Here is a 72,089-nt window from a genome sequence, read left to right on the forward strand (position 1 = left end):
CAATAACCTCATCAAGTCTCCACCATGCTCCCACTCAACTTTCCGAGACAAACTTTTCCTCAAGAAAGGACCCGATTCAAGAAACAATCCCTATTGCTTTCGGATCTGAATTAGGAGGTATACCCAACTGTTTTGGGTGTCTTATGAAGATGCATTTTATCCGCTTTGGGTTCGAGCTTATCAACCTGAAACTTTTTCACATAAGCGTCGCAGCCCCAAACTTTTAAGAAACGACAACTTAGGTTTCTCCAAACCATAGTTCAAACGGTGTCATCTCAACGGAATTACGTGGTGCCCTATTAAAGTGAGTGTGGTTGTCTCTAATGCCTAACCCATGAACGATAGTGGTAATTCGATAAGAGACATCATGGTACGCACCATATCCAATAGGGTGCAACTATGATGTTCGGACACACCATCACACTATGGTGTTCCAGGCGGTATTTGTTGAAAATATGCCCTAGAGGCAATAATAAATTAAGTTATTATTATATTTCCTTGTTCATGATAATCATTTATTATCCATGCTATAATTGTATTGATAGGAAACTTAGATACATGTGTGGGTACATAGACAACACCATGTCCCTAGTAAGCCTCTAGTTGACTAGCTCGTTGATCAACAGATGGTTACGGTTTCCTGACCATGGACATTGGATGTCATTGATAACGGGATCACATCGTTAGCAGAATGATGTGATGGACAAGACCCAATCCTAAGCCTAGCACAAAGATCGTGTAGTTCGTATGCTAAAGCTTTTCTAATGTCAAGTATCTTTTCCTTAGACCATGAGATTGTGCAACTCCCGGATACCGTAGGAATGCTTTGGGTGTACCAAACGTCACAACGTAACTGGGTGGCTATAAAGGTGCACTACAGGTATCTCCGAAAGTGTCTGTTGGGTTGGCACGAATCGAGACTGGGATTTGTCACTCCGTGTAAACGGAGAGGTATCTCTGGGCCCACTCGGTAGGACATCATCATAATGTGCACAATGTGACCAAGGGGTTGATCACGGGATGATGTGTTACGGAACGAGTAAAGTGACTTGCCGGTAACGAGATTGAACAAGGTATCAGGATACCGACGATCGAATCTCGGGCAAGTACAATACCGCTAGACAAAGGGAATTGTATACGGGATTGATTGAGTCCTTGACATCATGGTTCATCCGATGAGATCATCGTGGAACATGTGGGAGCCAACATGGGTATCCAGATCCCGCTGTTGTTTACTGACCGGAGAACGTCTCGGTCATGTCTGCATGGTTCCCGAACCCGTAGGGTCTACACACTTAAGGTTCGATGACGCTAGGGTTATAAAGGAAGTTTGTATGTGGTTACCGAATGTTGTTCGGAGTCCCGGATGAGATCCCGGATGTCACGAGGAGTTCCGGAATGGTCCGAAGGTAAAGATTTATATATGGGAAGTCCTATTTTGGCCACCGGAAAATGTTCGGGATTTTTCGGTATTGTACCGGGAAGGTTCTAGAAGGTTCCGGAGTGGGGCCCACCTGCATGGGGGACCCACATGAACGTGGGTAGTGGGGTCAAGGCCCCACACCCCTGGTCAAGGCGCACCAAGATCCCCCCTTAGAAGGAATAAGATCATATCCCGAAGGGATAAGATCGAGATCCCTAAAAAAGGGGGATAACAATCGATGGGGAAGGAAATGATGGGATTTCTTTCCTCCCACCTTTGCCAACGCCCCAATGGACTTGGAGGGCAAGAAACCAGCCCCCTCCACCCCTATATATAGTGGGGAGGCGCATGGGATCTACATGCTTCCCCTGGCGCAGCCCTCCCCCTCTCCCAAGTACTCCTCCTCTCCCGCGGTGCTTGGCAAAGCCCTGCAGGATTGCCAAGCTCCTCCATCACCACCACGCCGTCGTGCTGCTGCTGGACGGAGTCTTCCCCAACCTCTCCCTCTCACCTTGCTGGATCAAGGCATGGGAGACGTCACCGGGCTGTACGTGTGTTGAACGCGGAGGTGTCGTCCGTTCGGCACTAGGATCTCCAGTGATTTGGATCACGACGAGTACGACACCTTCAACCCCGTTCTCTTGAATGCTTCCGCTTAGCGATCTACAAGGGTATGTAGATGCACTCTCCTTCCCCTCGTTGCTAGTCTCTCCATAGATAGATCTTGGTGTTGCGTAGAAAATTTTGAATTTCTGCTACGTTTCCCAACAGTGGCATCATGAGCTAGGTCTATTGCGTAGATTCTTTGCACGAGTAGAACACAGAGTAGTTGTGGGCATTGATTTTGTTCAATATGCTTACCGTTACTAGTCCAATCTTGTTTCGACGGTATTGTGGGATGAAGCGGCCCGGACTGACCTTACATGTACACTTACGTGAGACAGGTTCCACCGACTAACATGCACTTTGTGCATAAGGTGGCTAGCGGGTGCCAGTCTCTCCCACTTTAGTCGGAACGGATTCGATGAAAAGGGTCCTTATGAAGGGTAAATAGCAATTGGCATATCACGTTGTGGTTTTGCATAGGTAAGAAACGTTCTTGCTAGAAACCCATAGCAGCCACGTAAAACATGCAAACAACAATTAGAGGACGTCTAACTTGTTTTTCCAGGGTATGCTATGTGATGTGATATGGCCAAGAAGAATGTGATGAATGATATGTGATGTATGAGATTGATCATGTTCTTGTAATAGGATTCACGACTTGCATGTCGATGAGTATGACAACCGGCAGGAGCCATAGGAGTTGTCTTTATTTATTGTATGACCTGCGTGTCATTGAACAACGCCATGTAATTACTTTACTTTATTGCTAACCGGTAGCCATAGTAGTAGAAGTAATAAGTTGGCGAGACAACTTCATGGAGACACGATGATGGAGATCATGATGATGGAGATCATGGTGTCATGCCGGTGACGATGATGATCATGGAGCCCCGAAGATGGAGATCAAAAGGGCAATATGATATTGGCCATATCATGTCACTATTTGATTGCATGTGATGTTTATCATGTTTATGCATCTTATTTGCTTAGAACGACGGTAGTAAATAAGATGATCCCTCATTAAAATTTCAAGAAAGTGTTCCCCTAACTGTGCACCATTGCGAAAGTTCGTCGTTTCGAAGCACCACGTGATGATCGGGTGTGATAGATTCTTACGTTCACATACAACGGGTGTAAGCCAGATTTACACACGCGAAACACTTAGGTTAACTTGACGAGCCTAGCATGTACAGACATGGCCTTGCAACACAAGAGACCGAAATTTGCAATAGAACTGAAGCGTGAGCTACGACATAATTTGCAAAAACCTTTTGACTATGTTCAGGATAATTGAGTTCACCTTATGAACTCCCACTCAGATAGACATCCCTCTAGTCATCTAAGTGATTACATGATCCGAGTCAACTAGGCCATGTCCGATCATCACGTGAGACGGACTAGTCAACGTCGGTGAACATCTTCATGTTGATCGTATCTTCTATACGACTCATGCTCGACCTTTCGGTCTTCCGTGTTCCTAGGCCATGTCTGTACATGCTAGGCTCGTCAAGTCAACCTAAGTGTATTGCCTGTGTAAATCTGGCTTACACCCATTGTATTCGAACGTTAGAATCTATCACACCCGATCATCACGTGGTGCTTCGAAACAACGAACCTTCGCAACGGTGCACACTTAGGGGGAACACTTTTCTTGACATTATTGCGAGTGATCATCTTATTTAAGCTACCGTCATTCTAAGCAAATAAGATGTAAAACATGATAAACATCACATGCAATCAAATAGTGACATGATATGGCCAATATCATTTTGCTCCTTTTGATCTCCATCTTCGGGGCTCCATGATCATCATCGTCACCGGCATGACACCATGATCTCCATCATCGTGTCTTCATGAAGTTGTCATGCCAACGAATACTTCTACTTCTATGGCTAACGCGTTTAGCAATAAAGTAAAGTAATTTACATGGCGTACTTCAATGACACGCAGGTCATACAAAAAATAAAGACAACTCCTATGGCTCCTGCCGGTTGTCATACTCATCGACATGCAAGTCGTGATTCCTATTACAAGAACATGATCATCTCATACATCACATATAGCATTCATCACATCCTTTGGACATATCACATCACAAAACACTTGCTGCAAAAACAAGTTAAACGTCCTCTAATTGTTGTTGCAAGTTTTTACGTGGCTTCTATAGGTGTTCTAGCAAGAACGTTTCTTACCTACGTAAAACCACAACGTGATATGCCAATTTCTATTTACCCTTCTAAGGACCCTTTTCATCGAATCTGCTCCAACTAAAGTGGGAGAGACAGACACCCGCTAGACACCTTATGCAACTAGTGCATGTCAGTAGGTGGAACCTGTCTCACGTAAGCGTACGTGTAAGGTCGGTCCGGGCCGCATCATCCCACGATGCCGCCGAAGTAAGATAAGACTAGTAGTGGCAAGAAAATTAACAACATCTACGCCCACAACTGCTTTGTGTTCTACTCGTGCATAGTAACTACGCATAAACCTGGCTCTGATACCACTGTTGGGTAACATAGCAGAAATTCAAAATTTTCTTACGCATCACCAAGATCAATCTATGAAGTAATCTAGCAACAAGGGGAAGGAGGGTGCATCTACATACCCTTGTAGATCGCTAAGCGGAAGCATTCAAGTGAACGGGGTTGATGGAGTCGTACTCGTCGTGATCCAAATCACCGATGATCCTAGTGTCGAACGGACGGCACCTCCGCGTTCAACACGCGTACAGCCCGGTGACGTCTCCCATGCCTTGATCCAGCAAGAAGAGAGGGAGAGGTTGGGGAAGACTCCGTCCAGCACTAGCACGACGGCATGGTGGTGGTGGAGGAGCGTGACAATCCTGCAGGGCTTCACCAAGCACCGCGAGAGACAAGGAGAAAGAGAGGTAGGGCTGCGCCAGGGAGAGGTCGAAACTCTTGTGTATGGCAGCCCCAAAACCTCAAGTATATATAGGGGAGAGGGAGGGGGTTGCGCCCCCTCTAGGGTTCCCACCCCAAGGGGTGCGGCAGCCCCTAGATCCCATCTAGGGTGCGGCCAAGGGGGGGAGAGGGGAAACTTGCCCCCCAAGCAAGGTGGAGGAGCCCCCTCCCCAAACCCTAGGCGCCTTGGGCCCTTGTGGGGGGAGCACCAGCCCACCTGGGGCTGGTCCCCTCCCACACTTGGCCCATGCAGCCCTCTGGGGCTGGTGGCCCCACTTGGTGGACCCCCGGGACCCTCCCGGTGGTCCCGGTACATTACCGATAACACCCGAAACTTTTCCGGTGACCAAAACAGGATTTCCCATATATAAATCTTTACCTCCGGACCATTCCGGAACTCCTTGTGACATCCGGGATCTCATCCGGGACTCCGAACAACATTCGGTAACCACATACAAATATTCCCTATAACCCTAGCGTCATCGAACCTTAAGTGTGTAGACCCTACGGGTTCGGGAGACACGTAGACATGACCGAGACAACTCTCCGGCTAATAACCAATAGCGGGATCTGGATACCCATGTTGGCTCCCACATGTTCCACGATGATCTCATCGGATGCACCACGATGTCGAGGATTCAATCAATCCCGTATTCAATTCCCTTTGTCTAGCGGTATAGTACTTGCCCGAGATTCGATCGTCGGTATCCCGATACCTTGTTCAATCTCGTTACCGGCAAGTCTCTTTACTCGTTCCGCAACACATCATCCCGTGATCAACCCCTTGGTCACATTGTGCACATTATGATGATGTCCTACCGAGTGGGCCCAGAGATACCTCTCCGTCACACGGAGTGACAAATCCCAGTCTCAATTCGTGCCAACCCAACAGACACTTTCGGAGATACACGTAGTGCACCTTTATAGCCACCCAGTTACGTTGTGACGTTTGATACACCCAAAGCATTCCTACGGTATCCGGGAGTTGCACAATCTCATGGTCTAAGGAAATGATACTTGACATTAGAAAAGCTTTAGCATACGAACTACACGATCTTTATGCTAGGCTTAGGATTGGGTCTTGTCCATCACATCATTCTCCTAATGATGTGATCCCGTTATCAACGACATCCAATGTCCATGGTCAGGAAACCGTAACCATCTATTGATCAACGAGCTAGTCGACTAGAGGCTTACTAGGGACATGGAGTTGTCTATGTATCCACACATGTATCTGAGTTTCCTATCAATACTATTATAGCATGGATAATAAACGATTATCATGAACAAGGAAATATAATAATAACTAATTTATTATTGCCTCTAGGGCATATTTCCAACATTGTATGCTCGAGCAGCTCATGTTTCAACTAGGGTTGTCTGTATCTTTCATGCTAGGTGGGTTATTCTCAAGAGGAGTGGACTCCGCTCCTCATTCACGAGAAAATGGCTGGTAACCGGGATGCCCAGTCCCATGATCAAAAAGATCAAAGCAAATCGAAATAATTGAACAAAACTCCCCCAGGGCTGTTGCTAGTTGGAGGCACTCGTTGTTTCGAGCAAGCCATGGATTGATGCTTGTTGGTGGTGGGGGAGTATAAACTTTTACCATTCTGTTTGGGAACCGCCTATAATGTATGTAGCATGGAAGATATGGCCATCTCATAGTCGTTGCGTTGACAGTGAAAGTATACCGCTCAAAATGTTATTAATCTCTATTTTAAAATCGAGCTCTGGAACCTCTACAGATCCCTGCTTCCCTCTACGAAGGGCCTATCTATTTACTTTTATGTTGAGTCATCATCCTTCTTATTAAAAAGCACCCGCTGGAGAGCACACTGTCATTTGCATTCATTACTATTAGTTTATATTGGGTATGACTTGACTGGATCTCTTTTGCCATGAATTACAATGTTTAGTCGGTCCTTGATCTTTAAAGGTGCTCTGCATTTATGTTTTGTGGTCTCAGGAAGGGCTAGCGAGATACCATGTTGTTATATCATATTCTGATTGTTTTGAGAAAGTGTTGTCATCCGAGATTTATTATTATTGCTCGCTAGTTGATTATGCCATTGATATGAGTAAATATGAGACCAAAGTGTTATTGTGAATATGGTTAGTTCATAATCTTTGTTGAAAACTTGAATGCTGGCTTTACATATTTACATCAACAAGAGCAAACAGAGTTTGTAAAAGTTTTTCTTTATCACTTTCAGTTTATCAACTGAATTGCTTGAGGACAAGCAAAGGTTTAAGCTTGGGGAGCTGATACGTCTCCAACGTATCTACTTTTCCAAACACTTTTGCCCTTGTTTTGGACTTTAATTTGCATGATTTGAATGAAACTAACCCAGACTGACACTGTTTTCAGCAGAACTGCCATGGTGTTGTTTATTGTGCAGAAAACAAAAGTTCTTGGAATGACCTGAAAATCCACGGAGATAACTTTTGGAAATTATAAAAGATACTGGTGAAAGAATCAAGGCCAGGAGGCCCACACCCTATCCACGAGGGTGGGGGCGCGCCCCCTCCCCCTGGGCGTGCCCCCTGTCTCGTGGGCCCCTTGATGCTCCACCGACCTCAACTCCAACTCTATATATTCTGTTCTGCGGAGAAAAAAATCAGAGAGAAAGTTTCATTGCGTTTTACGATACAGAGCCGCTGCCAAGCCCTAATCTCTCTCGGGAGGGCTGATCTGGAGTCCGTTCGGGGCTCCGGAGAGGGGAATATGTCGTCGTCGTCATCATCAACCATCCTCCATCACCAATTTCATGATGCTCACCGTCGTGCGTGAGTAATTCCATCATAGGCTTGCTGGACAGAGATGGGTTGGATGAGATTTACCATGTAATCAAGTTAGTTTTGTTAGGGTTTGATCCCTAGTATGCACTATGTTCTGAGATTGATGTTGCTATGACTTTGCTATGCTTAATGCTTGTCACTAGGGCCCGAGTGCCATGATTTCAGATCTGAACCTATTATGTTTTCATGAATATATGTGAGTTCTCGATCCTATCTTGCAAGTCTATAGTCACCTATTATGTGTTATGATCCGACAACCCCGAAGTGACAATAATCGGGATACTTCTCGGTGATGACCGTAGTTTGAGGAGTTCATGTATTCACTAAGTGCTAATGCTTTGTTCCGGTTCTCTATTAAAAGGAGGCCTTAATATACCTTAGTTTCCACTAGGACCCCGCTGCCATGGGAGGGTAGGACAAAAGATGTCATGCAAGTTCTTTTCCATAAGCACGTATGACTATATTCGGAATACATGCCTACATTACATTGATGAACTGGAGCTAGTTCTGTGTCACCCTATGTTATAGCTATTACATGAGGAATCGCATCCGACATAATTATCCATCACTGATCCAATGCCTACGAGCTTTTCACATATTGTGCTTTGCTTATTTACTTTTCCGTTGCTACTGTTACAATTACTACAAAACTGCTATCTTTACTTTTGCCACTGTTACCATTACTATCATACTACATTGCTACTAAATACTTTTCTGCAGATACTAAGTTATCCAGGTGTGGTTGAATTGACAACTCAACTACTAATACTTGAGAATATTCTTTGGCTCCCCTTGTGTCGAATCAATAAATTTGGGTTGAATACTCTACCCTCGAAAGCTGTTGCGATCCCCTATACTTGTGGGTTATCAGGTATCGTTATTTTCTGACCTTCATAGATGATTTGAGCAGATATGGGTATATCTTCTTAATGGAACACAAGTCTGAAACATTTGAAAAGTTCAAAGAATTTCAAAGTGAAGTGGAGAATCATCGTAACAAGAAAATAATGTTTCTACGATCTGATCGCGGAGGCGAATATTTGAGTTACGAGTTTGGCATTCATTTAAAACAATGTGGAATAGTTTCACAACTCACGCCACCTGGAACACCACATCGCAATGGTGTGTCCGAACGTCGTAACCGTACTTTGTTAGATATGGTGCGATCTATGATGTCTGTTACCGATTTACCACTATCGTTTTGGGGTTATGCATTAGAGACAGCTGCATTCACTTTAAATAGGGCACCATCTAAATCTGTTGAGACGACACCGTATGAACTGTGGTTTGGCAAGAAGCCTAAGCTATCATTTCTTAAAGTTTGGGGTTGTGATGCTTATGTGAAAAAGCTTCAGCCTGATAAGCTCGAACCCAAATCGGAGAAGTGCGTCTTCATAGGATACCCAAAAGAGACTGTTGGGGACACCTTCTATCACAGATCTAAAGGCAAGATCTTTGTTGCTAAGAATGGATCCTTTCTAGAGAAGGAGTTTCTCTCGAAAGAAGTGAGTGGGAGGAAAGTAGAACTTGATGAGGTAATTGTACTTCACTTGAATTGGAAAGTAGCTCATCACAGAAAACTGTTCCTGTGATGCCTACACCAACTAGTGAGGAAGCTAATGATAATGATCATGAAACTTCAGATCCAGTTACTACCGAACTTCGTAGGTCAACCAGAGCACGTTTCGCACCAGAGTGGTATGGCAATCCTGTTCTGGAAGTCATGTTACTAGACCATGATGAACCTATGAACTATGAGGAAGCGATGATGAGCCAATATTCTACAAAATGGCTTGAAGCCATGAAATATGAGATGTGATCCATGTATGAGAACAAAGTATGGACTTTGGTGGACTTGCCCGATGATCAGCAAGCTATAGAGAATAAATGGATCTTTAAGAAGAAGACTGACGATGATGGTAATGTTACTGTCTACAAAGCTCGACTTGTCATGAAAGGTTTTCGGCAAGTTCAAGGAGTTGACTACGATGAGACCTTCTCACCTGTAGCAATGCTTAAGTCTGTCCAAATCATGTTAGCAATTGCCGCATTTTATGATTATGGAATCTGGCAAATGGGCGACAAAACTTCATTCCTTAATGGATTTCTTAAAGAAGAGTTGTATATGATGCAACCAGAAGATTTTGTCGATCCTAAAGGTGCTGACAAAGTGTGCAAGCTCCAGCAATCCATTTATGGACTGGTGCAAGCGTCTCGGAGTTGGAATATACGTTTTGATGAGGTGATCAAAGCATATGGTTTTACACAGACTTTCGGAGAAGCCTGTATTTACAAGAAAGTGAGTGGGAGCTTTGTAGCATTTCTAATATTATATGTGGATGACATATTGTTGATTGGAAATGATATAGAACTTCTTGATAGCATAAAAGGATAAAGTTTTTCAATGAAAGACCTCGATGAAGCTGCTTATAAATTAGGCATCAAAATCTATAGAGATAGATCAAGACGCTTAATTGGACTTTCACAAAGCACATACCTTGATAAAGTTTTGAAGAAGTTCAAAATGGATCAGTCAAAGAAAAGGTTCTTGCCTGTGTTACAAGGTGTGAAATTGAGTCAGACTCAATGCCCGACCACTGCAGAAGATAGAGAGAAGATGAAAGTCATTCCCTATGCCTCAGCCATAGGTTCTATTATGTATGCTATGCTGTGTACCATACCTGATGTGTGCCTTGCTATAAGTCTAGCAGGGAGGTACCAAAGTAATCCAGGAGCGGATCACTGGACAGTGGTCAAGAACATCCTGAAGTACCTGAAAATGACTAAGGATATGTTTCTCATTTATGGAGGTGACAAAGAACTCGTCGTAAATGGTTACATTGGTGCTAGCTTTGACACTGATCCGGTTGACTCTAAGTCACAAACTGGACACGTATTTATATTGAATGGTGGAGCTGTCAGTTGGTGCAGTTCCAAGCAAAGCGTCATGGCGGGATCTACGTGTGAAACGGAGTACGTAGCTTCTTTAGAAGCAGTGAATGAACGAGTCTGGATGAAGGAGTTCATATCCAATCTAGGTGTAATACCTAGTGCATCGGGTCCAATGAAAAACTTTTGTGACAATATTGGAGCAATTGCCTTGGCGAAGGAATCCAGGTTTCACAAAAGAACCAAACACATCAAGAAACGCTTCAACTCCATCCATGATCAAATCAAGGAGGGAGACATAGAGATTTGCAAAATGCATACGGATTTGAATATAGCAGACCCGCTAACTAAGCCTCTTCCACGAGCAAAACATGATCAGCACCAAGACTCCATGGTTGTTAGAATCATTACATTGTAATCTGGATTATTGACTCTAGTGCAAGCGGGAGACTGAAGGAAATATGCCCTAGAGGCAATAATAAAGTTGTTATTTATATTTCCTTATATCATGATAAATATCTGTTATTCATGCTAGAATTGTATTAACCGGAAACTTGATACATGTGTGGATACATAGACAAAACACAGTGTCCCTAGTAAGCTTCTACTAGACTAGCTCGTTAATCAAAGATGGTTAAGTTTCCTAACCATAGACAAGTGTTGTCATTTGATGAACGGGATCACATCATTAGGAGAATGATGTGATGGACAAAGACCCAACTGTTAGCTTAGCATAATGATCGTTAAGTTTTATTGCTATTGCTTTCTTCATGACTTATACATATTCCTTTGACTATGAGATTATGAAACTCCCGGATACCGGAGGAATACCTTGTGTGCTATCAAATGTCACAACATAACTGGGTGATTATAAAGATGCTCTATAGGTATCTCTGAAGGTGTTTTGTTGGGTTGGCATAGATCGAGAGTAGGATTTATCACTCCGAGTATCGGAGAGGTATCTCTGGGCCCTCTCGGTAATGCACATCATAGTAAGCCTTGCAAGCAATGTGACTAATGAGTTAGTTACGGGATGATGCATTACGGAACGAGTAAAGAGACTTGCTGGTTGATACGTCTCCAACGTATCTATAATTTATGAAGTATTCATGCTGTTATTTTATCATTCTTGGGTGTTTTACAATCATTTTATGGCAACTTTATATCATTTTTGGGACTAACCTATTGACCCAGTGCCCAGTGCCAGTTGCTATTTTTGCTTGTTTTTTACATCATAGGAAATCAATATCAAACGGAGTCCAAACGCAATGAAACTTTACATAGATTTTTTTGGACCAGAAGGAACCCAATGGGCCTGAGCTACACCTGGGGGTGCCTCGAGGGGGCACAACCCACCAGGGCGCGCCAGGGCCCCCTGGCGCGCCCAGGTGGGTTGTGCCCACCTCGGTGGCCTCCCGCACCCCCTCTTTGCACTATAAATTCCCAAATATTCTGAAACCCTTCGGCGTAGCCCTAGATCAGAAGTTCCACCACTGCAAGGCTCTGTAGCCACCGAAAACCAATCTAGACCCCGTTCCGGCACCCTACCGGAGGGGGGAATCATCTCCGGTGGCCATCTTCATCATCCCGGCGGCCACCACGATGAGAAGGGAGTAGTTCTCCCTCGGGGCTAAGGGTATGTACTAGTAGCTATGTGTTGTATCCCTCTTTCTCTCGTGTTCTTGAGATGGAACGATCTTGATGTAATGCTGGCTTTGTTGACATAGATGAATCATATGGGGTATTCCCCTCTCTATCTTGTATTGAGTTTTTGCTTTGAAGTTGTCTTATCGAATTGAGTCTTTAAGGATTCAAGAGCAGTTAATATGTGTTTTGCATGAGGATATTTGTAGTGACATTGGGATACCCAATTGAGTTACTTGATGTGTATTATTGTGATCAACTTGCGAGTTTCATGACTTTAGGGCCTATGCATACGGGTTGGCACATGTTCTCATCTTGACTTTCCGATAGATACTTTGGGGCACTCCTTGGGAATGAAATAGATAAATCTGAAATTGTGTGATGCTTATCGTATAATCAAACCCATGGATACTCGCGATGACATTGGGATATCTAGGTGACACTAGGGCGTTGGTTGATTTCCATCTTAAGGTGTTATTCTAAAGAATAGCTCTGTGGTGGTTTCGTGCCCGACAACAATTTCTATATAACAAGTAATTTTGGAGTGAACTCTATGCCGCACTTGAGGGATTTACATATGATTCAACTATGTCAACACTGTTGGGAGATCACACTAGTGAAAGTACGAACCCTAGGCCTAGTTTTTAAGCATTGCAATACCGTTTTTGTGCTTGTTTACTATCTGCTACCTTGCTGTTTTCATTTATTCAGATTATAAAAATATATTTCTACCATCAATATTACACTTTTATCATCATCTCTTCGCCGAACTAGTGCACCTATACAATTTGCCATTGTATTGGGTGTGTTGGGGACACAAGAGATTTCTTGTATTTGGTTGTAGGGTCGTTCGAGAGAGATCATCTTCATCCTACACCTCCCACGGATTGATAAACCTTAGGTCATCCACTTGAGGGAAAATTGCTACTGTCCTACAAAACTCTGCACTTGGAGGCCCAACACGAGTCTACAAGAATAAAGTTGCATAGTAGACGTCACAGGTAACGAGATTGAACTAGGTATGAAGATACCGACGGTCGAATCTCGGGCAAGTAACATACCAATGACAAAGGGAATGACGTATGTTGTCATTACGGTTTGACCAATAAAGATCTTCATAGAATATGTAGGAACCAATATGAGCATCCAGGTTTCTCTATTGGTTATTGACCGGAGAAGTGTCTCGGTCATGTCTACGTAGTTCTCAAACCCGTAGGGTCCGCACGCTTAACGTTCGATGACGATTTGTATTATGAGTTATGTGATTTGGTGGCTGAATGTTGTTCGAAGTCCCGGATGAGATCACGGACATGATGAGGAGTCTCGAAATGGTTGAGAGGTAAAGATCGATATATTGGATGATAGTATTCGGACACCGGAAGTGTTCCGGAATCTATCAGGTACATATCGGAGTACCGGGGGGGTTACCGGAACCCCCTAGGGGAAGATATGGGCCATATGGGCCATAGGAGGGAGGCAAACCAGCCCACATAGGGGTGGAGTGCCCCCCAAGGGAGGAGTCCGAATTAGACTAGGGGAGGGGGTGGCGCCCCCCCTTTCCTTCTCCCTCTCCCTCTCCTTCCCCCTTTCCCCCTCCGATAAAAGGAAGGGGGGCGAATCCTACTAGGAGCCCAAGTGGGACTCCTCCCACTTGGGGCGCGCCTAGGGCCGGCCTCCTCCCCTCTCCCTCCTTTATATACGGGGGTGGGGTGGCTCTAAGACACACAATTGCTCCAAGCCGTGTGCGACGCCCCCCTCCATAGGTTACGCCTCCGGTCATATTCACATAGTGCTTAGGCGAAGCCTTGCGCGGATAACTTCACCATCACCGTCACCACACCGTCATGATGATGGAACTCTCCCTCGACACTTTGCTGGATCAAGAGTTCGAGGGACGTCATCAAGCTGAACATGTCCAGAACTCGGAGGTGCCGTACTTTCGGTGCTTGATCGGTCGGAAAGAGAAGGCGTACGACTACATCAACCGTGTTGAACAAACGCTTCCGCTTTCGGTCTACGAGGGTACGTGGACACACTCTCCCCCTCTCATTTCTATGCATCTCCTAGAGAGATCTTGCGTGAGTGTAGGAATTTTTTTGAATTTGCATGCTACGTTACCCAACAAAATAATCTCTCATGATCTTGGCATGGCCCTCCGCTTATCACAGTTGAAGTGTATGAGGACGAAGTGTGATCATCTCCTCGCCTGCCGAATATCATCGTTGAAGATCATGCCAGCGACCATTTCAAAGTTAGCGTCATCTTGTTCCTCAAATGATGATGAAGAGTCCACTAATATCATCTCTCTCAGCCTCTTCATCTTCAATTTAAATGACTAGGTTCTATTCAATTAACAAAATAAAAACAAGGAAAAGAAAAAAATAAAAACTCATCGAACACTTGCAAGGCGGTGGATGTGTCATGGCCGATCGGCGATGTTGAAATGATAGTAGGGGTGGCATGGCCTGGAGATGGTCGACACAGCACGTTGAGGAGTTGGTGAGGCTACAAGTAAGAAGATTTGATCTGCTTTCCGGCAATTGCGACGTATGAGCTCGATTCCAGTGACTGCCTTTGTAGGATCGTAAGTAGGTCTAGAGGTGGTGGTTAGACTACTTGACCAAATAAAAACCTAGCTTTTTCCCAATTTTAGTTCTTGGAAAGTTTTAGTGATTCTCACAAGCCAATGCATCAACCAACTCTAATGTCACCTAGATACTCCAGAGTGAGAGAAAAGATAGAGAAAAGTTTCCTGGCAATGTGGTTGAGGTACCACCAGCATCCTCATCCGACCAGATCCTCTTCCTCGCAGCATCTTGATGAGAGGTTCATGTTTGACCTCCATGAGGTCATGGTGGCAGCCGCGAATGACAGTGAGCCCCCCAAGGACGGGGCCGAGACGACTACTGCGCGACTGTGGTAGGTGCTCACCCAATGATGCCGTCGCCCCAAGCACTGGAGGTTTGTCCACACCGATGCTCCCTCTCCGGTTGTAACAAATTTCGTCTAAATTTGGTTTGGTTTCCTTCTCATTGGGAGACACAAATACGGTAGTTATCAATCTACACATTACCCTGCCTCATTGAATAAATGCCCCAGAACCCCCAACCCAGACCACCTTGCACCAAAGCGCCCATCTTTCCTCTCTTCCACCACCACCGCTATAGCACTAGGGTTTTCCCTGATCCCAAGTCCACCACCGCTTTCGCACTAGGATTTTCCCTGATCCCTAGTCCACCAAAGCATTGAATACTATTGCATAATATTTGATGGTAGATGGAGACCAACTACCTCCGCATTTCTTCTTTGAATCATATAGTTAACCTGTCTAGGTTATCTGCAATGAGCACTTTTTATCATAAGTACAATATTCTCCTATATAGAAACTTAAATTTAAGTGTCTATGACAAACTTTAGTGCTCAGGTTGAAGCCAAATTAGGAAACCACAATACAATGATGTCCCAAGATTTAACATTGATCAATGTTTAATCGGTCTATATGGTCCAAATTTGGGTCGCTTCCTTGTGAGTTACAACACTCTATCCTACCAGGCGTTGCTCGACCCTCCCCCATTAAATATCCCAACCTGGACCCTATAAGCCCAACCCACCTTACAACAATAAAAGCATCCATCTTTCCTATCTTCCACCACCACCATGTTTCCCCTTCCTCACCCTTCTAGGGTTTCGCCTAGCCGCTACCACTGCCGAGGAGGAGGAAGGGGAGGTGGTGGTGATGGTGGGTGGTGGGGCTACTGGAACAGAGGAGGACATTCGCGATGCATCAAGGAACTCCAACGTTGGTCACGTACTTGCGAAGGTCGGCGTTGGAGGAGACAGGGAAGGGCATAGAGGAGATGGCAGAAGAAGGGGGTCGCGGTGGTGGTGGGCAGCCATGACAAAGAGGAGGCATGTGTGGCGTTGGGGGCACGCGGTGGTGTGGTGCCCACCATGCTAGATCGGGATCCACGGCTAGCTGGTGGAGGGATGGGTTGCACGGGGGAGACAAAGGGGTTTTGTGCAAAAGCAAAGAGCAGATTGGCGGAAGTCTTTTTGTAAAATTGCCACCACTAGCCTTGCATGCACTACATATAGATCGGACTGTCGAATATGTACTCGGACCCCTGCTCCTACGGATCTCATAAAACAAATCCCGTCCAAATTTGGTTCGATTTGGTTTGGTAGTACTTGGCTTCATTTCCTTGTGATGTACGATAGATATGTGTCCATTCACGTGTTACCCCGCCTCAATAAATAAATTCCCATGGACCCTAGCCCAGCCCACCCCGCAGCAATCAAATCTCCCATCTTTTCCTCTCCTCTACTGTCGTCGCCGCCGCCGCGTTTCTAGGGTTTCCCTGATCCCCAACTCATCTGCCCCCACCTCAGCCCAGATCCAGCAGTGATGGCGACCGCAGAGGCAGGTGAGAAGAAGATGATCATGCTCAAGTCGGTCGATGGCGAGGAGTTAGAGGTGGAGGAGGCAGTCACCATGGAGTCGCAGACCATCCGCCACATGATCGAGGATGACTGCGCTGACAAAGGCATCCCGATCCCCAACATCAACTCCAAGGTCCTCTCCAAGGTCATCGAGTACTGCAACAAACATGTCCTGGCCAAGACAGTCGACGTCTCTAGTGGAGCCACATGTGCTACTGCATCTGACACCATGGCTCCCGCCGCCCTTGCCGAGGACCTCAAGATCTGGGACGCAGAATTCATCAATGTCGACCCTGACACTCTCTTCGACCTCATCAAGGTATGATATCCTTTGATTCAACCATTTAGTTTCTCTAGATCTACTTTTTCTTGATGTTCCCCTTCTGGCACTTGAATCTAGATTGGGCTACCCCGTCTTGCTACTATTTATATTAGATTGGATGGACTCCTCGTACAACCATCAAGGTAGATTTGGTTCGATTCGATTGGACTAGATTAGGTTTATATTATACATGATTATGATTTATTAGCGATGTACACATTGGTCGGCCATACAAAATCCTAGTAAATAGGTTAGGGTATCATCTTGTGATCTGATATGTTTCACTCATATGTGTATGTCATTATTATGCGTAACCTAGGAACCTTTATTATGATCAGTGTGAACTTATCATATGCACTATCATTGTGCCAGCAAATTGTATGTGATTAACATGCGGAAACATCAGACGATAGGTCACTTCATGTGTTGTTTTGTGTTTTATGATTATGCTAATATATTAATGCTTCTCTCTCACACGATAGGTCACTTCATGTGTTGTTTTGTGTTTTATTAGCTTGTAACACATCTTAATGCAAGACAATCTATCTAATTATCCATGTTCTATAGTCCTTATAGATTAATGCTTCTCTCTGACACCCTATGGTTCTTTCTGCCCCCTCTCAGGCTGCAAGTTACCTCAACATCAAGGGGTTGTTGGACCTGACTTGCCAGACTGCTGCAGACATGATTAGTGGCAAACCTCCGGAGGAGATCCGTAATTTCTTCAACATCCAGAACGACTACTTGCCAGAGGAGGAGGAGAAGATCCGCAGGGAGAACCCGTGGGCATTTCAGTAGAGGAGCATCGAGGTGGTGTTGAATGAATGCTTAGTATTCGTCATGTCAACCTTTTAGCTGCACTCTTTATGTTTTAATTGGTTGTAATTGTACTGGAGTCTATGAGGTGGTGTCAGTGAACATCTTCAGTGTTTATGCTTGCGTGAGCAAAAAAAAGTATTGTGGTGAGTGGTCAACACTTGTCAAACATCTTAGTATTTTCATAAGATTAATTCCGACATTCATCTAAAGCACTCATGTCAAGTAAGATTTTCTCTCCAGCCAATCTGAAATCATAATTTAGTTGTTTAACAAGACAATATGCTTTATGTTTTATCTTCAAGGTAGATGCCATGATGTTGCATAAACCATTTGAAATGGTAACATACCCATAAAATTCTTATAAGAAGTTACTGATGGTACAAGGTATTGTGTGTGGCTCATCTCCTGGGAAGCCAGACGATAGACCGACTTCAATGCCAACCAGGCCCAAGGGACATGATATGATCCCAGGCTGAGGAATCCGATCTTCCAAAAGAATCTCCACCAACTTTGCGATCAAGAAAGGGTCACCAATCTCATCACCCTCTTAGCGGTGACCCTATGTAACACCCCAAAAATTTAACCATGTTTTATTAAGTAAAACTTGGACAGAAATAAAATTTTGAATTATATTAGGACTTTTATTATTTATAGTTTCTTTTCTAATATTCTTCCCTCCATATAGAAACTTTTGAAAAATATTGTGTGTTTGAGAGTGTTCTTAAATCATTTCATTTAACTTTTAAAATTCAATAAGAAATATTTCCATAATAAAAGTTTCCCAAAGATTATCATTTATGGTATTTTTTAAACTCTAGAATGTTTCTGTTGCACTAAAACTAATTCAAATAATTGCTTTTTGGTGTTTAAAATTTTCTTGTGATTTATATATGATGGTTTTCTTTTCACAAATATCCTGAAAAGTTTCATGTTTTAAATTATTATGGAAGTAATTTTTTCTTTAATTGTCTAGTTCGTTTTGTTTTATTAAACGGGGGCCCTTTTAGACCCAAATTTTATTTCAAAAAGTGTTCTCAAGCACCTTCCGTGCCCAATGGCAGAATGCATACCCCATTCTACCCAGACAAAAATTTCTTTTGTTATTCAAATTATTTCTAAACCCAATTCTAGAAACACTACTAAGAGTAGAGTGTTTTGAGTATATGTAATCCAACTATGTATGACATGGTGCGATGAAAGATGACATTAATTATTTCACCAATATACTTTTTAATGTAATGCTTTAGAAACTATGGCTTTTACACTAAAAGGAGTGCCATCAAATTTGTTGAAATAAGTGTTACTTTCTAGGTTATCCCAAATGGTTGGGTATTCCTCTATCACTATGGTGAGGCAAAGTATTTTGTCATAGAGTGTGGAAATTTTTGAAGAAAATGTTTTCTGCAAAAGAGTGAGTGGGAGGACAGTGCAATTCGATGAGGTTGCGGAATACTTGTGATCAGGTCAAGGAAAGGAAATGCTAGAAGTAGTTCTAAAATTTCTTACCGTGACTGATACAGGAGCCTCTACATAGGATATATAGGCGTTGGTCGAACTTGCAACTAAACTATATAGGTTGGAAAATTCGTACAGACCTTCAGGGTGTGCAGGCAAAATATTGTTGAAACAAACAACAAACCTATGATACATAGAGAAGCGTTGATGGGCCCTAACTTTAGTATTGCTATACTCCAAAATAATCCGAGATAGTATCCATACACACAATCCAAGTTTAGAACTTGATAAACCCTCTGAAAGACTTAAAGTCTAATGTGTAGTGATGGATCTATAGATTGACAAAAATAAGAATGTTTTATAATGCTTGACTTGTTGCAAATAGTTTATGACAAGATCAAGGAGTTGATTATGACGAGATTGTCTCATCATAATAATACTAAAAGTCACTTCGGATTGAACTAGCAATTACTAGATATTTTAGTTATGAGATATAATAAATGGATATCAAAATGATTCCCATGAGATAGAAATAGAACCAAGGTTGTATATTTGATATGGTCCAAGGTAATTTTCTCGATCCATAGGATGCTAGTAAGTTTGCAAACTTCAAGAGATCTAGTAATGATCTGAAGCTAGCATAGAGCAGTTGGAATCTTTGATTTTATGAATTGATCAAATAATATAATTTCATCAATAAAGCAAAGATGCTTGTATTTACAAGAAAGTAAGTGGGAGCATGATAATATTTCTAAACACTGTGTGTGCATGACACATTGTTGATTGGAAATTATATTTCTTGACATGAAATAAGACTTTACTGAAAATAATTTTTTCAATAAAGTACTTAGGCAATATAGTCCTTGTATTAGATATATTAATCTATGGAGATAGTAGTGCCTAACCAGGCTTATCCAAAATACATATTGACAAAGTACTAAAGTAGTTTAGTATGAAAAACCTCAACAAAGAGTTTTCTTGTCAAAGTCACATGGAAGGAGTTCTTAGCAAGAATCGGTATCTTGAAATACTGATGAGTGAAATACAAGATTTCAATCACACTTGTGTTAATTCCAGGGTATGTAAATCACCAGATATGTCCACTACTCCAAGTAAATTGTGATTAAAGTTAATGTAATGGTCAAATTGTTGATCATATGACAAAAGTGAAAATCTCATTGAGTACTGAGGACATGTTTCTCGCATACGAAGAAAATGAAGATATTATTGTAAAGAATTACATCCATACATGCTTGATGTAAGTGGTACATCAACGAAAATCTTCAATCGGTGCTCCAAGTGAATTTTGATTTAAATTAAATGATTTATGGTGGCACAGTAAGTTGGAATTGGTCCAAGAAAGTTACTGTGGTGAATTATATAACAGAAGGCTGAGTATATTGTCGCTTTAGAATCAACAATAGAGGGTGATGAATCAAGGGTTAATTTATGAACTAGGTATGGTTCTAGATGATTGTACAAATGGAACACTGTTCTCAAATAGTGGTTCTATTGCTCAATCTAAGGAATCAAAGGTCTTGCTAGTGATTCAACATATACTAAGCTTGTTTCTCACAGATTATGAATTATGTGAAAGCAGGACGGATGCATTGAAATGTAAATGATACACACGGATCTGAAGTTGTCAGATTCGATAGGACGAAGTCCATACCAGAAGCAAAGCATGGACTGACACCAGATTGCCATTGGTGTAAAGGTTAAAAGTGCTAACTAGATTATTGACTCTAGTGCAAGTGTGAGACTGTTGGAAATATGCCCTAGAGGCAATAATATTTGTATTATTATATTTCCATATTCATTATTAAGAGTTTATATTTCATGCTATAACTGCTATGATCCTGAAATATGCGATTTGGTGGAAAACTCGTATGCACTTGTGAAATGATAAACGGTAAAATAAAAGGTTCCTAGTCTCGCCTCTAAGAGTAGCTCAAGTGTTGTTGGTAATCATGTTTTCTGGATCTTAGGATATCATTAAGTGTAATGATGATCCTAAAAGAACATTGAGATTATGACGTTAGAAGAACGTTCATATTGAATCGACCCAATCTTGTTTGTTATGAATTGAGTTAATATCATCTGCATTCAATTGTAATAACATGGAGTGTTAACTTGTGAGATTGCTCCTTAGACCATGAGATTATCGTGGTCACTTCTTACCATATGGTGGGCTTTGGGGTTGCTCAAACGTGACCTGTAACACGGTGATCATAACGACAACTTACAGGTTCATTGGAAAGTTTGACAAGTGGCCAGATAGCTCGACTGTGGGATTTGCTCCGCCGATGATGGGGAGATATTCTTAGGGACCTCTATGTGTGAAAACATCAATCAGCATCTGGCCAAACACATGTAAATTCGTCACGGGGATGCCGGAACACAATAACGAGAAAGAAGGACAAAACCGGTAATGAGGATCTCAGTATAACGAGCATGGTGATGACTCGGGAGGATACCGATGCATCCCAAGTTTTGTGAAGTATCACAAAGCAAGGGGAACATCACATGATAACCAAAGGTTCACTCAAATATCATTCTTTTGCTCATAGGGACTGATACGGACGTCCACGGTCCCGTTGCCGGTCATTGAACAAACGGTTTTGTTCATGTCTATGAGTTACTGAACCTACGGGGTCACAAGTTTAAGGAAATCATGATCTGCTAAGTGTTAGTAGGACAGGAGTCATGAGTATATATTTTTGGAATTATTTCATGAATATTCGGAATAGTTCCGAGAGGATCCGGGAGCGTTTCGGGGTCACCGGGAGGGTTTCGGAGAGTATCGGGTAATACTAGGTATTATCGATAAATTATATATAGGTGTAAATGTTTCAAGATATGTTAAATAATATATATAATGTTCTAGAGGTATTTCGAACATTTTCTATTTAATTTAAATATCAACGGGCCTAAAAAGTCCAAGAGGTGGAAGGCAACTTGGGCCACAAGGGCCTGAGTAGGAAGGCACCCCCCCTTCCTTGTGGGGGTGCGAACTGGACAAGGGGACATAGAAAGCCACTTTAAAAAGAAAAAAGGAGTAATCAGCTATGAGGTTCATGTACGGTTTTGAAATAGCGGTGGGAACTGTGATGTTATCATGACACTCAGCCATTGGTACTTCTACTTCGATCGCTCGCCTTTACTTTAGGATTTAGATAGCCCCTCTGGTCTATAAAAAAATCTCGGCAAGTAGACATCCACAGGAATTAACTTATCAACTCCCCGAACAGAGTCCTACTTCCTTCCCATGGCCGCCACCCCAAGGAGGGACTTTTCCCCATTGGTGGTTGTTCTCTCCTCCTCCTCCAACCTATATATACTAGGGGTTTTTGCTCTATTGTTTCATACAAGTTTTGGGGCCTCATCTAGTTCTTCTAGTTCTAGTTCTAGTTGGTCCTAGTTGACTAATTAGAGCTAGACTAATCCTCTTGTCCTCATAATTAGAAGCCCAGTGTGGTTCTAATATCCTCCCTCTAATTCTCTGACGATGATTAGCTCTGAACAATGAAGCGCTGCCGGATCGTGAAGGTTGCATGCTTGCAACCAAGTAGAGAGGTTGTGCTTTCGGTCTTTGGTTCGAGGGACAGTTCGTTGGTGGTACGACGGATTGTTCATCGAAGGTTCGAGGGACTCCAAGTATGATCTACACCGACACGTTCTTCTTCCGCTGCAACTTGGTGATGGTGACGATCGTGATCCCAACCCGTTATGCATCTTCATATTGATCTTGGGTGATCCTAGGTGCGATTTTTTTTGTTTTCTACTACATTTCGCAACATATCATACTTTCCATCCAAGGCTCTAAGGATCTTCTTGATGATGAATTTGTCGATCATCTCTTCACTTCCAAAGCCGACAATCTCATTTGTGATGAGAGCGAGCCTAGAGTACATTCCCGCGACTCCTTCACCATCCTTCATCTTGAACTTGTCAATTTGTCTTTGGAGCACATCCAACTTGGATTCCTTGATGGACTAGGTACCTTCATGCATATCAACCAAAGTATCCCAAATTTTCTTTGCATTCTCGATGCGGCTAATCTTGTTGAACTCCTCGGGGCACAAACCATTGAAGAGAATTTCACAAGCTTGAGCATTGAATTGCAACATCTTCAATTCTTCCCTGGTTGCTTCATGTTCCGGCTCATTTCCATCCTCAAATAATTCACCTTGCAAGCCAACACAAACAACTGCCCAAATGGCTGGATTATGACCAAGAATATGCATTTTCATTTTATGCTTCCAACTAGCAAAGTTTGTACCATCAAATATGGACATATACAATGGTAATTTCCCTCACTAGACGCCATGCTCTCCTAGGTGGTTAAACCAATGCAATGGAGACCAAATCTCTGATACAACTTGTAGGAACATAAGTAGGTCTAGAGGGAGGTGATTGGACTACTTGACCAAATAAAAACCTGGCATTTTCCCTATTTTAGTTCTTGGCAAGTTTTAGCGATTCTCAAAAGTCAAGAAACACCCTACACATGCAAGTCTAGATAGTAGGCAGCGAAAAGTAAAGACTTTGCATATGAACGTAAAGGAGGGGATCGAAGACATCAAACATAATGAAGATACAGAGTTTTTTGGTGTGGTTCCGATAGGTGGTGCTACCGTACATCCATGTTGATGGAGATTTCAACCCACAGAGGGTAATGGCTATACGAGTCCATGCAGGGCTCCACCCACAAAGGGTCCATGAAGAAGCTACCTTATCTATTCCATCATGGCTTACGCCCATGAAGAACTAGCCTCAATCGGGGTAGATCTTTGCGAAGTAGGTGATCTCCTTGCCCTTACAAACTCCTTGGCTCAACTCCACAAGCTTTGGAGACTCCCAACTAATACCTAACCAATCTAGGAGACACCACTCTCTAAAAGATAATAGTTGTTCTAGTTAAGGATGAACTCCTTGCTCTTGTGCTTCAAAAGATAGTCTCCTCAACACTCAATCACTCTCTCACAGATTTGGCATGGTGGTGGAGAAGGATTGGAGTCGAAAGCAACTTGAGGGGTATAGAAATCAAGGGTCAAATGGTTGGAGTGGAATCCCTTGATCTCAACACAAGTGTAGATGGTTCTCTCTTAGAAAATGGAAATGGGAAGTGGTGGCTTCATCCTCGTTGCTCTCTTTGAGAGTAGGTGGTGTTGGTGGGGTATATATAGCCATCACCAAAGATCTAGCCGTTATACACCTTTATGCACAACTCGGTGGAACCGGGTCAAAAACTCGGAGGGATTGATTAGTGTAAAAGGTCTGAACTTCAAATGCTTTGGTGAGATCGGATGAATCTACTCGGTGGGACCTAGTTGAGATGACCTAAGCACTATCAGTGTTTCGGCAGTTTCGATCGGTTTCACTCAGTAATTTCAAAATGGAGTCGATGGACTGCAGAAAGTTTTCCAGTGCACTTCGGTGGGACCGATTGCCATCTCTATGAGACCGAGTTTCTAGGGTTTAGGCAGTGGCTTTGTCTAATGTATCTCGGTGGGTCCAGATGTATGTGTTTTAGTGGGACCGAGAATAACTTTAGGGTTTTTGGCAGATTGGATTGTGAGGGTGTGGTTGAGGATTTTGGAGCAATATCTTTAAGCACTTGAGGAAATGACTCATGATCAAAACCTCATCCCCTTGTAATAGTATTGGCTTTCCTATGGACTCAATGTGATCTTGGATCACTTAACCAAAAATGTAGAGTCTTGGAGATTTTGCCAATATATGTCCTTTCATTTTGAGGGGTCCACATTCACATGTCCTTGTCATACCTACATTGAACTTTCCTGAAATAATCTTTGAATAGGCATTAGTTCAATGAAGTATATATTGTTACGAATTACCAAAACCACCAGGGGATTAGTTGCACTTTCAGCCTCGGACTAGGGCAGAAGGGCAGCGAGGGTGTAGGGAGGTGGTGGGTAGCCATCGGCGATGACGCAACGCGTGTTGAGGATGGTGCGGGCGTGCAAAATAGTCTGCAATTTTACTCGACTGGGTGGAGGCCGAGTAATGTTAGGAGTACATGGTGCCAAAGAGTATAATTTGTTCTCCGCTAAGGGTTATACGAGTTCGGCTAGGTGCTGTTAGAGGAGCAAACCGGGAATTTTTACTCCGCTAACCGATTATAGGGGATCGGTTAGAGTTGCTCTAAGGGGGGTTACGGGATGGGAACATGCAAACATGGAGGTTTATGATTGGAATTAGGGGGAGGAAGGGGCCTACCCCTTGAAATTCAAAGGGGGAGTGGTTATAGTTAGAAAACATCTATAAAATGCATGTAAAACCTCTGTAGGTCTAGCATTTTCAGCCAACCCGGTGCACCAAATAAAAGTGGACACATCATTTTTATTAATATTTAGCATCTTTTTTACATAGAAAAAGTTAATTGACCCTAGTCTACTCTTCATTAGTTGTGGGCATGTTCGTGTTCCACGATCTACTCTTTGCCGGACGTGGTCACATCCGTCTCCCATATCCTACTCCTCGTCGGAGTCTGTGGCCTGGCTGTGGGGTCGCCGGTGGAGGTGAGGTGGACGATTGACATTGACGGTCCGACCTCGTAGTCGTTGCGGCCTACGAAGGGCCCTGACATGGTGCCTAGTAGTTCGTAGAGCCGATTCCCATGTGACGAGGCAACGCACGCCCGAGATGTAGGAGCTGAGATGGGGGCGACGACGGCGGTCAACTTGGCCAGTTCCAATGGCGTTGACCGGCATGGGCTTGGGCGTGGGCCTCCTACGCAACTCCGAGGTTGGGCAGCTCGGTTCCCGACCAGAGTGGACCTCGTTGGGGATGGGGCGGAGCTACGCGCGGCGGTGCCAGCGAGTGAGGAGAAGGTGCGGGAAAGGGCGGTGGTGCTAACCGGTTCCAATGCTGAGGGGGGTCGACGATGGCAAGTGGTAGGACGAGGTAGGTCGGAACTGAAAGGGAGGTAGGGCGCTCGCCCAAATTTACTGAGAAGTGCTCTCTTATATTAAGTTTGGTTTTTTACAATGAAAACAGTAGGAAAGTCTCATACTGCATATATTTTTATGTTAATATGAGGGGCGAGTTACGTGTTACATCTGTACAGGGGGTGAGGATGTGGTATACAAACAGGGGCTATTCAACTAATGGTATCCAGCGATGCAGTAATAAACTGCACTTTGTGTGTGTGTGGGGGGGGGGGGCTATGTCTCAAATTGGAAAAATCGGTCTTGAATCTCAGCTTCCAAGATGAAATGGTGGGCGCCACATTCCTGAAGTAGTTGTTGTTTCGTTCTTTCCATAGGCTCCAAGCAGATATTATAAAGATATCCATTAGCATTTTACGGTTGTGCAACAATTTCTGTTGTTTGATGAGTTCAATCCTGTGATCATGGGGGGTCCACTGGATACCAAGGATTCTCCAACATTCCTCGTTGAATCGGCAGTGGAAGAACAAGTGTTCAAATGTTTCTTCAATATGATCACCACAAAGCAGGCAGTCTAGATTACTCCCAATGTTATAGTGTCTCATTTTGAGCATGCTTCTGGTGTTGAGGCGGTCAGCCAATAAAAACCAGTCAAAGACTTTAATCTTATGAACACTTTTGGATTTCCACAGCCATTTGAATGCATCATGGGCGACAATCTCCCTAAAATAGAAATTGTAGTACGCTGTTGTTTTAAAATTTGTTGCACCCCAGATACATGCCCATACGTCATGTGTTCGAGAGAGTTCAGTGTTGAGCACCTCTCTTTGAATCTGTTTCACTTCCTCATGTGCCTGAATTGATAGGGAGAGATGAAAGACCGCATGCAGCGTGGTGGTTGTGAGTAGGGCTGAAAAAAAAAGCTCGAAGCTCGCGAGCTAAATGAGTAGCTCGTGACTCGGCTCGAATCGACTCGAACTCGAAAAATAACGAGTCGAGCCGAGCTTTAGTTTAAGATCGTTTATAGACCAAGTAAAACGAGCCAATCTCACGAGTACTCATGTAACTCGTTAGGCTCGGTATAAAAGAGCAGCCACTCCCAATACAAAAAAGATCAGTCACTCAGCATCATATGTCTCAGGCGCACAACACAAGGCCTAGCCGCTGAAGGCTCAATCGCCTAGGAGACTCATGCGTTACAAGAAAATTACTATTGTTTAGTGATATATATGTTTAATATATACATAATCATTTTATAATATATGAGGGTTTTATGTTCATATCTTTAACGAGCTTAACAAGCTAAACGAGTCAGCTCACGAGTTATACGAGTCGAGCCAATCTTGTATCTTCAATGGTGGTGTATGAAACGAGCTCTAGCGAGTCGAGCCGAGCTAGCTCGTTAACGAAACGAGCTCTAGCGAGTCGAGCCGAGCTGACTCGACTCGGCTCGAATTCCAGCCCTAGTTGTGAGGAAGTCATTGACTGATGCATCTTCAATGGTGGTGTATGAGTATGCACGTGGGAACTTCTCGGTATATATATTTTGGTTTTAGTTATCTTTCCAAAAGAGAGCCGACGAGCCACTGCCTATCTGAATTTTGGTCACACCATGGTAGATTGGCATGAGGTGAATCAGGTCTCTTATATTAAGTTACAAAGAGAGTATAAACTAGAGAGCCGAGATATGGGGATGAAATTACTATTTTGACACGGTCATGTCATAGTGTCAAAAAAATGTCTTAGACTACCCATAATGGGAGTAACTTCATGAATAACATAAGGTTCAACTCAGCACATTTGCTTATGTGGCAATGATGATTTAATGAGGAAAAAGATGATTTGAGTAACATAGTTAGCTACTCATACTACGGGTGGGAGCGTCTGTCTTACTATGGTCGCTTTGGCTATATAGAAATGATTGTGTTTTTAATGGCAAAAAATATTCTTCTATGTACTCCCTCCGTTCTTTAAAGAGTGTACTTCCAACTTTGTTGGAAAGTCAAAAAAAATTTATATTTGACCGTGTTTATATAATAATACATCAACATTTATGCCATCAAATTAGTAGAATTAGATTCGTGATAAAATATACTTTCATCATATACCTATTTGATTTCACAAACATTGATATATTTTTGCACAAACTCGGTCAAACTTTGAAATACTTTAACCCTCCAACAAAGTTGGAAGTACACTCTTTAAAGGACGGAGGGAGTAGGTTATTTACAGTTGTACGCATTGGCTTCGTATGTGGTCTATTATGCACCGAACGGAGTACCAACCGCTGTTCAAGGCGGTGTGTATGCGGTTGGAGCGGGTGGCCAGTGAGGTTTTTAACCAACATGGGTGGAAGCAGAATCTCCGAATCGGGCCACCTACTCCGTCGACATAGGCATAGTTTCGGTCTCATATGGTTTTATTGTTGCCACTTTATCATTTTTACTCTTTGCTAGATTGTTCGTGTGATGGATGTGTACATTTTAGCTATGCAGAGGCAGGGTGTCACTCTTTATGCTATGTATCCGCTCGATGCTACATTTTAAGTTAATAAAAGCGCCTTTTATCAAAAAAAATATATCAAAATAAGATAAGTCTACAAACTAATAAATGAAGTGTTGCATGACACCATACATATGTTACTTCCCACTATTGAGATAGTAACATAAACTAGTAACATATGCATGTTGCCACCATGAGCAGTCTTATAATGAAATTGTTATTTTTGAGGAAATTAATGATTTGAGAGATGGGTAGAGGTTTAATTATCCATGCCACAGATTTTTAGACAAAGATGCCCTCCTACTTATATTAATTAAGATATACAAAGAAGAAAGGAAGAAATGTACAAACCCCATGACAAAGGTGCCTACGTGTCTGATACTACTAGCAAACAGCAAGTGAATAAAGTGTATATGTACGGGACATTCCTGTATATAGCCTAATGAACATGTGGAAATTCAGGTCAGAAGTTCTCCTTGTGGAAGACGAACTTGGTGGTGGTCCGGTGCGAGAAGTCGTGCGACAGCCGCCTGAGCTCCGGCGTGAGCTTCTGGTCGCCGCAGTAGAAGACCCCGACGCGCTGCCCCTGGTGGTCGCAGGCGACGCGCTTGAAGACGTCTCGCCAGCAGGGCCTGGCGAAGTGGGTGCGGACGCGGGTCCCGGACACCACGTCCACGCCGCTCTTGGCGTGGTGGAGCGCCTGCAGCATCACCACCATGGCCGACCGCGCGTCGCCTTCCTCGTACACGCTGGTGCAGTGGTTGTGCAGCTCCACCACGGACTCCTCGCCGGCGGCGTCGCGCTCCGCCACCTCGTTCATCACGCCGCGGAACCACTCGAAGGAGCCTTCCTCCCGCGTGCACCAGTAGAAGTAGACCCGCTTCGTCATGAACCCCTCCTCGCCCTCCTGCCCCTGCCCCTGCCCCTGCCGGTGGACGTTGTTGAGCACGTCCTTGACGATGCTGATGAGCGGCGTGGCGCCGATGCCGAGGCCGATGAGGAGGAGCACGTCGTACTTGCGGTAGTCCTGCGCCGGCGCGCCGTAGGGCCCGTCGATCAGCAGCCGCGGGAACCTGCACACGCCAGCATCAAGGAACAATCAGACAAGTTCAGAACCACCACCATGGACGCCGACGGTCCTTGCTGCTCCTACTCCTACTTACTTGGCGTTGGCGTTGTGCTCCACCATGGACGTGAAGTCGGCTCTCAGGAGGCCGCTCTGCCCTGCCGACGGTGGCCTGTATATCTGCGACCACAACAACCATTGTTAACAGCGAATCCTTCTCCTTCCTGCAAGGGAAACGCGTCGGCTCGATTCCTCTGCCAGTGCTGTGCTTACCTGGGAGAAAATGGCCCTGAATCTGCTCGTCCAGTCGCCCCGGCACCGGATGTGCATGCTGAGGTAGTCGTCGCCGGGAGCCGAGGTGATGGTGAAGGGGTGCCTGCATTGCAACAGCAGCTTGTCAGCTCAGGTGCACGGCTGCTACATTCGTAGCGACGCGGAGACGATGGAAGCCATGGGCGCTCACCACTCGAACGGCGAGACCTCGCCGCAGTTGACGTAGATGTACTGGCCGCTCCTGTACCTGAAGCCGTGGGGCTTACTCATGTGGATGGCTATCACATTCCCAGGATACACCGCCACCTTCTCGATCCTCACGGTGGTGAGTCCGTGCGACCTCAGCGCCCGAAGAAGCCGCTCGCCGGCGTACAGCAACACGGGGACGGCAAGGTACATCCATGTCTGAAGTTTCAAAAAGAGTTACCACCAAACATAGTCCGCATCTGAGATTGCAAAGGAAGCGTACGGAGACCGTAGCTCACCGTCTGCTTGTACCATGTCCGGTTGATGTAGAGGCAGACGCCGTGGACGACCAGGGCGACGTAGACGACGACGAAGAGGTGGTGGGAATACCAGAACATGTTGAACTCGCTGAGCCTCTTGAGCGGGTTCCCCTCGCCGAGCTTGCTCCGGCGGAACCGCGGGTGCGCCAGCGTGTATGCGACGGCCATGAGCACCACCATGATGACGCCGGTGACGCCCTCCACGCCCCGCACGAACCACCAGTAGTCCGGGACCCTCGCCTGCCCGAAGTAGCGCTTCATCGGCTCGTACGCCTCGTCGCTGGCGCGGAGCAGGCGCGGGAAGTCGCACGTGAGGTGAGTCACCCCGTGCAGCGCCACGCCGACGGCCACGCCCCCGGCCACCACCTTGTGGAAGTTGATGTTGTCGTTGAAGGGCACGGCGGCGCCCAGCCTGGTCCGGGAGCGGAGCCAGGTGATGGTGTTGCGGCACACGGGGAGGAGGATGAGGGCCATGTTGAACTTGGTGGTCTCGGCGCCGCCCTTGGCCACGCACACGCAGTAGCCCATCACGTCGAACGTCGGGTGGCGGCGGTACGCGTAGAACTTCCAGGCGAAGAGGCCGGCGTTGATGGACAGCCACAGCGCCATCACCCACACGCGCTTCCAGTTGTCCTCCAGGAAGTAGCGCGCCGCCGTCAAGCCCCGCCGGAGCGGGTTCGCGTCCGGCGCCGGCACCAGCCTCTGGCTGATCAGCTGGCTGATGTTGGAGCTGTGCGCCACCAGGCTCGTCGGCACCTGCGAAGGGGGCAGCAGCAGCAGGGACTCCAGTGTCGCAAGCTGTAGAATTTTCATATATTTTTCCAAGACGAAAATGGAGTTGTCAGTATCACTGTCAGTGAAGAGTGAACTGCCAACAATTTGACAACCAATTCCACGGAAAAGAGACGAAGGGTGAGAGAGGATGGACCTCGATGTAGCCGAGCTGGTCCGGGTCAAGCTCCTCCATGATCAATGCCGTGTACTCGTCGACGCGCTCCAGGATCTTGGTGAGCTTGTTCGCGGAGGCCGTCAGAGTGAGGACCTGACAAGGCAACAGAAATTCAGAAGCATTCCAGATGCCTTGCGTCGAACAGAGAACCATTCGGATCTTTGCATGATTTTTGCTGTTGTTTAAATTTTTGCTTTTCACTCACCTCTTTGAGCTCCTCTTCAGTGATCCGACCATCTGCATTCTTGTCAACCCTGCAACAAGTTTAGTACAATTGTCACTTTTTTTTACATCAAACTTAATTTCGAAATGTCAAATTTGGTCCACATTTCAGTTTACAGACAAAGTTGAACTTTGAGATAGGATTTTATTGGAGACGTACATGTCGAAGAAAGTCTGGAGCTTGGCATCAAAGCCTGGATCTGATAGCTGCTCCCAGAACTCACGGAGCTCATCCTTGGTCAGCACCTGAGCAACGATCCCCCTTCGCCGTGCAAGCGCGTCGAACATCTGCGCCGCGAACTCCTCCGACCCAACCATTCCTAGAACACAAATTTGGGAAGATCATTTCAGAATCGGTGCTGTTGCACACTGACCGAAAATTCAGACATTCTTTTTCCTTATAATAGTGAAGCTGACGCTTCAGAGAAATGGATGAGTGAGCGGGCTTACCAATGCACTGGCCGAAGCGTGAGCGGAGGAGCAGGCCGTCGACGGCGAGGCGGTCGAACCGCTTCTCCGCCTCGGGCCAGCTGCCCCGCGTGACGACGCTCTGGTTGAGGAAGTGGAGGCCCCTGAGCGCGCGCGCGGCGCCGGTCATGCTCCGGTCCAGCCGGCGCTGGCTCGCCGGCGCGTTGTCGCCGCCCCGCTTCGCCGACGCGATGCGCCTCAGCTCGGCCTTGAGCCTCGAGGACAGGCCGCCGCTCCGGGGCAGCAGCGCCGCGTCGGGCGTCTCGCCGGCGGCCCTGACGCCCTGGACGGCCACCGCGTCGTCGGCCCCGACGTCGAGCGTGACCTCCACGTACTCGTTCTCCTCCTTGAACCGCGTGCTCCGCCGGCTCCCGCTCTTGCCGTCCGCGCCCTTGTGCTCCTCCGGCGGTGGCCCGGCATTGGCATTGCCGTTCCCGGGCTGCCTCTCCATGCCCGTCAGCCGCGGTCGTCAAGCAAACTAGCGAGCGATGCGATGCGACGTGGAGAAACAGCTGCGCTGATTGTCTGAAGAATGGAAGCGGAGGTCGATCTATGGCGAGTGGTTTTGGTAGCCAGGAAAGCAAGAATGCGCGGGACATATATAGAGAGAGATGCAAACAGGAGTGGAAGTGGTTAAGCAGTTCTAGTAGATTTGGTGAGGACACGGCTGTAGCAGCATTTTGAAGGTTTTTGTGTCCGTTTGCTAGTGTTTTTTAAGGTTTGGTGAGAGCAAGATTCAAGAGGAGAGGAGGGAATGGGGCATGATGGAAGGTGGTGGAATGGAATACAGTGGGCGCCCGCCCCTGTCTCTCAACTCAACTCTGATGGCTTTGCGCAGTCCGGCAATCCAGCTTCCAGCCCCTGGTTAGGGAGGGGTGGCCTTCAAAACCAGTGAAGACATCCAATCGTCATTTAACAATGCCGTTCAGGATATGTGCATGTGAGGCTATGGCCTGTTCTCAGAATGTGGTCTTCCAGTCCGGTTCCCTTGCGTATAAAAAAAGGAAAAAAAATTTGGAGTGCTTAGATTCTCGCTACATGTACTGTGTCTGAATGTTTGGAAACAGCTGTTCCCTCCCGTTGAAGAAATACTCTTAGGGCCTATTTGATTCGCAGGATTTTCAAAACACAATAATAGGAAAAATGCAGGAACAGAGTGACATGTCCTATAGTACCCTATAGGATTTGGGAGGATGTTTGATAGCGCATGAAAAACAAAGAAATCTTACAAAGAGGTATGAGTGGATGGAAGGTTTCCTTCAAAATGTAGTACAAATGGATCCTATGAAAAAATTCCTACTGATTCCAATCCTACAAATCAAACAACCATGATAGAAAAAATTCCTAAGGGTCTAAATCCTTCAAAAATTCTATGAAATTCCTTTGAATCTAACGAGCCCTTCTAACGTGGTAGCTTTGCGCTGGGCAAGAAGGTGAAGGGAAAAAAAGGGAAAACCATGGTCAAAGCACGTAGAGCATCATACAAGTCCAAGTGACGAGGGTTGTTGAGCGTGCAAGCTTGGAATTTGAGCACAGCTGGATGGGCTGGGCATAAGCACCCACCCCCGCGTCCTACAGCACAGCACGTCACCCACGGGACAAGGAAACAACGGAACTATGAGAGAGAAAACCACCGGCGGCCGCCGCCAAGGGATTGCGGAGTGGAGACTCTCTTCTTCTTCTTTTTATAATGTCTGGTCACCTTCTTTACCGTTATTTTAGACCTACGTTCTCGGCCTCGCCCAAGCGACACCGGGGTGTGTGTGGTTCACTGTAGCAAGGAAGGGCAAGAATCGACATACTACACACCCTTCACTGTAGTACATAAGCGCAAAATTTTGAAAGCCAGAAAGATTGTAGGGCAAGATTTAGGGGAAAAAAAACTAATGATCTACCTGCGCAGCAAATGCTAACTTCTCTTCTTCGACTTTTAGTCTATTTCAGTACACAAGTACTAACTTTAGCACAAAGTTGTATTAAGGTTGAGACACTTATTTTGGAACGGAGGGAGTATGTACTAACATCTCTGCACTTAACACCATCTACCGAGACTTCTAATGTTTCCAGTCAATCCATGCTCTCCCACATACCAAAACCAAAGTAGATGAGCTGCGCATTGATAATTAGCTTACTTTAGTCATATATGCATCTTTGTCGATTCAAAGCACAAAAACATTTGGACAACTCTTGGTAGCATCTAGTGTGCCTCTTCATTACCACAACAAGGCCATACTCTCCAAGAACAACAAAAAGAACAAGAATGTGCTATGAATTAACCTAACTCAGTGTACATAATTTTGCGCCAATTTGCAGTGTACTCACGAAAATGTACAGCATATATGTCCCAAGAAGCAAAAAAAAAAAAAGGAAAAGAAAAGCAACATCAGCTGTAGTACAAAGAAACGAGACAAATTAGCAAGTCTGTTAGGAGAAGCCCAATCGCGTCAAATACATATTTCGGTGCAAACAAACCCCACACCTGCAAAGTTGAAAGATAACTAGTGTCAAAACAAATCTGCGAAAACAACCGCAAAGCAGCAACACAGCGACTACTGTTTGCTGGAATTAAGTGCACATATTACCATCAAGTGACGCCTTTGAATCGTGACGCATACGATTGTAACTGTCGTAGTGATAGCTGTAATTAGACCATACATCAAATGGACCTGAGTTTGGCACATAAACATTAGATATCACGTGGATCAACAAGACAAGAAATAGACGATATCCGGATCAACATAAAGAGTTCCACAATGCATGATAACACTATTTCAGTATGTGGTCGACAGTTAGGGAAATCTAGGTTGGTGTTTGTTTGTAGTCCAACATGGCTGTGCCTAAACAGTAAACACTGGCTGTCCATATTATTTTCCTGAATATGAAACTTTTTTCTAAAAGAGAATATTTAACTACTGAAATCATGTTACTAAATTACTGCCATAGAGCACAGATGAATTTCTTCAGTACCTGTATTAGAATATTGATGGTGACATCCTTCACCTTGCTTTTCTTCAATGCAGTATTATAACAGTGGATGGCAATAAATGGAAGACTAAGAACTGGCAGGATGTGAGAAACACCAAAGGTATCGATAGAAAGAAGAAACCCTTGACGAATGATATGGAAATTGTCAAACCTACAAAATTTAGAATTGTGACAAATATCATTAGTTCATTACATAACATGCAAGTGAATTTTTTTCTCAGATACAACAGTATTATTTGGAACATAATTATACTCACCCAATGAATGCAGCACCATAGCGAAGGCCATCAAAGGTACACCTGAAATGTATTATGTATTAGCACAAATGCAGTTTTAGCAATACCATCTAACAATGCAAATTAAATCACATTAACCATAAGCTCAAAACCCCATAACAGTAAGACAAATGGACATGCATCATCTCTCGGACTAGTAAAAACATAGTACATAAAAAACATGAAAGAGAAGCATAAATCAGAGTAAAAGAAAGGTCAAAATGCATCAGGATCTCACCAGTGACCAGTCAGATAGAATAGACAAACTGCAAGAAGGCTCCATTGTGTTACTGATACAGGGTTAGCAACACAACTCCCTGTTGCATCAAGTTTCAAGTCTTTCTGATATTTCTGCTGAAACATTATTATGCACCAAGCTGCAAAATGGTTAATTAAAATTTTCAGATGCTATGCTTCCTAATGATGATATAAAAGGAAAAAAAAGGCTCAAGTTGTGCCTCAAGCAGTACATGCCAAAATTTTAGAAGCGCTTGTCTTAAGAATTGAGTGACTTGCAAATTACCTCCAGTGATGCAAATTAACGCTACAAAAGCACCTTGCCTTCCCAACAACATCAAGATAGTTGGGCTCCATGAACACAGCATGGCAGCTGATAAACTAGTTATCCTTTTGTTGAACTTCAAAGAATCAACTGGGGCAAACAATCGCCAAAGCACAGATATTACCAATGACAAACCTCCAATAGCATAAACAAAGCGAGGAGCCAAACTTCTTCCAATTTCTTGAACAGCTTTAGTATGAGACAGTAAAGTACTTTCGGAAGCCCAATAATTTGCTATAAATGTATAGCTCAAGATGGTTGCACACATAATGAAGTACTTCAAGAACCTCTGATGGACCGCATAGGTGATGAGCTTTAATACAATGCAGGTCACCATGGCAAGAGATATGATGGGGAATATATCCATGGAGACATTGCAAAAACTGGAACCAAAAATGTCACAAACGATGCTCACTGGGTGGTCTTTTGTAACAGTTGGCCCAGCAATTTGTTTTGACATCCCAAGCTCAATTCCAAATCGTGCAAAAATATTTAGAAGAAGGAAAATAAACTCCTGTCAATTAAAAAAGTAAGGTGGGATCAGAAGATAATTATATAACCAACATTAAAACAAAAATTCTAGTGAACGAAGGAAAGTTTGAACAGCATTGATATGATAGGAATATTAACTTCTATGGTGAAGTTCCCGTTTGTGGCCGAGCTCCACACACTGGCAATGCAACTCGTGGCCAAAAGAAAGTTTGTAACTCTACCTTCTGCCACTGCATGACAAGAAAACAACTTCGTGAATCAGTAGTCACCATCGCGAATTCAAAATGTACAGCAAGATTGGTATATCTGATGAACTCACATATATAACTGTTGGATAGTAAACTCGCTGCTCGAATCGTGACCAATGTAAAAGCAAAGAATAATTTGGGGATGATCCTTGAACTAGCACATTCCTGATCTGATGGTTGACATACAGCATTCAGCCTCACAAGTATGTATGCCTGAGTGATAACTGACAGTATCATAAGTAAAAGACCAGTGCCCATCAACCATAAATCAAACTCCGTCCAAGCAGAGCGAGCAAGCTTTGCAAAGCTTTCCAAGAAGCTAGAGTATGCATCAATTTGCAACTGCAGAGCAGAACTTGCGCTCTCCTTAAATTCTTCTCCCTTAGCTGTTTCCGATGGGCATGTAGACTTCAAAACCTCTGACCAGTTCGCCTGAGCTTTTGAATACAGCTCCTCAACATGGTGTAGGTATTCAGCTGAAAATCCAATGATAGAACTACCAGAATATTGATCAATGTATCTCTTTACCTACAAGGGACAGATGAAGATCAAAGAAGTACTACCAAATCAGCATATCTGCAAATGCAGTTCATACTACCTGCCAACTATTTACACAAAGGGCTTCAGCATATCTCATTTTCCACGCTTCTAGGTCATCCCGTGGCGTGCATGCATTAATACCCGTCATTTGATTATCCCATGTCCCAGCACTCAAAGCATACAATTCTGGGTTTACACGTCCAATGCTAGATATGGAAAAACAAGCACATCTCAACAAAAAGCAGTAACACACAACTGAAGCCATCAAATAAGCACCATGTTAAGTTTACATACCTTCCAAAAGGAAAAGGTATACCGAGTAGTGCTGATACAGTTACTGCAAAATCAAGCTGAAATCAAGAAAAACTTAGCAATATTGACAAAATAGAGCATCCATATGGGAGAGGGCAATCAGAATTTACCTGCTGCATAGTGCTGACGCACACTTCTTTCCCATGCTAGAACAGTAAACCATCAGCAGAAAGGGAAATCAATCAACTTTGGTATTCATATTGCTAAATGCACAGATAGAAGCCGACTATTACGAAATAAATTGCAATTAATAACTAAAAAAAAATAAGGCGAGGAACTAAATATCTCTACACTGCTTCTATATCAAACTTATGTTCCATCAACTGTCCAAGCCTACGAGAAAGGTAATTCTATACAGAAATGCTAACTACCCCACCATGCTAAAGGCTATGAGCACGCTTTGTGATACTACTTCATACCCATGCATAACCCAGTTAGTTAAGGACTGTCTACATACCTAATTTCTCACAGAATATCAGATGTCAAACCCATAACGGAACAGTAAAGAACTAAATACGTCAGTAGAAGTATCCCTATAAGTGTGACTTTCATATCCTATATAAATTATAATTCAGGTGATAATATGGCCAAGGAGTGATGGCTGTGTGCATCTGAATGGTGCAGAGGCTGGGGTTTATCCCCTTATCAAAAGAAAAAAAATGGCCAACGAGTATGTGCTATGATTATTTGGGTCTTAGTCCTGATAAAAATTAGTAAGAGAATGATTACATGCAAACAAGAAAATCAAGATGTTAGCATGAATGACAAGATCGGTCAATTTATCATTACAAATAAAATGTACCAGATCAAAATTGCATGAATTTTCACCAAGAACAGATAAGACAGCATCGGGTGGTGTCTTTGGACTCCATGCAAACAGAGATGTTTCAACCTACAATGAAACTGCATTAGTTCAGATAGATTTGCACTTAGCAACGAAAAAACAAGACATGTCACCTCTTCAGCAGTTCCTCCTCCATGGTCACCATTTAGGGTTTGGCCATGATCTCCCATTACAAGGAGTAAAGTATTTTCATGGGGACCACCAGGTGTTGATAGGCTTTTCAATGTGTCAATTACATCCTACAGGAGCAAAATTGAGGCTAATTTAACAATCAGAATTCAGGATAAGATAATGTCTCCTGCAAACAATTAGCACACAAAAAAACAGATCATGTACTATGAATGGGGCACCTGACCTCTAGGATTTGATTGTATTGCTCCAACTTCTGGATCATCGGGGTAGAGTCAACACCGAATATATGCCCTGCATGGTCCTAAAGAAAGTTGACCTCATATGCTTCTAGTTCCACAAAGGAAAGGATCAAATGTGTAAGCCAGCTCCAAAGTGAACACAAACAACTTACCACACCAAGGAAATGTGCAATAAGAACGTCCCAATCATTTTCGTGCAGTGAAGGAAGCAAGTGGTCAATAACACCATTGTCTACCTGATACATAATGTGACGGGTAATTCCATGGAAATTAAATGGAAAGCGCAAAATAGCTCATCGCGCAGAAAGGACAAAATGGTACTGAACAGATGGCATACCGTGTCGAGATCTTTAACATTAAAAGAAGGGTATGGAAATGACTTGTTGAAGTGCTCTGGGTATAACTGTGTCCATGTATCATCTCCCATCATGACTACCCTCTTTCCATTTTTGATCAGCTGATTGAGCGCAAAGAAACAAAAGCATGATTAACTATCCATCGTGAGCTACATATTTTACTAAAGTTGAATGTGAAGTGCAAAGAACCTGATGCATTATATTGTCTTCCACTATTGCTGGAGCTCCAAAGCTATTGCCGACATCAATAAAGGTAGGGAGACCACCCGTTGTGAGAGCCTGAACATAGTTGCAGCAAGAATACACACTAAGTTATGACCCTTTTATATTGCATTGAGGTGTGCTCGAAATAACAGTTTTTCGGCATAACATCAGTGCTGAATGTATGCCATGAGATCAATATACATTTATACACACAACAGTACTCATCACCTTAAGACGTTGAAGGCTGGTGGTCGGTGGGTCAGCCAGAGCTTTGAAGATCCTAGCAGAGTTCTTCTCGTCAGCAGCCAGCTTCTGCAGGACCTGCAACTTGTCCATCCATGGCTGCTTCTCTGCAGCAAAATGTCAGGTTTAACTCATTACCAGCTCGCAATGTCCTACAGTAGTTTTATCATTGCGCAGAAGTACACAAATGCAAACCCACCTTCAAAGAATGTACTCGGTGCCACGAAATCGAACCTGTGAAATAGCAGAAATTGCTCAGGATCAGACATGGGAACTGAAGCGAGGACAGAATAGGCAAGGCGGTGCTACCTGAGGGCGTCGAGGACGACGATTACGAGGCGGTCTAAGGCTGGCTGGGGCCAGGAGGAGCACCCGGGGGAGACGCCGGTGCGGTCGTCCCGGTGGCTGTGGAGGTCGAGCTCGGTGCGGGTGAGGAGGAAGCCGCGCGTGAATAGGTAGATGGCCAGCGAGTGGAGGGCGAGGATGGCGACGAAGAGCAGCGGCCACGAGCGGCCCCAGGAGGACCCGCGGCGGCGGCTCGCCGGCGCCGCCATGGACTCCGGCAGGCGTCGTGCTCGTCGGGTCGGATCTGAAGCTGTGAGTTAACCCGTGTGCTTGGATCGCGTGGGAGATATTATGTGCCCTTTATTTCGCGATGGACGGTGCGGATGGGAACACGTCAAGAAAACTAGTACTAGTACTACTAATTAGGCCTGTATATAGATGCGATGAAATACTCACAGCTTCAGATTGTGAAAATAATACACAATAGGCTAAACTGAACTTGTTCTAAAAAAGGCTAAATTGAACTTCTGTGGCATGGTATATGCACTGCATTTGTATCAATATTTTGAAAATTATATGCAATAGTTGAATAAAGCTCTCCAAGTTTCTCCCCAAGAAAAAAGTATTACAGAAGAATATCCCCAGAAAAGAATGCAAGCTTATTAGTCTTACAACCTAGTAGTATACTAGACGCGCACAAAAAAACAATGACTCGATACAGATGTACGACAGCCACCATTACTTATCAAACATACCCCCTCTATTCAAAATAAGTGACTCAACCTTATACTCAACTTAAATCACTTATTTTAGGACGGAGGAAGTACATGCAACAGCTCCAATTCGAATGTCCAATCTCTAATTATGTAGCACATGAACACAGCTACGGAGGACACGAAGATACAGTCGAATCTCTAATTATGTAGCACATGAACACAGTTACAGAGGACATGTATGGAGATGGAGGATAACGTGGAAAACATACCGGCGAGGGGAATTGCTTAATTGGCCAGAAAACATACACAAAGGTGTTGCTGAAAAAAAAAGGTCTCCTCAGGAGAGGAGCAAAAACAGGAATTGCGCATCCAGGGAATCGGACCCTGGTCAGTACCGTGGGAGGGTACTATGATACCACTACACCAGATGCGCTTTGTTTATTAGCAACCTTGTTTGTCATCTCTTGTACTTAAACTATATCACTACAAGGAAACAAAATGGACCTGCGCTAGAAATTCATATCTTGTCCGAGCAAGAGTAGATCATGTACATGCCAAAGTGCTTATCAATGTACGTACCAGTCTAGGAACACATCATCATCATCATCAGGGAAACCCCTTTTGAGTCCCAAGCATGCTTAGCACCCGTTCAGCAGAAAAATCTGGAGCAAGGCTCTCGTGAACAAGCAAATAAACAAGCCACACAAGCTCTGCACAGGGTTCTTCAGCTGTTTAGGTTCCTCAACGGTCTGCGTTGAATCAGGGGCACCGTTGTCGCTGCTCAAATGCCGTCTCAGGGAAGTCCCTTTTTATCTCTCTTTGCAGGGCTCTAGACCCAGACGGCACCGGGATCATACAGTCCCCCGCCTTGGGCTCCTCCCTGCACAACACAAGCAGTTCAATGATTCGGTCAAATCGAAAAAAGCCAGAGCGAAGATACAGAAATGCATCATTTTGCTCTTACAGAGAGTCAGGGAGGTTGTGCTGCTTTACTTGAAGTAGTTGTCATTCTACAAAACACAGGGAGATGTTACTCCTACACATGATTTTTGCATTGCTTCTCATGTCTTGCGCATTATGAGTAGCCAATACACGTGAATACTCGACATATACTAACTACGCTGTAGCATTGCCATGTGCACATTTTGTCAGCTAATACCACTGGTTTTCCTCAGGTGATGGTCATGGAGGAAGGAGAAACCAACATAGTTTCCTCGGGTGATGATGTACTTAATAATCATAGTACAACTAATCACAATCTAAATTACCAAGTGTCATCTGAAATAACCTTACAATATCTACCTTCTACTCCCTCCGTTCCAAAATAGATGACTCAACTTTATACTAAAGTTAGTATAAAGTTGAGTCATCTATTTTGGAACGGAGGGAGTAGGACCAAACACACACATTCAAGGAAATTGCTAATGTTTCTTCTGGTTCACCACACACGAAAGCCAAAGGTCAGAGTTACTGAATTGAATTTCGTAGTTCCATTCATCCCATACTAGTAAGGGCCCCCATTTCCATGTAAAACTTTAGTGAGACAACTTAATCCAAACATCCAATAGTTCCATTCTAAAATTTCAGAGAACAAGTGTTATTGAATTACCAACATTTCATGTTAAGTATACAAAGACCAACACTACGGATGTAAGCCAACACCATAATCCAGTTTAGTATTTGCATTACAAAAAGATAGACTTTAAGCCATATAGAAATAATACACTATTTTATATTGGTAGTTATTTTGTGAATAATTTTTAATTATCATCTGGCAGAACAAATTCATGCGATAAATTACACAAAGGTAGAATGCAGTCTTCTTAGGCAACACACATCTTCCGTGCTTCATCACAAATTCAAAATAGCAACCGACAGTGCATGCCATATTAAATCAGGCCCCAGAAATATAGGTCAGGCAATGATCAAATATAAACTCAAACAAGCACTAGTATCCATTGTTGTCCCAGAAAAGCTGGACTCCTAGTATGAACAACTAAACAAATCTTGTTCATTTGAATGGGGTTACACAGATCATGCACACCAGAAAAAAGCTTCTCCATGCGGAAACATTATAACTTTACATGGAAACAGGCAGTGGCATGAACTATAAAACCCCCCCTAGTACGAAAAAAGCTTCACTCATTAGTGCAAAAAATGCACTATTATTGATGGACAAGAATACACTGCACTAATACTGATAGTAGTTCATCAGTCCAACAGGCACAGCTCAAGAATTTGCCTTTGACGTTGCCTCCAATCTCCCGGCAAGTAGCTTCACTACATACTTTCCCAGTATGTCAGCCTCAAGGTTCACCTTATCCCCAACCTTCTTCCTGGGCAGCACAACATTGTCCTGCGTGTAGCGCACAAGCATGAAGTCGAACCACCCGGCCTCCTCGTTCACATTGACGACGGTGAGGCTGGTCCCGTCCACGGCGACGAAGCCCTTGGGCACGAGCAAGCTGAGGATCTCTGGCGGCGCACGCACGGTGACCCAGATAGAGTCGCCCTCGGGCCGGAACGCGGCGATCTCGCCGGTGCCGTCGACGTGGCCCTGGACGAAGTGCCCGCCCATGCGAGACGCCGGCGTGAGCGCGCGCTCGAGGTTGACGTCGTCGCTCGCGACGCGCTCGCCGAGTGACGTGCACCGGAGGGTCTCCGGCGCGACGCCGAAGGTGAGGGTGGAGGCAGCGGCGTCGATGGCCGCCACGGTGAGGCACGTCCCGTCGACGGCGATGCTGTCGCCCAGCTGCGTCCCGGCGAGGAGGTTCTTGGTCTCGACCTCGAGGTCGACACCGGGAGCCGCGTCTCCCCCGCCCCCAGGAGGCGTGGGCGGCGGGCCGATGCGGCGCACGCGGCCGACCTCCTCGACGATCCCGGTGAAGAGGGAGCGCACGGGGATGTGGGAGGTCGAGGAGGAGGAGATGCTCTTGGGGACGGGGGAGAGCGAGAAGCGCAGCGGCTGGGCGCGGAGCGGCGTGGAGGAGGCCAGCCGGGAGGCGAAGGGGAGCAGCGGCGACGAAGCGGGCAGGAGGCCCCTGCGGAGGATGTGCGGGTGGCAACGGACGGCCGCGGCGGCGGTGGGCGGCGGCGCCATGGCGAGATCCTTGTCGCCTGGATTGGGGTTGGGGAAGATTTAGGCTGGGGTTAGTTCTCGCGACGCGTCAGCCGTGAGCTAGCCAAACTACACGATGATACGTAGGGTAGGCGTATTCCGTGGCATACGTGACCGACGCAAGTTTGCGGAAAGAATGGCCGTCGAATCAAATTTCACGCACGTATATGTTTTTCCCCGGAACCCGAACATCTGGCCATCGGTGGCCTTGACAGTTTCCTCGAAACTATGGGACTCGAGAAACGCTCTTGTGTTCAGAAACGAAGACCACTCTCTCAAAACTACGCTAAGAAATATTGTAGCAAATTTCTCTCTCTGGGTTTTCGGTTTCAAAAAGGCCGAAGACAATATCTTTGCTAGACAGTGGCTACACTTTCTCTCCTCTGCAACCCCTTCTAGCTGAATTTGTAACCGTACTGCTGGTGTAATTCTCGACATCTCATTTGAGTGATAATATATTCAGGTGGGGAAGCTCTCCCCCCGGTGACCGTTCAAAAGAAAACGCTCTGGCGGCGATTAGGGTTAGGTGGAGTTGAGCGCGCCCGCAGATCTCATCGGCGGGGCGCACCGGCGACTCACGAAGAGGATGTCTACATCATCTGCCAGCAAAGGATGGAAGCGCAGCGGCGCTCTTTCACCTCGCTCCGCTCAAGCACAGATGGAGGAGGCGCTTGGAAAGTTGGATATATCCGAGGAGGAGGCAACGCCTCTGGTGATCGACGATGTTGAAGATGGCGAACCGACGAAGTGGCTCATAGCAGGGAAGGTCTTGCATCGCAATCTTCTCCATATCCAAACTATCTGCAATGCCCTTCACCCAACATGGGGAAACCCTAGGGGACTGTCCTTTCGCCCATTGGGGGAGAATGTGTTTGCTGCGGAGTTTGAGACCAGACGCGACCGTGATCGGGTGTGGGAAGGAGGCCCGTGGCATATCAGCAAACATGCGGTGATTTTAGAGGATTTTGAAACACACATGCAACCATCTGAACTGAAGTTCATTAAGTTGCAGGTTTGGGTAAGGGTACTGAATCTACCCTATAACCTAAGGAATGATACAAGAGGTTTGGCAATAGTCCGACAAATTGATAAGCAGGCTACTACCGTTCAAATTGATCCCGTGGGAGGTTTTCTCGGAGCAAGATGAGAAAAAGTGACTATTGATGTGCTTAAACCTTTGCGCAGATGGATCTTGCTACGATATAGAGTACGAACAGATACCCCACTTCTGTTTCTCTTGCGGTCGGTTGGGGCATGCAGGTTTGTTCTATCCTACGTCAGAGACTATGGATGCAAATGGTGATCTTCCATTCAAAACGAGACTTAGGGCACCTGAGAAACGGAAGCAAACTTATTATGGTGATAACTCGAACAAGGAGCAGCAGGAAAAGAAGAACGGCACGAGGGAGTCTTGCTCCTCGAGTTCAAAGCAGAAGAATAGTGTTGAAGCTCCCCAGTCAAGAATGCAGCTATGAATAAGCGCAAGGGAGGGCCATAGACCACTCAAGTTTATCGCAAGGTGGTTCCTGCACCACTGGCTATTACAGAGAAGGGTGAAGTTCTTGAACAAAGGGAGGAGGTGGTGGGTTCTGCTCCAGTGTTAGACTTTGAAAATCTAGGTGATATCTTTGTTGAGAGAGACCCAAAAAAGAAGAAGCCCATGATGTCGCTTGAAGCTACGTCGGTTTTTTCCCCAAAGAGGAAGGGATGATGCAGCACAGTGGTGGTAGGTATTTCCCTCAGATATGAAATCAAGGTTATCGAACAAGTAGGAGAACCAAGCAACACAACGTAAACAACCCCTGCACACAAATAACAATACCTCGCAACCCGATGTGTTAAAAGGGTTGTCAATCCCTTTCGGGGTACGACGCCTCAAGATAGGCAAAGGATGTGAGGTAAATTTGTAGATGGGATAAATAGATCGCGGATCAAATAAATTGCAGCAAGGTATTTTTGTATTTTTTAGTTTAATAGATCTAAAAATAAACGCAAGGAAAAAGTAGATCGCAAGGCAAATATGTGAGAATGAAGACCCGGGGGCTGTAGGTTTCACCAGTGGCTTCTCCCAAGAAAAATAACAAACGGTGGGTGAACAAATTACTGTTGGGCAATTGATAGAACTTCAAATAATTATGACAATATCCAGGCAATGATCATTACATAGGCAACACTGAAGGAAATATGCCCTAGAGGCAATAATAAAGTTATTATTTATTTCCTCATATCATGATAAATGTTTATTATTCATGCTAGAATTGTATTAACCGGAAACATGATACATGTGTGAATACATAGACAAACATATAGTCACTAGTATGCCTCTACTTGACTAGCTCATTAATCAAAGATGGTTATGTTTCCTAACCATAGACATGTGTTGTAATTTGATTAGTGGGATCACATCATTAGAAGAATGATGTGATTGACATGACCCATTCCGTTAGCCTAGCACTTGATCGTTTAGTATACTGCTATTGCTTTCTTCATGACTTATACATGTTCCTGTAACTATGAGAATTATGCAACTCCCGTTTACCGGAGGAACACTTTGGGTACTACCAAACGTCACAACGTAACTAGGTGATTATAAAGGAGTACTACAGGTGTCTCCGAAGGTACATGTTGAGTTGGCATATTTCGAGATTAGGTTTTGTCACTCCGATTGTCGGAGAGGTATCTCTGGGCCCTCTCGGTAATGCACATCACTATAAGCCTTGCAAGCAATGTAACCAATGAGTTGGTTACGGGATGATGCATTACGTAACGAGTAAAGAGACTTGCCGGTAACGAGATTGAACTAGGTATTGGATACCGACGATCAAATCTCGGGCAAGTAACATACCGATGACAAAGGGAACAACGTATGTTGTTATGCGGTTTGACCGATAAAGATCTTCGTAGTATATGTAGGAACCAATATGGGCATCCAGGTTCTGCTATTGGTTATTGACCGAGAATAGTTCTAGGTCATGTCTACATAGTTCTCGAACCCGTAGGGTCCGCACGCTTAACGTTACGATGACAGTTTTATTATGAGTTTATAAGTTTTGATGTACCGAAGTTTGTTCGGAGTCCCGGATGTGATCACGGACATGACGAGGAGTCTCGAAATGGTCGAGACATAAAGATTGATATATTGGACGACTATATTCTGACACCGGAAGTGTTCCGGGTGATTTCGGAGAAAACCGGAGTGCTGGAGGGGTTACCGGAACCCCCCGGGGAAGTATTGGGCCTTATTGGGCCATACGGGAATAGAGGAGAGAGGCCGAAAGGAAGGAGGCGCGCAGCCCCCCTCTGGTCCGAATTGGACAAGGGGTGCGGCCCCCTTTTCCTTCCTCCTCTCCCCCTCTTTCCCCCTTCTCCTACTCCAACAAGGAAGGAGGAAGTCCTACTCCCGGTGGGAGTAGGACTCCCCTTGGCACGCCCCTACTAGGTCGGCCGCCTCCTCCCCCCTTGCTCCTTTATATACGGGGGCAGGGGGCACCTCTAGGCACAACAACAATTGATCCCTTGGATCTCTTAGCCGTGTGCGGTGCCCCCCTCCACCATAATCCACCTCGATAATATCGTAGCGGTGCTTAGGCGAAGCCCTGCGTAGGTAGTACATCAAGATCGTCACCACGCCGTCGTGCTGATGGAACTCTCCCTCGACACTCGGCTGGATCGGAGTTCGAGGGACGTCATCGAGCTGAACGTGTGCTAGAACTCGGAGGTGCCGTAGTTTCGGTGCTTGATCGGTCGGGCCGTGAAGACGTACGACTACATCAACCGCGTTGTTTTAACGCTTCCGCTTTTCGGTCTACGAGGGTACGTGGACACACTCTCCCCTCTCGTTGCTATGACATCACCATGATCTTGCGTGTGCATAGAATTTTTTTTGAAATTACTATGTTCCTCAACAGTGGCATCCGAGCCTAGGTTTTATGCGTTGATGTTATATGCACGAGTAGAACACAAGTGAGTTGTGGGCGATACAAGTCATACTGCTTACCAGCATGTCATACTTTGGTTTGGCGGTATTGTGAGATGAAGCGGCCCGGACCGATATTACGCGTACGCTTACGCGAGACTGGTTTCACCGTTACGAGCACTCGTGCTTAAAGGTGGCTGGCGGGTGTCTGTCTCTCTCACTTTATATAACGCCCTCGATGCGGCTATATCTCCCACGTGTCGAAGCACGACTTAGAGGCATAACCGCATTGAAAGCAATGTCGCAAGTGAGGTAATCTTCACACAACCCATGTAATACATAAGGGAAAGAGATAAATAGTTGGCTTACAATCGCCACTTCACACAATTACATGAATAAAGCATTACATCATCCAGATACAATCAAGGTCTGACTACGGAACCAAAATAAAAGAAGAACCCCAAATGCGACAAAGGTCCCCGATCGACCCCAACTGGGCTCCACTACTGATCAACTAGAACGAAACAACACAAAGGGCAAGATCTTCATCGAGCTCCTCCTTGAGCTTGGTTGCGTCACCTGTTCGGTAACATAGGCACCTGCAAACTGGTTTTGGAAGTATCTGTGAGCCACGGGGACTCAGCAATCTCGCACCCGCGAGATCAAGACTATTTAAGCTTATAGGAAGGATGGAGTAATGAGGTGGAGCTGCAGCAAGCGACTAGCATATATGGTGGCTAACATACGCAAATGAGAGCGAGAAGAGAAGGCAAAGCATGGTCGATAAAAGTATGATCAAGAAGTGATCCTATAGCAACCTACGTCAAGCATAACTCCAACACCGTGTTCACTTCCCGGACTCCGCCGGAAAGAGACCATCACGGTTACACACATGGTTGATGTATTTTAATTAAGGTCAACTTCGGGTTTTCTACAACCGGACGTTAACAAATTCCCATCTGCCCATAACCGCGGGCACGGCTTTCGAAAGTTCAAATCCCTGCAGGGGTGTCCCAACTTAGCCCATGACAAGCTCTTGCGGTCAACGAAGGAATAGACCTCCACCCGGGACACTCCGATCAGACTCGGTATCCCGGTACAACAAGACATTTCGACAGGGTAAAACTAAACCAGCAACACCGCCCGAATGTGCCGACAAATCCCGATAGGAGCTGCACATATCTCTTTCTCAGGGCACACTCAGATGAGCGCTCCGTACAACTAAAACCAAACCTCGAGTTTCCCCGAGGGGGCGCTGCACAGGACTCTAGTTCGGACCAACACTCAGAGGAGCACTGGCCCGGGGGGTTAAAAAAATGATGACCCTTGAGTCTGCAGAACCCAAGGGAAAGAAAAGGCTAGGTGGCAAATGGTAAAACCAATGTTGGGCATTGCTGGAGAAGCTTTACTTAAGGCGAACTGTCAAGGGGTTCCCATTATAGCCCAACCGCGTAAGGAACGCAAAATCCGGGAACATAACACCGATATGACGGAAACTAGGGTGGCAAGAGTGGAACAAAACACCAGGCATAAGGCCGAGCCTTCCACCCTTTACCAAGTATATAGATGCATTAATTAAGTAAGATATATTGTGATATCCCAACAAGTAAACATGTTCCAACAAGGAACAACATCTCCATGTTCCAACAAGGAACAAACTTCAATCTTCACCTGCAACTAACAACGCTATAAGAGGGGCTGAGCAAAGCGGTAACATAGCCAATCAACGGTTTGCTAGGACATTGGTGGGTTAGAGGCTGAACATGGCAATTTGGGTGGCTGACAAGCAAGTGGTAGGCATCGTAGCAATGGCATAGCAAAAGAGCGAGCAAACTAGCATAGCAAAGATAGTAGTGATTTCGAGGGTATGATCATCTTGCCTGAAATCCCGCAAGGAAGAAGAACGAGTCCATGAAGAAGACAAACGGACGAAGTCGAATGAATCCTCACAACTCCGGAACGAAACCGAAGCTAACGAGAGAAGCAACCCGGAAAGAAACAAACAACATAGTAAACAAACATCACATAAACATGGCATGATGCGCAAACAAGTATGATGCATGTCCGGTTTAAATATGCATGGCATGGGAAAGTGCACAAACAATCCTACAAATTAAGTGGAGCTCAATATGCAACGAGTTGCATATAGACGAAACACCACAACAAGTTATTTAGTTTGATCTCGTTTATGTACCCAACAATATTGAATGTTGATAACCATGGCAATAGGTGAAACATAAGTAAACTAACTATTTAGGCAAGTTTAAATGAGGCCGGAAACAACAAATAACAATTCCGGAAAATCCCCATATGTTACTTAGCAATTTAAAGCAAGCAACAATTTTAAACATTTTAATTGATGTTATCATGATGCGGATGACATATGCAAGTTTATGCATTTTTTTTAAGAAAATGTTGACATGAGCATGTTATGAAGCATTTGGTCACCATGGCGGAACAAAAAGGGTGCCACGGCGATGAAACGGAAAATGATGCCACGGTAACATATCAGTTCCGGTAGAGATACCGGTGCAAAAGGAAGTGAGCGAGTCATGCAAGATGGTGGGGTGATCCCGACTTCCGGGTTCCCACGGGACGGTGGCACGGCAAAAGAGGGGCATCGCAAGGACGATTCGATCACGGAGCAAACGATGCATCTCATTCAACACATGCATTAAGTCACGGGCGTCGTCTCAGCGTTATACCTTCGAAGCGTGCGTTTTCGGAGCGGTTCGAGTCGTCGAGGGAATTAGTCGTTCACGGGCCGTAGTGGAGGTAGACGTTCACGGGTCGTCGTGGGAAGTAGTCGTACATGGCATAGTGGAAGTCGTTGTTCACGTGGCGATGGTAGTTGTACACATTTTCGTAGTTGTTCAGGTCGATGGTAGTTGTACACGGGTCCTCGTCTTCATGGTACTTGGCGTCCTCTCGGCCTTGACAGTAATGAAATGGAACGCGGTGGTCGTAGTACTTGGCGAATCCACGTAGTCGAACATGGGTTGTAGTGGTACTTGACGCTCGTAGACATCCAGGGTCATCGTAGAGGTACTCGTCGTCCACGAAACTGGCAGTGGAGCACACATGCCTCGGGTCTTTGCGGATGCAAACAGCAGCACATGGCTGGCAGAGGCAATGCGGGACAAGGGCAAGGCGACGCCGCGGGGTTGCGGGAGGCGAAGCCACAGGGCGGCGCGCGGGGCAGACGACGGGGATGGCCGAGATGAGGAGGACCCGGTCCCTAGGCCTCGGACCTAGCCGGAGAAGGGCGAGGGAAGGGGCGGTCAGGCGACCGACGGGGCACGTCAGGCTGCTTGGTGGAGGAGTCGCGCGGCCGAGGAGGTGCGCGGGAGCAGGGTCGCACGCAGAGGCGACGAGGAGGAGGCCACGGGCGAGGGAGGAGGTTGGGCGCGCTCGGGGACGAGCTCCGGCGGAGCTGCTCGCTGTCGGCGGCCGGAAACAGAGACGAGGCAGAGGAGGGGCACGGGCGTAGGAGGCTGAGAGGGGCGAGGCGGTGGTGCGGGCGGCCGGCGAAGATGGCTGCGGGGGAGCTCGATGCGATGGGTGGCGATGGGGGCGCAGGGGAGAAGGAAGGGCGAGGCCTTGGGCGGAGGCGGAGGCGCGAGGAAGCGGGGCTCTGCTCCTCTGTCTTTCTGAGCGGATGGGGGGCACGAGCGAGGGAGAGGGAGAGATCGAGAGGAGGGAGAGATGGGGATCGAGGATGATCCGAGCGGGACGAGTGGCTGGCGGCGGAGGGGGGAACGAGAGGAGGGATGGATCGAGAGAGAGGAGGTCGGGCTAGGGTTAGAGGGGTCGGCTGGGCCTTGAGAGGCCGGTTGGGCTGGAATCTCTCTCACTACTAAAAGAAAGGGAAAAAAACAGAGATGAGAAAGAAAAGAAAAGGAGGTTAGAGGAAGAAGTTGGACACGGGGATTATTTTCCGAACTCGCAAAAATACACTTGTTCCAAGAAAAATAGAAAGGCCACGATTGAAAGATTTAAATTCAAACTCATTTGAATTTAATTCAAATGGGTTTGAACTAGGACTTGGTAAAAGGAAGGTCCAAAAATGTTCGGATTTTTGGTGGAGCTCCGGAAAATGATGAAAGAAATTATGGCAAGGTTGGAGACCAAGAATTGAGATAACAAAGGCATGGGATATTTTGCAAGTGGGTTATGGTTAATTCCAAAAATGGAATATTTACTGTAGCTCTCTAATAATATTGAGAGGCTTTAATATGTTATAAAGAGAAATCACAAGTGAATTCCCTCGATTTAAATGGATCGAAAAAAATCCATACGATTTATTTAGAAGAGTTATAAAAATTAATGATATGATGGCATGATGACATGATGCAATGCAAGAGATGACATGATGCAATGCAACAAGCAAATAAAACACACTGCGAAACTCGGAATAGCTGGAAGTCTTCTGGAGCGTCGGTCTCGGGGCGTTACAACACTCCACCACTACGAGAGGATCTCGTCCCGAGATCTAGAATGGCACCGGAGGGAAACGGAAGAGGAAGAGAGGAGGTAAAACTAAGTTGCTTCTTCGACCAATGAGTGAAACCAAAGAACCTTGAGAGGTTGAAAAGTTGAAAGAAAGAACACAACGGAGTTAAACACAATTGAGAGCACTGCGGTAGAAAAGAGAAACAAGGAACACCATGTGAACCTTGGAGGTTGCAAAGCTATGAATGACGAGTACAATGGACAAGAAGGAATTGGAACCACTCTGGTTAAAACAAGATGAGAGGGGAAGAATTCAGGCAACACTCCGGTTGAACATGGAAGGAATAGAACATGAACTTGACAAGATGAGAGGAGACTTGTTGAAATGAACAACACACTGCCTCCGGAACTATTGAAAGAATGGCACAAGGGGTAAGAAAGATTTCAGACAGCTCTCCAGTTGAGGAAGGAGGGAAAACTTGATAAAATTAGAGAACTCGAATGAAAACACGACACTTCGGTTAAATGGATAAGTAAGGAAAAGAACATGATCTCCAAAATGATATAATGGGTCAAAGAAAACATCACAATGCCTTCGGGACAAATGAAAGAGTGAAATTGAGAGAACAAAGAAGAGAATAACAACTTCTATCACAATTGAATTTGAAAGAGCCTCCTTAAAAAGAAGGATTGAACGGAGTTGTTAGAAAACCAACAACGAAAAGAATAAGCTTGTAGTTGACTTATTGAAACATCTCAACATTATGAGGTGACAAATGGCCACTAAAGGAAACCATTGATTTGAGTGAGAGCGCTAAGGCGATGAAAAACTTCTTTCACCAAGAGGATAGGAGAAAACTTGGATCATTTATAACCACCATAGATAGCAACAAACCTTAGGGAAGGCTTTAGGTGGAATATAACCCAAGATAATTCCAATGAAGAAAATGATGGATTTATAATATCTCATCCTTACAACAAGTGAATCATGAAACATGAACTCAAATTATCAAGAATGGCATAATACCACCTCCAGTAATATGATAGAAAGAATGCACTCCGGATTACAATATGAAGAAAGCTTGAGTTTCTTAGAAAAGAATCTTGATGAACACTTCAAGAAGAAATTAAATCCTTTATGAACCAACATGTAGAACCTTCCCGAAGAACTCCGTTAAACAAAAGAATGCTCAAACGGAAGGCAAGAGAAGATGGAAACACAAGGTGAAGACTTGCAATGATTTAAATGAATCTCCGTGATAATTAGAGCTTGGAACTCCGGGAAAAACAGAAGATGAAACAAATGAAATCGAGAATTTGAAGGGCCTCCGGAATAAAGAATTAATCACTTGGATGAACAAGAATAAGAATTATGTTATGCTTATCCTTCACCAATTAAATTGATGACAATCAACGGATTTGGCATACTACTTATTCTCGTAGAAAGGATTAAAAGAGATATATCAAAACTTGAGAAGGTCTTCAACGAACCACCGGTAGAATTGAAATAACAAATACATAGATATGATACACGAAGGAAGAAAACTCTTGAACGAACCACAGGAAGAATTGAAAAGAACGAATAAAAGATAACGAATCACCGGAAGAATTTGCAAATGAACGAGGATGCTTGAGAGGATTTAGATACATGAGAGCGCAGAGATCATGAGCTGATTAGAGATCACTTGATGCACCGGTAAAATTGGAGAGTGATAACTGAAAGCTGAGAATGAATAATCCCGAAACAATGGCCTTCAGAGAATCAAACTGAAAAGACTCCTGAATTTGCACCGGATGGATAAAAAGAATATCTCACAATCGCAAATAATTATGAGAGGATGGCAACAAGCTAGAATCACGAATCTCTGAGAGAGCGGATAGATATGCAGGAAAAGTCTTCATCGGTCTTCAATATCTGAGAATGACGATGAGAAACACCACCAAGAATTATTTAGACACTCCGGAAGAATCCAAACGAAGAGGTTGAGCCAACGGTGAAGAGAATTTGAAAGATCTTGGAGAAAACATTTGACTGATGATAAATCATTCTTACGTCAAACTTCGAAAAGAATTTTCAGAATACCTTCGGGAAAATAAGAAGAGTCAGGTAAGATCCTGGAAAAATACCTGTGGGTTAGGGCCCACTCAAAAGAAAACACCGTTGAACGATTTAAAAGAGAGGCTGCACCGGTTGAGTTAAATGACTTGAATAAGATAGGACCTCGAAATAGCTTGAATGGATGCAAAGTGAAAACACAAATCTTCGAAATATCTTGAGCACTCCGGAACAATTAAATAGCGAGAAGTGAATGAATATGAGGTGCACCGGCATGAGAAGGTATTTGAAACGAGGAAAGGATATGATCAACACCGAAAGCTTGAATTGGCAACACCGGAGAAGAAAAAGAATGAAGAATGATGAACTAGAAACTCCGTTAGAATCTTTATGAGAATCACCGGATAAGAATATTGATAGAAAAGAATGGAGAGACTTCACATCAACAAGATGGATACTCGATTAAGAAATCTGAGTCCTTGAAGAAAAAAAAACAAGGGAGGGAGGGTGGGAAAAACAAAGGCAACTTGGAGATGGATGACACAAACAACGTTGAGAAGAACTGATACTTGATCTTGTGAATGTTGAAATGATCGGAACCACTTGGAGAGAAAACACGCCGGTTGAAAAGGATTAACATAACAACATCAATGATCATGAAGGATTGGTATTTACATCGGAGTATGAGAACACCATTTAAGAAAGGTATGGAATCAACACTTGACACTGAAGCAACTCGAATACCACAACTCAAAACAAAAACAAAGGGTTGGCTTGCAGAATAAGCCGGAGCAAACATATGATAGAGATTTCGTCCGAAGTTTTCGTGGTGGGGCCTACACGGGCTCGATCGTACAGCACCATCATGTACAAGGCAGTGCACATGACATACGAAGCGTCCCCGAGTCGGCATAGCCAAGGACTCTTTAAGACACAACGAGACCACTGTAAAACCGACCGTGAATAGGCGGACCACTAGACGTCGAACCCCAATTTCATATCATACATCTGTCGGAAAGATATCCTACGAGCTACTTGAATTCCCACCTATGAAACTCCCGAAATTTTCCGGTTATGCAATCAGGTGTTGGGGATACAGGGGAAGCATAATATCTCACCCAAAACTAGCAAATCCTACATCCAGCTGTATCCATCCTTCAACACATAACCAAGAAACCTTCGGAAATCATCTACCTCAACCTTCGAAAAGCATCCATTATACAAGTTATGGCAATACTCCCGAACTCCCGCCCCAGTACTGGGTGGCGTCGAGGTTATCTCACCAACGAACTGCATAAAAGAGATTTTCGATGTCGGCATACTAAACTCAGGTATTCCAGAACTGCAACGATAAAATTATGACGACAAGACCTCAGAGCTCAACTCCCCGGGACACTTCCACTAAACCCCTGACAGGAGGCACCAAGACAATGTTCTCATCATAAAACCATCGGAACGATTCCAAGATACCCGCGTGATCCTAAAATTTTTTTAGTGAAATTTGAGAAGAGAAGAGTCAAAACTCTATGTCAGGATGCCTTACCAGAGCGATGAAGGGACTGAGGAGTAAAAAGAATTCCTAAACTCTCCGATATATAATTCCTAAAGACCCAAAACATTTTTCTAGACACAACTCAGCCGCTAAAAACGATCAAGCAATGGGGCTCCTAAGGTCGGGGAAGGCTCTGATTACCAACTTATAACGCCCTCGATGCGGCTATATCTCCCACGTGTCGAAGCACGACTTAGAGGCATAACCGCATTGAAAGCAATGTCGCAAGTGAGGTAATCTTCACACAACCCATGTAATACATAAGGGAAAGAGATACATAGTTGGCTTACAATCGCTACTTCACACAATTACATGAATAAAGCATTACATCATCCAGATACAATCAAGGTCTGACTACGGAACCAAAATAAAAGAAGAACCCCAAATGCGACAAAGGTCCCCGATCGACCCCAACTGGGCTCCACTACTGATCAACTAGAACGAAACAACACAAAGGGCAAGATCTTCATCGAGCTCCTCCTTGAGCTTGGTTGCGTCACCTGTTCGGTAACATAGGCACCTGCAAACTGGTTTTGGAAGTATCTGTGAGCCACGGGGACTCAGCAATGTCGCACCCGCGAGATCAAGACTATTTAAGCTTATAGGAAGGATGGAGTAATGAGGTGGAGCTGCAGCAAGCGACTAGCATATATGGTGGCTAACATACGCAAATGAGAGCGAGAAGAGAAGGCAAAGCACGGTCGATAAAAGTATGATCAAGAAGTGATCCTATAGCAACCTACGTCAAGCATAACTCCAACACCGTGTTCACTTCCCGGACTCCGCCGGAAAGAGACCATCACGGTTACACACACGGTTGATGTATTTTAATTAAGGTCAACTTCGGGTTTTCTACAACTGGACGTTAACAAATTCCCATCTGCCCATAACCGCGGGCACGGCTTTCGAAAGTTCAAATCCCTGCAGGGGTGTCCCAACTTAGCCCATGACAAGCTCTCGTGGTCAACGAAGGAATAGACCTCCACCCGGGACACTCCGATCAGACTCGGTATCCCGGTACAACAAGACATTTCGACAGGGTAAAACTAAACCAGCAACACCGCCCGAATGTGCCGACAAATCCCGATAGGAGCTGCACATATCTCTTTCTCAGGGCACACTCAGATGAGCGCTCCGTACAACTAAAACCAAACCTCGAGTTTCCCCGAGGGGGCGCTGCACAGGACTCTAGTTCGGACCAACACTCAGAGGAGCACTGGCCCGGGGGGTTAAAAAAATGATGACCCTTGAGTCTGCAGAACCCAAGGGAAAGAAAAGGCTAGGTGGCAAATGGTAAAACCAATGTTGGGCATTGCTGGAGAAGCTTTACTTAAGGCGAACTGTCAAGGGGTTCCCATTATAGCCCAACCGCGTAAGGAACGCAAAATCCGGGAACATAACACCGATATGACGGAAACTAGGGTGGCAAGAGTGGAACAAAACACCAGGCATAAGGCCAAGCCTTCCACCCTTTACCAAGTATATAGATGCATTAATTAAGTAAGATATATTGTGATATCCCAACAAGTAAACATGTTCCAACAAGGAACAACATCTCCATGTTCCAACAAGGAACAAACTTCAATCTTCACCTGCAACTAACAACGCTATAAGAGGGGCTGAGCAAAGCGGTAACATAGCCAATCAACAGTTTGCTAGGACATTGGTGGGTTAGAGGCTGAACATGGCAATTTGGGTGGCTGACAAGCAAGTGGTAGGCATCGTAGCAATGGCATAGCAAAAGAGCGAGCAAACTAGCATAGCAAAGATAGTAGTGATTTCGAGGGTATGATCATCTTGCCTGAAATCCCGCAAGGAAGAAGAACGAGTCCATGAAGAAGACAAACGGACGAAGTCGAACGAATCCTCACAACTCCGGAACGAAACCGAAGCTAACGAGAGAAGCAACCCGGAAAGAAACAAACAACATAGTAAACAAACATCACATAAACATGGCATGATGCGCAAACAAGTATGATGCATGTCCGGTTTAAATATGCATGGCATGGGAAAGTGCACAAACAATCCTACAAATTAAGTGGAGCTCAATATGCAACGAGTTGCATATTGACGAAACACCACAACAAGTTATTTAGTTCGATCTCGTTTATGTACCCAACAATATTGAATGTTGATAACCATGGCAAGAGGTGAAACATAAGTAAACTAACTATTTAGGCAAGTTTAAATGAGGCCGGAAACAACAAATAACAATTCCGGAAAATCCCCATATGTTACTTAGCAATTTAAAGCAAGCAACAATTTTAAACATTTTAATTGATGTTATCATGATGCGGATGACATATGCAAGTTTATGCATTTTTTTAAGAAAATGTTGACATGAGCATGTTATGAAGCATTTGGTCACCATGGCGGAACAAAAAGGGTGCCATGGCGATGAAACGGAAAATGATGCCACGGCAACATACCAGTTCCGGTAGCTTACAGAGATACCGGTGCAAAAGGAAGTGAGCGAGTCATGCAAGATGGTGGGGTGATCCCGACTTCCGGGTTCCCACGGGACGGTGGCACGGCAAAAGAGGGGCATCGCAAGGACGATTCGATCACGGAGCAAACGATGCATCTCATTCAACACATGCATTAAGTCACGGGCGTCGTCTCGGCGTTATACCTTCGAAGCGTGCGTTTTCGGAGCGGTTCGAGTCGTCGAGGGAAGTAGTCGTTCACGGGCCGTAGTGGAGGTAGACGTTCACGGGTCGTCGTGGGAAGTAGTCGTACACGGCGTAGTGGAAGTCGTTGTTCACGTGGCGACGGTAGTTGTACACGTTTTCGTAGTTGTTCAGGTCGATGGTAGTTGTACACGGGTCCTCGTCTTCATGGTACTTGGCGTCCTCTCGGCCTTGACAGTAACGAAATGGAACGCGGTGGTCGTAGTACTTGGCGAATCCACGTAGTCGAACATGGGTTGTAGTGGTACTTGACGCTCGTAGACATCCAGGGTCATCGTAGAGGTACTCGTCGTCCACGAAACTGGCAGTGGAGCACACATGCCTCGGGTCTTTGCGGATGCAAACAGCAGTACAGGGCTGGCAGAGGCAACGCGGGACAAGGGCGAGGCGACGCCGCGGGGTTGTGGGAGGCGAAGCCACAGGGCGGCGCGCGGGGCAGACGACGGGGATGGCCGAGATGAGGAGGACCCGGTCCCTAGGCCTCGGACCTAGCCGGAGATGGGCGAGGGAAGGGGCTGTCAGGCGACCGACGGGGCACGTCAGGCTGCTTGGTGGAGGAGTCGCGCGGCCGAGGAGGCACGCGGAAGCAGGGTCGCATGCAGAGGCGACGAGGAGGAGGCCACGGGCGAGGGAGGAGGTTGGGCGCGCTTGGGGACGAGCTCCGACGGAGCTGCTCGCTGTCAGCGGCCGGAAACAGAGACGAGGCAGAGGAGGGGCACGGGCGCAGGAGGCTGAGAGGTGCGAGGCGGTGGTGCGGGAGGCCGGCGAAGATGGCTGCGGGGGAGCTCGATGCGATGGGTGGCGATGGGGGCGCGGGGGAGAAGGAAGGGCGAGGCCTTGGGCAGAGGCGGAGGCGCGAGGAAGCGGGGCTCTGCTCCTCTGTCTTTCTGAGCGGATGGGGGGCACGAGCGAGGGAGAGGGAGAGATCGAGAGGAGGGAGAGATGGGGATCGAGGACGATCCGAGCGGGACGAGTGGCTGGCGGCGGAGGGGGGAACGAGAGGAGGGATGGATCGAGAGAGAGGAGGTCGGGCTAGGGTTAGAGGGGTCGGCTGGGCCTTGAGAGGCCGGTTGGGCTGGAATCTCTCTCACTACTAAAAGAAAGGGAAAAAACAGAGATGAGAAAGAAAAGAAAAGGAGGTTAGAGGAAGAAGTTGGACACGGGGATTATTTTCCGAACTCGCAAAAATACACTTGTTCCAAGAAAAATAGAAAGGCCACGATTGAAAGATTTAAATTCAAACTCATTTGAATTTAATTCAAATGGGTTTGAACTAGGACTTGGTAAAAGGAAGGTCCAAAAATGTTCGGATTTTTGGTGGAGCTCCGGAAAATGATGAAAGAAATTATGGCAAGGTTGGAGACCAAGAATTGAGATAACAAAGGCATGGGATATTTTGCAAGTGGGTTATGGTTAATTCCAAAAATGGAATATTTACTGTAGCTCTCTAATAATATTGAGAGGCTTTAATATGTTATAAAGAGAAATCACAAGTGAATTCCCTCGATTTAAATGGATCGGAAAAAATCCATACGAATTATTTAGAAGAGTTATAAAAATTAATGATATGATGGCATGATGACATGATGCAATGCAAGAGATGACATGATGCAATGCAACAAGCAAATAAAACACACTGCGAAACTCGGAATAGCTGGAAGTCTTCTGGAGCGTCGGTCTCGGGGCGTTACACTTTAGCTGAATCGAGTGTGGCTACGCCCGGTCCTTGTGAAGGTTAAAACATCACCAACTTGACGAACTATCGTTGTGGTTTTGATGCGTAGGTAAGAACGGTTCTTGCTCAGCCCATAGCAGCCACATAAAATTTGCAACAACAAAGTAGAGGACGTCTAACTTGTTTTTGCAGGGCATGTTGTGATGTGATATGGTCAAGACGTGATGAGATATAAGTTGTTGTATGAGATGATCATGTTTTGTTGAAGTTATCGGAAACTGGCAGAAGCCCTATGGTTGTCTCTTTGTTGCATAAAGATGCAAGTGCCAAATATTTGCTTTACATTATCGCTATGCAATAGCAATAGTTGCAAGAGCAATAGTTGGCGAGACGACCATGTGATGACACATTGATATAGATCAAGATGATGAAGATCATGGTGTCGTGCCGGTGACGATAGAGATCATGACAGTACTTTGGAGATGGAGATCAAAGGCGCAAGATGATCATGGCCATATCATGTCACATACTTTGATTGCATATGATGTTTATCTGTTATGCATCTTATTCTGTTTTGTTTGACGGTAGCATTTTAAGATGATCTCTCACTAATTATCAAGAAGTGTTCTCCCTGAGTATGCACCATTGCGAAAGTTCTTCGTGCTGAGACACCACGTGATGATCGGGTGTGATAGGCTCTACGTTCAAATACAACGGGTGCAAAACAGTTGCACACGTGGAATACTCAGGTTAAACTTGACGAGCCTAGCATATACAGATATGGCCTCGAAACACGGAGACCGAAAGGTCGAGCGTGAATCATATAGTAGATATGATCAACATAGTGATGTTCACCATTGAAAACTACTCCATCTCACGTGATGATCGGACATGGTTTAGTTGATTTGGATCACGTGATCACTTAGATGACTAGAGAGATGTCTGTCTAAGTGGGAGTTCTTAAGTAATATGATCAATTGAACTTAAATTTATCATGAACTTAGTCCTGGTAGTATTTTGCAAATTATGTTATAGATCAATAGCTCGCGTTGTTGCTTTCATATGTTTATTTTGATATGTTCCTAGAGAAAACTGTGTTGAAAGATGATTAGTAGCAATGATGCGGATTGGATCCATGATCTGAGGTTTATCCTCATTGCTGCATAGAAGAATTATGTCCTTAATGCACCGCTAGGTGACACACCTATTGCAGGAGCAGATGCAGACGTTATGAACGTTTGGCTAGCTCAATATGATGACTACTTGATAGTTTAGTGCACCATGCTTAACGGCTTAGAATCGGGACTTCAAAGACGTTTTGAACGTCATGGACCATATGAGATGTTCCAGGAATTGAAGTTAATATTTCAAGCAAATACCCGAGTTGAGAGATATGAAATCTCCAACAAGTTCTATAGCTAAAAGATGGAGGAGAATCGCTCAACTAGTGAGCATGTGCTCAGATTGTTTGGGTACTTTAATCGCTTGAATCAAGTGGGAGTTAATCTTCCAGATAAGATAGTGATTGACAGAATTCTCTAGTCACCATCACTAAGTTACTAGAACTTCGTGATGAACTATAGTATGCAAGGGATAACGAAAACGATTCCCGAGCTCTTCGTGATGTTGAAATCGACGAAGGTAGAAATCAAGAAAGAGCATCAAGTGTTGATGATTGACAAAGATCACTAGTTTCAAGAAAAGGGCAAAGGGAAAGAAAGGGAAACTTCAAGTAGAATGGCAAACAAGTTGTCACTCCCGTGAAGAAGACCAAAGCTGGACCAAAGCCTGAAACTAAGTGCTTACACTGCAAAGGAAATGGTCACTGGAAGCGGAAATGCCCTAAATATTTGGTGGATAAGAAGGATGGCAAAGTGAACAAGGGTATATTTGATATACAGGTGTTTGATGTGTGCCTTACTAGTGTTTATAGTAACCCCTGAGTATTTGATACTTGTTCGGTTGCTAAGATTAGTAACTCAAAATAGGAGTTACATAATAAACAGAGACTAGTTGATGGGAAGTGACGATGAGCATTGGAAATAGTTCCAAGATTGATATGATCATCACTCCCTATATTTTCAAGATTAGTGTTAAACCTAAATAAATGTTATTTAGCATTTGCGTTGAACATGAATATGATTTGATCATGTTTATTGCGATACGGTTATTCATTTGGAGTTAAAGAATAATTGTTATTCTGTTTACATGAATAAGACCTTTGATGGTTATACACCCAATGAAAATAGTTTGTTGGATCTCGATCGTAGTGATACACATATTCATAATATTGATGCCAAAAGATGCAAAGTTAATAATGATAGTGCAACTTATTTGTGGCACTGCCGTTTTGGTCATATCGGTGTAAAGCGCATGAAGAAACTCCATAAAGATGGATTTTTGGAATCACTTGGTTATGAATCATTTGATGCTTGCGAACCGTGCCTTTTGGGCAAGATGACTAAAACTCCGTTTTTCAGAACAATGGAACGAGCTACTGACTTGTTGGAAATAATACATACCGATGTATGTGATCCAATGAGTGTTGATGCTCGTGGCAAGTATCGTTATTTTCTGACCTTCACAAGATGATTTGAGCAGATATGGGTATATATACTTGATGAAACATAAGTCTGAAATAGTTGAAATGTTCAAAGAATTTCAGAGTGAAGCGGAAAAATCATTGTAACAAGAAAATAAAATTTTTGCGATCTGATCGCGGAGACAAATATTTGAGTTACGAGTTTGGTCTTCAATTAAAACAATGTGGAATAGTTTCACAAACTCACGCCACCTGGAACACCACAATGTAATGGTGTGTCCGAACGTCGTAATCGTACTTTACTAGATATGGTGCGATCTATGATATCTCTTATCAGTTTACCACTATCGTTTTTGGGGTTATGCATTAGAGACAGCTGCATTCACGTTTAATAGGGCACCATCTAAATCCGTTGAGACGACACCGTATGAACTATGGTTTAGCAGTAAACCCAAGTTGTCATTTCTTAAAGTTTGGGGCTACGATGCTTATGTGAAAAAGTTTCATCCTGATAAGCTCAAACCCAAATCGGAGAAGTGCGTCTTCATAGAATACCCAAAGGAAACTGTTGGGTACACCTTCTATCACAGATCCGAAGGCAATATATTCGTTGCTAAAATGGATCCTTTCTAGAGAAGGAGTTTCTCTCGAAAGAAGTGAGTGGGAGGAAAGTAGAACTTGATGAGGTAACTGTACCTGCTCCCTTATTGGAAAGTAGTTCATCACAAGAACCGGTTCCTGTGACAACTACACCAATTAGTGAGGAAGCTAATGATATTCATCATGAAACTTCAGATCAAGTTTCTACTGAACCTCGTAGGTCTACCAGAGTAAGATCCGCACCAGAGTGGTACGGTAATCCTATTCTGGAAGTCATGTTACTTGACCATGATGAACCTACGAACTATGAGGAAGCGATGATGAGCCCAGATTCCGCAAAATGGCTGGAGGCCATGAAATCTGAGATAGGATCCATGTATAAGAACAAAGTGTGGACTTTGGTGGACTTGCCCGATGATCGGCAAACCATAGAAAATAAATGGATCTTCAAGAAGAAGACGGACACTGATAGTAGTGTTACTATCTACTAAGCTCGACTTGTTACAAAAGGTTTTCAACAAGTTTAAGGTGTTGAATACGATGAGATTTTCTCACTCGTATCGAAGCTTTAGTCTGTCTGAATCATGTTAGCAATTGCCAGATTTTATGAAATCTGGCAAATGGATGTCAAAAACTGCATTCCTTAATTGTTTTCTTAAAGAAGAGTTGTATATGATGCAACCAGAAGGTTTTGTCAATCCTAAAGGTGCTAACAAAGTGTGCAAGCTCCAGCAATCCATTTGTGGACTGGTGCAAGCCTCTCGGAGTTGGAATATACACTTTGATAAGTTGATCAAAGCATATGGTTTTATACAGACTTTTTGAGAAAGCCTGTATTTACAAGAAAGTGAGTGGGAGCTCTGTAGCATTTCTAATATTATATGTGAATGACATATTGTTGATTGGAAATGATATAGAAATTCTGGATAGCATGAAAGGATACTTGAATAAGAGTTTTTCAAAGAAAGACCTCGGTGAAGCTGCTTACCATTGAGCATCAAGATCTATATAGATAGATCAAGACGCTTGATAAGATTTTTCAATGAATACATACCTTGATAAATTTTTGAAATAGTTCAAAATGGAACAATCAAAGAAGGAGTTCTTGCCTGTGTTGCAAGGTGTGAAGTTGAGTAAGACTCAAGACCCGACGATGGCAGAAAATAGTAAGAGAATGAAAAGTCATTCCCTATGCCTCAGTCATAGGTTCTATAAAGTATGCTATGCTGTGAACCAGACCTATTGTATACCTTGCTCTGAGTTTGACAAAGGAATACAATTTTGATCTAAGAGGAGATCACTGGACAGCGGTCAAGAATATAAGACTAAGGAGATGTTTCTCAATTATGGAGGTGATAAAAGAGCCCGTCGTAAAAGGTTACAACGATGCAAGCTTTTACACCAATCCAGATGACTCTAAGTCTCAATCTGGATACATATTGAAAGTGGGAGCAATTAGCTAGAGTAGCTCCATGCAGAGCATTGTGAACATAGAACATTTGCAAAATACATACGGCTTTGAATGTGACAGACCCGTTGACTAAGCCTCTCTCACGAGCAAAACATGATCAGCACCAAGACTCCATGGGTGTTAGAATCATTACTATGTAATCTAGATTATTGACTCTAGTGCAAGTGGGAGACTGAAGGAAATATGCGCTAGAGGCAATAATAAAGTTATTATTTATTTCCTCATATCATGATAAATGTTTATTATTCATGCTAGAATTGTATTAACCGGAAACATGATACATGTGTGAATACATAGACAAACATATAGTCACTAGTATGCCTCTACTTGACTAGATCATTAATCAAAGATGGTTATGTTTCCTAACCATAGACATGTGTTGTCATTTGATTAGTGGGATCACATCATTATAAGAATGATGTGATTGACATGACCCATTCCGTTAGCCTAGCACTTGATCGTTTAGTATACTGCTATTGCTTTCTTCATGACTTATACATGTTCCTGTAACTATGAGAATTATGCAACTCCCGTTTACCGGAGGAACACTTTGGGTACTACCAAACGTCACAACGTAACTGGGTGATTATAAAGGAGTACTACAGGTGTCTCCGAAGGTACATGTTGAGTTGGCGTATTTCGAGATTAGGTTTTGTCACTCCGATTGTCGGAGAGGTATCTCTAGGCCCTCTCGGTAATGCACATCACTATAAGCCTTGCAAGCAATGTAACCAATGAGTTGGTTACGGGATGATGCATTACGTAACGAGTAAAGAGACTTGCTGGTAACGAGATTGAACTAGGTATTGGATACCGACGATCAAATCTCGGGCAAGTAACATACCGATGACAAAGGGAACAACGTATGTTGTTATGCGGTTTGACCGATAAAGATCTTCGTAGAATATGTAGGAACCAATATGGGCATCCAGGTTCCACTATTGGTTATTGACCGAGAATAGTTCTAGGTCATGTCTACATAGTTCTCGAACCCGTAGGGTCCGCACGCTTAATGTTACGATGACAGTTTTATTATGAGTTTATAAGTTTTGATGTACTGAAGTTTGTTCGGAGTCACGGATGTGATCACGGACATGACGAGGAGTCTCGAAATGGTCGAGACATAAAGATTGATATATTGGACGACTATATTCGGACACCGGAAGTGTTCCGGGTGATTTCGGAGAAAACCGGAGTGCCGGAGGGGTTACCGGAACCCCCCGGGGAAGTATTGGGCCTTATTGGGCCATACGGGAATAGAGGAGAGAGGCCGAAAGGAAGGAGGCGCGCAGCCCCCCTCTGGTCCGAATTGGACAAGGGGTGCGGCCCCCTTTTCCTTCCTCCTCTCCCCCTCTTTCCCCCTTCTCCTACTCCAACAAGGAAGGAGGAAGTCCTACTCCCGGTGGGAGTAGGACTCCCCTTGGCATGCCCCTACTAGGCCGGCTGCCTCCTCCCCCCTTGCTCCTTTATATACGGGGGCAGGGGGGCACCTCTAGGCACAACAACAATTGATCCCTTGGATCTCTTAGCCATGTGAGGTGCCCCCCTCCACCATAATCCACCTCGATAATATCGTAGCGGTGCTTAGGCGAAGCCCTGCGTCGGTAGTACATCAAGATCATCACCACGCCGTCGTGCTGACGGAACTCTCCCTCGACACTCGGCTGGATCGGAGTTCGAGGGACGTCATCGAGCTGAACGTGTGCTAGAACTCGGAGGTGCCGTAGTTTCGGTGCTTGATCGGTCGGGCCGTGAAGACGTACGACTACATCAACCGCGTTGTTCTAATGCTTCCGCTTTTCGGTCTACGAGGGTACATGGACACACTCTCCCCTCTCGTTGCTATGCCATCACCATGATCTTGCGTGTGCGCAGGAATTTTTTTGAAATTACTACGTTCCCCAACAATCACATCCAAGATTAGTAGACCGACTCCTGCCTGCATCTTCTACTATTACTCCACACATCGACCGCTATCCAGCATGCATCTAGTGTATTAAGTTCATGGAAAAATGGAGTAATGCAATAAGAACGATGACATGATGTAGACAAGATCCATTTATCTATTGCGGCAGAATGGATCCCGTCATTTTATCCTTAGTAGCAACAATACATACGTGTCGGTTCCCTTTCTGTCACTGGGATCAAGCACCGTAAGATCGAACCTACTACCGGGCACCTCTTCCCATTGCAAGATAAATAGATCAAGTTGGCCAAACAAAACCCAAATATCGGAGAAGAAATACGAGGCTATAAGAGATCACTAATGTCTACTACGCAACCTTCTCCTTGTAGACGTTGTTGGGCCTCCAAGTGCATAGGTTTGTAGGACAGTAGCAAATTTCCCTCAAGTGGATGACCTAAGGTTTATCAATCCATGGGACGTGTAGGATGAAGATGGAAACAACCCTGCAACCAAATAACAAAGTGTCTCTTATGTCCCCAACACACCCATACAATGGTAAATTGTATAGGTGCACTAGTTCGGCGAAGAGATGGTGATACAAGTGCAATATGGATGGCAGATATGAGTATTTGTAGTCTGAAAATATAAAAACAGCAAGGTAACACGTGGTAAAAGTGAGCGTAAATGGTATTGCAATGCTAGGAAATAAGGCCTAATGTTCATACTTTCACTAGTGCAAGTTCTCTCAACAATAATAACTTAACTGGATCATATAACTATCCCTCAACATGCAACAAAGAGTCACTCCAAAGTCACTAATAGCGGAGAACAAACGAAGAGATTATTGTAGGGTACGAAACCACCTCAAAGTTATCCTTTCCGATCGATCTATTCAAGAGTCCGTAGTAAAATAACACGAAGCTATTCTTTCCATTCGATCTATCATAGAGTTCATACTAGAATAACACCTTAAGACACAAATCAACCAAAACCCTAATGTCACCTAGATACTCCAATGTCACCTCAAGTATCCGTGGGCATGATTATACGATATGCATCACACAATCTCAGATTCATCTATTCAACCAACACAAAGTACTTCAAAGAGTGCCTCAAAGTTTCTACCGAAGAGTCAAGACGAAAATGTGTGCCAACCCCTATGCATAAGTTCACAAGGTCACTGAACCCGCAAGTTGATCATCAAAACGTACATCAAGTAGATCACGTGAATATCCCATTGTCACCACAGATAAGCACATGCAAGACATACATCAAGTGTTCTCAAATCCTTAAAGACTCAATCCGGTAAGATAACTTCAAAGGGAAAACTTAATCCATTACAAGAGAGTAGAGGGGGAGAAACATCATAAGATCCAACTATAATAGCAAAGCTCGTGGTACATCAAGATCGTGCCAAATCAAGAACACGAGAGAGAGAGAGAGATAAAACACATAGCTACTGGTACATACCCTCAGCCCCAAGGGTGAACTACTCTTTCCTCGTCATGGAGATCGCCGGGATGATGAAGATGGCCACCGGTGAGGGATCCCCCTCCGGCAGGGTGCCGGAACAGGGTCCCGACTGGTTTTTGGTGGCTACAGAGGCTTGCGGCGGCGGAAATACCGATCTATCGTTCTCCTCGATGTTTTTAAGGTATATGGATATATATAGGTGAAAGAAGTCGGTCAGGGGAGACACGAGGGGCCCACGAGGGTGGGGGCGCGCCTTGCACCCTCGTGGCTGCCTCGGCTGCTTCTTGACGTCCACCCAAGTCTCCTAGATTGCGTTTGTTCCAAAAAGATCTCTCCCGAAGGTTTCATTCCGTTTGGACTCCGTTTGATATTCCTTTTCTTTGAAATACTGAAATAGGCAAAAAAACAGCAATTTGGGCCGGGCCTCCGGTTAGTAGGTTAGTCCCAAAAATAATATAGAAGTGTATAGTAAAGCCCATAAACATCCAAAACGGGTAATATAATAGCATGGAACAATCAAAAATTATAGATACGTTGGAGACATATCAAGCATCCCCAAGCTTAATTCCTGCTCGTCCTCGAGTAGGTAAATGATAAAAACAGAATTTTTGATGTGGAATGCTACCTAGCATATTTCTCAATGTAATTTTCTTTATTGTGGCATGAATGCTCAGATCCAAATGATTCAAAATAAAAGTTCATGTTGACATAAAAATAGTAATACTTCAAGCATACTAACAAGTAATCATGTCTTATCAAAATAGCATAGCCAAAGAAAGCTTATCCCTACAAAATCATATAGTTAGGCTATGCTTCATTTTCATCACACAAAATACTCCCATCATGCACAACCCCGGTTTCAGCCAAGCAATTGGTTCATACTTTTTAACGCGCTTCAGCTTTTTCAACTCTCACGCAATACATGAGCGCAAGCCATGGATATAGCACTATATGTGGAATAGGATGGTGGTTGTGGAGAAGACAAAAAGGGAGAAGATAGTCTCACATCAACTAGGCGTATCAACGGGCTATGGAGATGCCCATTAATAGATATCAATGTGAGTGAGTAGGGATTGCCATGCAACGGATGCACTAGAGCTATAAATGTATGAAAGCTCAACAAAAGAAACTAAGCGGGTGTGCATCCAACTTGCTTGCTCACGAAGACCTACGACATTTTGAGGAAGCCCATCATTGGAATATACAAGCCAAGTTCTATAATGAAAAATTCCCACTAGTATATGAAAGTGACAACATAGGAGACTCTCTATCATGAAGATCATGGTGTTACTTTGAAGCACAAGTGTGGAAAAAGGATAGTAACTATGTCCCTTCTCTCTTTTTCTCTCATTTTTTGGTGGGCATCGTTGGCCTCTTTTTTTGTTTGGGCTTCTTTGGCCTCTTTTATTTTTATAAAGTCCGGAGTCTCCTCCCGACTTGTGGGGAATCATAGTCTCCATCATCCTTTCCTCACTTGGGACAATGCTCTAATAATGAAGATCATCACACTTTTATTGATTTACAACTCAAGAATTACAACTCAATACTTAGAACAAAATATGACTCTATGTGAATACCTCTGGCGGTGTACCGGGATATGCAATGAATCAAGAGCGACATGTATGAAAGAACTATGAAGGTGGCTGTCGGTGTCAAAACCAGCGGATCTCGGGTAGGGGGTCCCGAACTGTGCGTCTAGGCGGATGGTAACAGGAGACAAGGGACACGATGTTTTTACCCAGGTTCGGGCCCTCTCGATGGAGGTAAAACCCTTCTCCTGCTTGATTGATATTGATGATATGGGTAGTACAAGAGTGGATCTACCACGAGATCAAGGAGGCTAAACCCTAGAAGCTAGCCTATGGTATGATTGTTGTAATGGTTGTTCGTCCTACGGACTAAAACCCTCTGATTTATATAGACACCGGAGAGGGCTAGGGTTACACAGAGTCGGTTACAATGGTAGGAGATCTACATATCCATATTGCCAAGCTTGCCTTCCACGCCAAGGAAAGTCCCATCTGGACACGGGACGAAGTCTTCAATCTTGTATCTTCATAGTCTTGGAGTCCGGCGATGATGATAGTCCGGCTATCCGGACACCCCCTAGTCCAGGACTCCCTCAGTAGCCCCTGAACCAGGCTTCAATGACGATGAGTCCGGCGCGCATATTGTCTTCGGCATTGCAAGGCGGGTTCCTCCTCCGAATAATTCATAGAAGATTGTGAACACCAGGATAGTGTCCGGCTCTGCAAAATAAATTCCACATACCACCGTAGAGAGAATAATATTTACACAAGTTCAATCTGCTGACGTATTCTATGGCGTGACGTCACACCACTACCAAGCCTTTACTTGAATCGTTTTTATTATACCACCTCAGCGCGTTTGGCGAAGCGGTTTCCTTGGCACGTCTTGTCGAAGCAGAGATCGTGTTCCCCTTATTCCGGGATTCCCATCAATACGGACGTGGGTAACCCAACTGTGCTCGTTGCCACGCCTCCTCTATCGAAGGTGAGTCCCAAACGGTCACGGGGATGGCTCTTGGTATTCTCCCTCTTTATAATGGGACCAAGGCACGTTTCTTTTCTTCAATCCTCAATCGAATCTGCCTCTCGCCCCGAGTTCCAACACCCAGAGCCCCAGATTCCAGCGCTTCGGACCTTCAACAATGTCCGGCTCCGACCTACAGGGCCGGTGGATGCCCTCCTCCATCACGGAAGAGGACGTGCTGAAGCTGAGAGAAGCCAGGTACCTGATCTACGATATTTCGCATAGGTTGCCCGCCAAAGGGCAAGTCATTCCTACTCCCGAGCCCGGCGAGAGCGTCGTGTTTGTGTCTCACCTCCGTCGGGGTTTAGGCTTCCTGATGGATCCTTTTGTGAGAGGGCTCATGTTTTACTATGGGTTGGAATTCCACGACTTGGCTCTGGAGTCCATCCTCCACATCTCATCATTCATTGTCGTCTGCTAAGCCTTCCTCCGCACTACCCCTCACTTCGGTTTGTGGCTCAAAACCTTCAACGTGGAGCCGAAGATGATCGAGGGGCGTCAAGTAGAGTGCGGCGGGGCGGTTGTAAGCAGGAGGGCCGACGCTCCATGGCCCGAGGGCTCTTTCCAGGAGGAGCTCGGCTTGTGGCAACAGGAGTGGTTCTATATTACCGCTCCCAGGGGCAGCAGGCAGAAGCCGCTGCCCATCTTTCGCTCGGGCCCTCCACAGCGGCTGATGTCATGGGTCAACCAAGGGCTCAACTGGGGGCCGTCAAAGGACATACCCCTATTGCAGGGCCGGATTCGAGACCTCCAAGAGAGGGAGATTAATCTGGTCGTAGTGATGCAGGTTATGCTGATTCGGCGTCTTCTGCCCTGCAAACGTCGCCCCCTCCATCTGTGGGAATTCAATCCAGAGGAGCCACGAGCTCTTCAACACTTCATGGGTAGGACACCCGTGGAGATGTATAAATTGTTCTTCGGATCACAAGAAGTGCGTCCGGAATTGACCGAGGATGCCGACCTAAGCTGCAATCGCCCGGATGCTCAGGTAAGTAGTCATGTGTCCGGACACACCGTTTGTTTGCGTATTCTTGAATTTGCCTTTTAACCAATCGTCCTTTGAATAGGAGTGGATAGCGCAAGAGAAACTGATACGGTGTCCGGCCCCCCTCCCGGAGACCGCGCCGGATCCCGTGCTGGTCAGGATGCTGGAGGTTGCGCCTTCAGAGGAAGGCGAAGGGGAAAACAGAGAAACTACCGCCTCTACCAAGGAGGCTTTTGAGAAAGGGGGGATCGAGAATCCCTCCTTCCAAGGGGAGAAGAGGACCGCTTCCGAAGACACGGAGGCCAAGGCCTCGAAGCGGGGGAAGAGATCTTCACCAGAGGGTCCTACGTCTGGGGAGGCCCCGGCTGCACTATCTCCCCTAAGGAATCAGCCCTCCAGCGAGCCGTAAGTAGAAAAAGGGGAGTTTTGTAATAAGGGACATCCCT

General features: G+C 44.9%; 4 protein-coding genes and 1 non-coding gene across 5 annotated transcripts; 1 reads left to right on the forward strand and 4 right to left on the reverse strand.

Annotated features, from left to right (window-relative positions):
• Window positions 1-16,559: 16,559 nt before the first annotated feature.
• LOC119305299 (SKP1-like protein 1) lies at window positions 16,560-18,075 on the forward strand. Its single transcript, XM_037581864.1, has 2 exons — window positions 16,560-17,044; window positions 17,672-18,075. The coding sequence occupies exons 1-2, from the start codon at window positions 16,691-16,693 to the stop codon at window positions 17,843-17,845; spliced, it is 528 nt and encodes a 175-aa protein (XP_037437761.1). The 5' UTR covers window positions 16,560-16,690; the 3' UTR covers window positions 17,846-18,075.
• A 10,898-nt stretch (window positions 18,076-28,973) lies between these two features.
• Window positions 28,974-33,068, reverse strand: LOC119307871 (respiratory burst oxidase homolog protein B-like). Its single transcript, XM_037583963.1, has 9 exons — window positions 32,204-33,068; window positions 31,914-32,073; window positions 31,737-31,785; window positions 31,511-31,624; window positions 30,562-31,380; window positions 30,267-30,481; window positions 30,077-30,179; window positions 29,901-29,983; window positions 28,974-29,810 (listed from the first exon to the last, which is right to left on the reverse strand). The coding sequence occupies exons 1-9, from the start codon at window positions 32,670-32,672 to the stop codon at window positions 29,201-29,203; spliced, it is 2,622 nt and encodes an 873-aa protein (XP_037439860.1). The 5' UTR covers window positions 32,673-33,068; the 3' UTR covers window positions 28,974-29,200.
• Window positions 33,069-34,412: 1,344 nt separating this feature from the next.
• Window positions 34,413-40,276, reverse strand: LOC119307872 (GPI ethanolamine phosphate transferase 3-like). The gene is made up of 20 exons (XM_037583965.1): window positions 39,963-40,276; window positions 39,853-39,887; window positions 39,639-39,760; window positions 39,396-39,485; window positions 39,188-39,307; window positions 39,003-39,086; window positions 38,835-38,912; window positions 38,593-38,718; window positions 38,438-38,527; window positions 37,746-37,781; window positions 37,618-37,673; window positions 37,382-37,529; window positions 36,855-37,311; window positions 36,674-36,765; window positions 36,005-36,557; window positions 35,720-35,858; window positions 35,464-35,505; window positions 35,189-35,357; window positions 34,804-34,887; window positions 34,413-34,700 (listed from the first exon to the last, which is right to left on the reverse strand). The coding sequence occupies exons 1-20, from the start codon at window positions 40,205-40,207 to the stop codon at window positions 34,605-34,607; spliced, it is 2,862 nt and encodes a 953-aa protein (XP_037439862.1). The 5' UTR covers window positions 40,208-40,276; the 3' UTR covers window positions 34,413-34,604.
• Window positions 40,277-41,016: 740 nt separating this feature from the next.
• TRNAG-CCC lies at window positions 41,017-41,087 on the reverse strand. Its single transcript has one exon. It is a non-coding gene; the product is annotated as a tRNA-Gly (tRNA).
• Window positions 41,088-42,562: 1,475 nt separating this feature from the next.
• Window positions 42,563-43,874, reverse strand: LOC119307873 (riboflavin synthase-like). Its single transcript, XM_037583966.1, has one exon. It carries the CDS (start codon window positions 43,752-43,754, stop codon window positions 42,885-42,887), a length of 870 nt encoding a protein of 289 aa, XP_037439863.1. The 5' UTR covers window positions 43,755-43,874; the 3' UTR covers window positions 42,563-42,884.
• Window positions 43,875-72,089: the final 28,215 nt, after the last annotated feature.

The sequence above is a fragment of the Triticum dicoccoides genome, chromosome 5B (assembly GCF_002162155.2).
Source record: "Triticum dicoccoides isolate Atlit2015 ecotype Zavitan chromosome 5B, WEW_v2.0, whole genome shotgun sequence".
Lineage (NCBI taxonomy): Eukaryota > Viridiplantae > Streptophyta > Magnoliopsida > Poales > Poaceae > Triticum > Triticum dicoccoides.

Excerpts from the sequence above, each read along its gene's own strand:
- LOC119305299 (XM_037581864.1), top strand. The coding sequence starts at position 16,691 with ATGGCGACCGCAGAGGCAGGTGAGAAGAAGATGATCATGCTCAAGTCG. Across the intron at positions 17,045-17,671 it reads CTCTCTTCGACCTCATCAAG|GCTGCAAGTTACCTCAACAT; the intron begins GTATGATATCCT and ends GCCCCCTCTCAG.
- LOC119307871 (XM_037583963.1), bottom strand. The coding sequence starts at position 32,672 with ATGGAGAGGCAGCCCGGGAACGGCAATGCCAATGCCGGGCCACCGCCG. Across the intron at positions 31,786-31,913 it reads CTCCAGACTTTCTTCGACAT|GGTTGACAAGAATGCAGATG; the intron begins GTACGTCTCCAA and ends AACTTGTTGCAG. Across the intron at positions 29,811-29,900 it reads GAGCACAACGCCAACGCCAA|GTTCCCGCGGCTGCTGATCG; the intron begins GTAAGTAGGAGT and ends TGGCGTGTGCAG.
- LOC119307873 (XM_037583966.1), bottom strand. The coding sequence starts at position 43,754 with ATGGCGCCGCCGCCCACCGCCGCCGCGGCCGTCCGTTGCCACCCGCAC.
- LOC119307872 (XM_037583965.1), bottom strand. The coding sequence starts at position 40,207 with ATGGCGGCGCCGGCGAGCCGCCGCCGCGGGTCCTCCTGGGGCCGCTCG. Across the intron at positions 37,674-37,745 it reads GCGTCAGCACTATGCAGCAG|CTTGATTTTGCAGTAACTGT; the intron begins GTAAATTCTGAT and ends TCTTGATTTCAG. Across the intron at positions 36,558-36,673 it reads ACGGGAACTTCACCATAGAA|GAGTTTATTTTCCTTCTTCT; the intron begins GTTAATATTCCT and ends TTTAATTGACAG.